Raw genomic sequence first — 72089 nt, 5'->3', positions numbered from 1 at the left:
ACACAGATTTTATGTGCCATGAAGCAAAAACAGAACATACAGTATCAATGTTCAAGTTTTGAATGCAATCGTGGTTCTTTGATGATGTTCACCTGTTGCTCTGGCATGGCTGTAACTAGGGGGGAGGCTAGGGGGGCATTTGACCGGGATGCAAGATTTTGAGGGCGCTGAGAGAGAACCGGGGACAGTGCCAGACAGCAGCTGCGATACAAGCACCTGTCAGTGAAGGAGAACACAGAGCTGTGCAGCTGTGAGAGGCGGACCCGGGGTGGAGCTGGGACACAGATGCTGGGCTCTCCTCCTCCCGGGTCCACCTCTCACAGCCGCCACTCACCCGCCTGCCAAAGCCGCCAGTTTGCGCCACCGCTCACCCGCCTGTCAAAGCTGCCGGTCCACGCTGCTCTCTCCCTGCATGCACAGATGCCACTGACCCGCCTGCCAAAGCCGCCGGTCCACGCTGCTCTCTCCCTGCACACAGGGCCGGATTAAGCCTTCGGGGGGCCTGGGGCACTAAAGACAGGGGGCCCTCCTGGTTAAGCACCTGTGTGTGTACACCTCCTCCTGTAACAGCAACTCCCTGTACCCACATACAGAGCTTGATTTAAACCTCATTGGGATCTTAAGCAAGAAATCTGTTTGGGGACCCCCTCCCTCAACTGCATGCAATTACACACACACTGTCCCCCATAGTCACACATACACACACTGCCCCCGTAGCTGCACACATAAACATACACTGCCTTACTGACACAGACTCCCCTTACTGACGCAGACACACTGACATACACACTTACTGATGCACATTACTGACACAGACACCTCTTAATGACACAAACACTGACATACACCCCTTACTGACACAAATGCCTACACAGACACCACTTACTGACAGAAAGCCCTTATGGACACAGACAGCACATTCACAAATACATACTTGCTGACAGACATCCCTTACTGACACAAATACCTGTTACTGACACACACACACGACACCAACACAATTACTGACAGACACCCCTTACTGATACAGACATCCCTTACTAACTCACTTACTGACAGATACTACTTACTGACACCACTTATTGGCACATTACCATACATATTTGCTGACAGACATTCCTTACTGACACAGACACAACTTACTTGATGCCGATACCCCTTACTGACACACACAACACAAACACCTACTGACACAGGTGCCACTTACTGACAGACACTACTTATTGACCAAGTCCCCCCTTACTGAAACACACACTAACCGACACCACTTACTGACAGTGCACACACACACACTTCATGACATGCATTCAGACAGCACAAGAAGACACAGCCTTCATGATATGCTTGCAACCCCCCCCCCCCCCCCTTCCCGGATTGTAGCAGGAGAATGTCCCAGGAAACACCCCACCCCCACTACTACAGACTGAAACACACACTACTACTGTGGTGGCTTGGCGATCACCTCTCCCAAGTCCGGACTACCTTGCTTTTTTAACCTTTTGCACTTTTAATCAGCACTGCAGTCAGAGTTTTCACTCTGCTCAGTCTCCTCTTTCCGTCTAGTCCGACTCGACTCCGCACTGGGTGTCCGTCTCTCCTCAGAGATGCTGGGAGGAGGCGTGTCCATCCAAACCAGAGAGCTACTCCTGTAGCTCTTAACCCTTCATGCAGCTGCCAGCTGCTCACTGCGTGACTGTGTGCAGTCAGCAGGGGACAGCTATGTCAGAGGCAGAGTAGCACAGCCGAGGGGCCTCTTGAGATAGGAGGGCCCGGGATACTTAACCCCTGTGACCCCCCCTTAATCCGGCTCTGCCTGCACACTGTCCCAGCTTTAGGGCAGCGTGACTGCAGTCACTAACAAGTAGTCCGGCTGGGGGAGCGAAGTACATCCAATCTCTGCTGTGCCCTGCCTCCTCCGCAAATGATCTATATGTGGTGGCTGGTCTCTGCTCCAGGACCAGCCACCCATCCGCTGCTGCTGTGGACCAGGCCCGTCCTCCTCCCTCCACTGAGTCTACCACATGCTGCCCTCATTCACATCTGTCCGGAGCTCCACCCACAGGACAGAGGAACTGAGATCTTCCTCATGGTAGGCACTGATATGTTCTATTCTTATTGTTGGTAATGAGGGGTGTAGTGTAGTGATATACTGTAGCATGTAGTGCAGTGTTTATATGAGCATGTAATGTAGTAATGTAGTGCAGCATATAGGGGATATAGGGGGTAATTCCAAGTTGATCGCAGAAGGAATTTTGTTAGCAGTTGGGCAAAACCATGTGCAGTGCAGGGGAGGCAGATATAATGTGCAGAAAGAGTTAGATTTGGGTGGGTAATATTGTTTCTGTGCAGGGTAAATACTGGCTGCTTTATTTTTACACTGCAGATTGAACACATCACACTCAAATCTAACTCTCTCTGCACATGTTATATCTGCCCCACCTGCAGTGCACTTGGTTTTGCCCAACTGCTAACAAAATTCCTGCTGCGATTAACTTGGAATTACCCCCATAGTGTAGTAATGTAGTGCAACATATAGAATCATGTACGTAGTGTAGTAATGTAGTGCAGTGTATAGGGGGATACAGTGTAGCAATGTAGTGCAACATATAATAGCATGTACGTAGTATAATGATGTAGTGCACCATATATGGGTATGTTGTTTAGTGGTGTAAAGCAGCGTAAAAGGGCACTTAGTGTAGCGATGTAGTATGTTGTGCAATGATGTGGTGCAATGTGTGGGGACACACACGGGGCATGTGGAGAATATGCTGTTGGGGGCCATGTGACATGCTTTGGAGCACACAGGGTGCAATATTATCCAATGGTATCCTCTTTTAAAAAAAATATTTGGTAATATGATAACTTCTGGTGTAACTGGGAGGTGGTGGTGGTCTTCAGTATGCCGACTGACGGGATCCTGGCGCACAGTATACCGGCGCCGGGATCCCAACAGCCGGCATACCGACACTTATTCTCCCTCGTGGGGTCCACAACCCCCCTGGAGGGAGAATAAAATAGCGTGGCGCGCGTAGCACGCCACTGTGCCCGTAGCGTGGTGAGCGCAGCGAGCCCGCAAGTGGCTCATTTGCGCTCGCCACACTGTCGGTAAGCCGGCGGTCGAGCTCCCGACGCCGGTATGCTGGTCGCCGGGAGCCCGACCGCCGGCATATCGTAGTGAACCCGGTGGTGGTGTGTATATGTGTGTGTGTGTGTGTGTGGGGGGGGGGGGGGGGGGGGTGGGGGGGGTGTGGGGGGCGGTCGCGAGATTGCTTCCTTGCCCCGGGGTGATGGAAATTGTAGTTTCGGCCCTGGCTCTGGTCTTTTCCATCTTTCTCGTCTGGAAATGAAATGAAATGAGAACACAAATGACCAATCAAAAAACTCCAATTTGCATCACATCCTATACAATAAAAGGCTAACGCTGCTCCTGAGCTTTACGGGAGCATTCAAGTGTGTTGCACACTGGCGGGCACTAGATGGTACCCAATGGAGAAATTCAATTGTTGCTCTATTCGGGCGCGCAGAGCCGCCGGCACTGATGTAACTATTATGTTGTTCCATCATGTTGACGGGCTGGTAACTAGTACTGTTAATATCAGTAATACAACATTAATTCATCAAAATCTATCATTTCTGTTTGCAATATAAAATGTAAAACTAAGGGGTCTATATGATATTTTTTGGTCATCAGGTTTGAAAATTAATTTCATTTATCTCCTTGACTATCACTCATCTGAGTTCCCTTTTACATGGATGGGCTGGATTAAATGTTTTTTTTTTTTTCTAAAGTACCTCCAGAAGCACTGATCACCGATTCCTCGATAGGGAAGTATGACCAGTGGGGGGTTGCGTGGCAGGCGGAGGGCATCGCAGTGGTGGTGGGGAGGTGCCCTGTAGCAGCAATGGCGGCGGTGCATGCGCAGCACTTACGAAAAATACCCCAATATGTTTGCGGAGTGCATTCACAGGGACAAAGCTTTCTCGCAAGGTCTGTCCCTGCATGCGCTTTTTGATATATCCATGCAATATATGCAATAATCGCGTTACAAATTGGATCGATTTAATCACATCACATCCTCAGATGAGGATGGTGATAAATCGGCTTCTTAATGTGTTTACTTTCTTACCTCTCATTCTTACAGATCATTTCATAGCAAAGTGATATGGATAAGTGAATACAAAATGGAAGCTGAATGTCAGTTTGTCTATTGCTTAAAAAAACCTGTTGTTTTAAATGTGATTTTTATATGTTTGCAGAAACTGTAATTTTTAGTCAAAACAAGTTATGGCCAGCTGCGCAGTGTATCATGAAACTGCGGTTAGCTAGTGTTTTGCAAAATAAGAAATTGAATTTTGCAGAATAAAGATAATTAAAAGTAGATAAAAGGTAAAATGTATTTTGATATTAAACAGTCACAATCACAAAATGTTGAGCTAATTAATTGAAAATTCCCCATAAGGGGAGTATATGAATTAATAATATATTCTAATAAATGAATTGTGATTGGTTTATGTATATGATTGGTCTGCTAATTTGATTAAATCATGTAACGCTATAATGACAAGTATATAAGATAAAATCAATGTGTCAATGTTCAGTTCATAATATTCTTTTATCGTAAGCCCTGTGAATTTCACAATGCAATAAATCTATCAAAAAAACTTAATTTTTCTTCAATTATTTTGTACTGCTATATCATTCTGGAGGTCCCACAGAAACAAATCCAACATTGACACACGAAGAAGGAAGGTGGGCTGGTGCCGGGGTACCTCGATCAACCGTGGCCACAGGTAAGAGCTGTTATCTTACTTCTGCTCCATGTGTCCCCGCCTCGGTCTGCTGCCTTTGTGTGTTATTGTTGGTTTGTAACTCTTTGAAATCTTTTTGAAGATTGTGAGTATGGATCCAAATTGAATCTAACTGCATTTTATTACCAGTTACAGTGATTTGCATAAAATGTTAGGATTGAGATTTCTGTTGTTATCACAGTTACAGATTACAATGGGATCTTTTGTCTGCCATATCTTGCTAAATTTAAAGTGAAGTCTGTGAGTGATTGTAAGTGTAATTGGCCGAGGATTCATGCCGGCAGAGTCTGGACATGGCCCAGGTAGGAGAGAGGCTCCGGTCAAACTTTCCTATGCTGGATAGTATCAGGGATACTCACCCACTGTAAAAAGCACCTTGCACACTAGAAGGCCAAGCTTAGCAGAGTGTGGAACACGTGTGCATGTTCAGAGCCGTGGCACCTGACGAGGTGGTGAGGTTTCCTAAGTGGAGTAATATCTCTATAAACAAGGGGAGCGTCCATGTTTACCATTGTATTGGACATTGAGGCTGGACTTTAAAATAAAGATTAGCCATTACAATGGGTCAAGAGATGTCCACACCGAAGGGCTCTTCTATGCTAGAGATCCCGCACGGCAGTCCAGCAAGTGTGATGTATCAGAGACATGGAAGCGTGGCTATGAAATTTCTCAGGAAATGGCATGCAAAACAACCTGAAATACCTGTGATAGGACGCCCCCCAAATTTGCACAGAACTAGCAGATTATAGAATAAAGCCAGCAGAAGTCAGAACCAAACTCCAGCGCTTGTACAAAATACACCACCCAACACATAGTGACATGGCACAATTATTTACTACTATGCCCACAACTGAAGAATACAAGAAGCTCACAACAGATGCAGGGTGGGATGCAGAAAGGTTAAGCCTGCCTTAGACACTAAAAGAGATGACCTGGAATAAAAAAAATGAATGGGGGGGCGTGGCCTGGATGCAGAGGGCAGCAGACGTGCTTCATATGGGCTCCTGCTGTTGAAAGATTAAACATCTTAATATATGGTTCTCTCCTACATCTGCCACTGTATAAAAAGAACCTAAGCCCCTTATATCTCTCATAGTACACCCCTGTTAGAACCGCGGAATCGGGGAGCACCTTTTGGAGCTCCTGCGGATTGCGGCCTACAGGAGCCTCTTAGACCGGGACCTCAATTTCTGCATAGACCCGGAAGGCCTTCCGGGACCGAGGGGTCTGGAGTGACACCACCGCAAAACCTACAACTACAGCCTGGAGGAGACCCCCCTGTTCGGGACAGAGTGAGTTGCGGAGCCGGCGGGTGCCCTTTCGCCCGTGCGGGTTGCAGCCCACCTGCCAGGGGGAAGCCGGAGGACAGATCTGTGTGGTGCCTGATCTGGAGGTGAAGCGGCGGGGAGCCTTCACGGGGACTGTGTCGTCTCCCACCCTGGGCGGCTCTGCTGCCAACGCTGATCCTGCTGACCCTGCTGCGCTGCCAGACTCCCGGACGCTGCCTCTGACCGCCGCTGATTGACGTGCCGGAGCGGGAGAGCGGGTCCGCGATCGCGCCGCCCGTTCTTCTTGTGGTGACCGCTGATGCCCGCTGCAAGCGCGGATCCCAGCCCGTGGCTGACGGAGACCCTGGGGCCCTGAAAATACTTGCCACTGATACCACCAATGAACCAGGAGAGCTCAGAATACCAGAACCCCTGAGGTCTGTGACGAGAGCCGGGCGGCGCCATTTTGTTTCCTGGCACAGAGCCCACAGTAGAAACACATTCTCTCTGATTATCGGCCCCCCTATCCCAGTGCGGCTGTACACTTATATCAGCTCCCAGATTGTGGTGTCTCTCTGTCCTTCCGTGGGTGCATGTTACATAGCTCCTTGAAAAGACCACCTGATATTGCTGTTTTTATTAACCCCTCGGGTTCACTTGGCTGGTTTCCATATTGCTGCACCCGGAGACTGGGTGCTTCAGGGAGATTTGTCTCTACCCGAACCATGCTGCTGTGATCTTGGATGCGATGGCTGAACCTCCCCCCCACTCCTGAAGCTGTGACCCCGCCTCAGTATATTCTTTCACCTTGCTGTCTGGTGCCCAGACACCGCCATGCTCTGCCCTGAACTTTTGTTCTCTACTACTCTACCCGAAGCCGCCTGATGGCCGTCTGACGCCAGACCACGGGGGGATGACCGCTCCCTAAGGGCCATGTCGCCGAACGTGTCCTGCTGATCCTGACACATCTTGAGCTACTTGCAAACAGCCTCCACACTGTCCCTCTCTGGAATATGAGACGTGCCTCGAAATCCTCTAAACGGAGCAAAAACAACCAACCACGGAAAGTCACAAGGTCTCAAGCGGATCTGAGGCCCTTCCTTCATCCCACGACATCCCCACAGATGGAGAGCCGTTCTTCGTCCCGTTCCCAGACCTCCCCTTCTGCTTCTCCGACTTCGAATCCTGCCGACGAGATGGTTGACCCTTCTGCAGCTGGTAGTCGCGAGCTCCGGGATATTCTAACCTTCATGAAGTCCCTTCCCACAAAGCAGGACCTTCAAGACACTATCAGGAACGAGCTCGCCTCCATCAAAAACGACATTTCTCACCTATCCGACCGGGTGGTTACTCTGGAGGAAGACCAAGAAGCCAGCGCTTCCTGTATGTCCCAGCTGAGGGACTCTGTCCTTGCTCAGTCCAAAGAAATCCGAGCGTTACAGTCCAGAATGACAGATATCGACAACAGGGGCAGACGGAACAACATCCGAGTCCGTGGCCTCCCGGAGGAGGTTTCCCAGTCTGGTCTAGTGGACTCCCTGTCCAAGATATTCAACTAACTCTTGGGAACAAACTCGGATAATGTCATCACTTTCGACAGAGCCCACAGAGCCCTTAGACCGAGGGGCCTGGCCACTGACCGACCTCGTGACGTCATTTGCCGGCTCCATTACTTCACCCAAAAGGAGGATATCATGTTCAAAGCTAGGCAACTGGATGGTATCGACTTCAATGGCTGCACTATAAGCCTCTATCAAGACCTTTCCTGGTACACACTACAGCAGCGAAAATCCTTGAAACCCCTGACAGATGAGCTACGGAAGCGTCAACTTTGCTACCGTTGGGGATTTCCTTTTCACATTCAAGCCTGCTCCTCGGGGAAATGGTACACCCTATCTTCCCACACAGGCCTTGCCCCGTTCTGCACCTCCTTAGGCCTTCCTCAATTGTCCATTCCAGATTGGGAGCTTCCTCTTCCGGATATACCTCCTCCTAAACGGGCTCCTAACGGGCAACCATGGCAAGAGGTTCGAGGTACTGGGAAGAGATCCCAGTCAACTACATCTCCTTCCAAAACCGATTAGTTGTAATGGACCCATTTGACTGATATTGTTATTTCCCTCCTACAGGATCGCTTGCTGTTAATGCATTGTTAGAGGGTAACTTTTTCCTCACTCGAAGGGTCCACAACCAAGTTACATGTCATTCCCTAGTTATTTACAGAGGTTTTTGATAAATGGTTAATATCCTCGCTCAAGCTGACCGGCGGGGGGAGAGGGCTGCGGAACTGGCTGCTGCCCTTGGCCCCCCGCTGGCCATCTCCCATTTTTATTTTTATTTCTTTTTCCCTCTTCTTTCTATTGTGTCAGTTTAAATATGTTACTGTTGTTATCATGGTTCGGGTAGCGGTTCGTCCCCCATTCCCCCAATACAATACCCGCCTCTGGCTACATGCCGGTAGGGAGACTGACGAGACTACGATTCAGTCTCTCTCCTGCGGGTTTTTTGCTGATGTTATTACATTGTTTTTGTACTTCTTTCTTTTTTATCTCTTTTTCCATGCCTGCTCTTCTTTCTCTCCTTTCCCCCTCCCTCCACTTCAAGGTTTCTAGGACAGTGTTCTACTTCTTTCCACCATGAGTACCCCGGGGAAGATTAAAGTGCTGTCCCTCAACGCACGAGGTCTCAACTTGCCGGAGAAGAGATCTAGCCTTTTACGTCTGTTAAGGTCTGAAAGAGCGGACGTTGCATTGGTACAAAAACCCATTTCAAGGTTGGAATCCGTAACCCCTCTATCACTAATCGCTACTTTCCAGTAGCGTTCTATTGTAACACCCCAGGTAGCAAATCCAAGGGAGTGGCTATAGTTTTTTCCAGGGACTTGCGTGTCTCAGACGTTGTCATACATAGGGTAGTTCCGGGAAGATTCCTTATTTTGACCTGTAAGATCTCTGAGCAAATATATACCTTTGCGGTGATCTATGCCCCAAACCAGGCCCAGCTGTCCTTCTTTAACTCCTACCTCCCGAAATTAGATTCTCTGTTACAAGGTGTTACGGTTTTAGGTGGTGATTTTAACTGGACATTAGACCCCAATACTGACACATCATCCCAAACCTCTAGATTTGTTGCATCTAAATACCGCCGTGTTAAACACCTACTTCACACACAGCAACTGGCCGACTCCTGGAGAACCCTTAATCCCTCAGGACGTGACTACTCCTTTTATTCACACCCTCATCGGGTTTACTCCCGCATTGATTACCTATTCCTTAGCCACAGACACCTCCCACTTCTTATAGATGCCACTATTGGCTCCATCACATGGTCTGACCATGCCCCGGTGACTCTGACCCTGACCCTCCCTCACAGTTCTCATAAACAATGGACCTGGAGACTCAATGAATCTCTTCTATATGACACACTCTGTAAAGAAACTTTAGACAAGACGCTAGACGACTACATCGCCACAAATGTCACGGATGATGTCTCCCACCTCACCGTGTGGGAAGCGCATAAATGTGTCCTTCGCGGCAAGTTGATACAACTGGGGACCCACAAAAAGAAACAGAGGCAATCCCTGATCTTAGGAGTTTTACATAAAATCCACACCCTTGAGACATCCCACAAAGTATCACTGTCAGACGTGACCCTAGTAGAACTATCAGAAGCCCGCTCTCAGCTGAATAAACTTCTCTCTAACAACATAATTCACTCCATCCGTAAATGTAAACAGAAGTACTACCAGTGGGGCAATAAGCCTGGCCGAGTCCTGGCTCAGGCTTTACGAGCCCAACACTCGGCTTCATTTATTGGCTCGGTAAAAGACGCCAGAGGGACCCCCAAATTTAAATCACCTGAGATCGGGGCTTGCTTCGCACAATTCTACACCTTGCTCTATAATCTAGAGAACACTTCCCCTGCTGTAGATCCCCTCCTTTTACACCAAAAAATAAGGGACTATCTGAAGTCCATCGATTACCCTGTTCTCCCACCCTCGGAGCTTAACAAATTGGAAGCCCCCTTCACTACCCAAGAGATAGACCGGGCCATCTCCTCTATGACGTCGGGGAAAAGTCCTGGCCCTGACGGCTTCACTATAGCATACTATAAGGTGTTTAAAGATAAATTGCTTCCTCTCCTTCTCCATGCATTTAACTCAATTACAGTTGGCTCCCACTTCTCCCGTGACTCACTGGAGGCCCACGTGTCGGTTATACCGAAACAGGGCAAAGATCCTTTAGCCTGCTCCAGTTACAGACCCATCTCCCTTCTCAACGTAGATCTTAAAATCTATGCAAAGATTCTGGCGAACAGACTTAACGTGCTGATCCCTCTCCTGGTCCATAGTGACCAGGTGGGTTTTGTCTTGGGCCGAGAGGCCAAAGACAACATTACCAAAATTCTCAACCTCATCCACCTAGCATCCCACAGTACTACCCCTACCATTCTACTCTCCACCGACGCCGAAAAGGCATTTGATAGGGTCAATTGGAAATTTATGGAAACCATCTTGGAGCACATAGGCTTAGGTCACAATGCACTCACCTGGATAATGGCCCTATATGACTCCCCGACGGCAAGGGTTCGCATAAACGGCACCCTGTCAGACCCATTTCCCATAAACAACGGCACCAGGCAGGGATGCCCACTATCTCCTTTGATCTTCGTGCTATGTATCGAGGCAGTGGCCAGGTCCATTCGGGCCAATCAGGCTATTAAAGGTTTCACCGTAGGTGATGGTGAATATAAACTAGCCTTGTTTGCCGACGACCTCTTGGCCATAATATCACACCCCACTGACTCCCTCCCGCACCTCATGAAAGAATTAGATCTATTTGGACACCTCTCCAACTTTAAAATTAATTATAATAAATCTAGTGCTCTTAACATTTCCGCTCCTGTAGACTCCGTCGCAGCCCTTAAGCGCTCTTTTCCTTTCGCGTGGCAATCTTCCCACATAACATACCTCGGTGTTAAATTGAGCGCTAACGAATCCCAGTTGTTCCCTTTGAATTATCTACCCCTCTTGCACACGATTCGGAATGACTACTCCAGATGGAATATGAAACTTTTATCCTGGTTCGGAAGGATAAACGTAGTTAAGATGAACACCCTCCCTAAATTATTATATTTGATGCAGACCCTCCCGATCCGCATCCCAGAGACCTGGTTTCGATCAATCTCACTCTTGATTCGACAATTTGTCTGGCAACGGAGGAGACCTAGGATTAGTCGCTCCCAAATGACAAAACCGATTGTAAATGGCGGCCTTCAGCTTCCTGATATAAAAAATGATTATCATGCCATCCTATTGAATAGAATCATAGATTGGACAAGATACCGTGAGCTTAAACAATGGGTGAAGTTGGAGGGTCTGTACGTACAACAATTCCCAGAAATATTTCCCTGGCTCCCCTCCCCCCCCAAACTGCTCCTCCCCCACCCTACCATTACTCCTACACTTACTACGTGGAAATCACTGCGCACATTACCTTACATCTCTTCTAAATTCAGCCCCCTGACGTCCTTTCTGGCCAACCCTGAATTTGCACCGGGAATCAACCCAGCCCACTTCTCACAATGGGCATCAACAGGTTTGTTCAGAGTCGGCCAGATGGTGTCATCAACTGGAGTCAAACAATTCTCTGAACTCAGGGCAAAGTGGGACATCCCCCAACAGGACTTTTGGAAATTCCTGCAAATAAGACACTTTTTGATATATAGCTCTAGACTCCAGAACGCCGCCAGGGAGATGACCCTTTTTGATAAACTTTGCGTTGCTGCCCATGACCCGACCCACACTATTTCCACGCTTCACAAGATTGTCTGCCACTCCCAACCTACCGACACTCCATCCTTTGCTGTGGCATGGGAGAGAGACCTGGGCATCTCTCTGTCGTGTAGAGACTGGGAAAAGATATGCTTAAAAACCCATACAAGCTCTGTTTGCGTCCAAATAAGAGAGACTCAATATAAAGTTATAACGAGATGGTACAGACACCCCTCCCTACTCCATGCTATGTACCCATCCTCGTCGGCTCTCTGTTGGCGCTGCTCCTCCTCATCTGGCACCCTTTTACATATCTGGTGGACATGCTCACTAATCCAACCCTTCTGGCGGGAAGTTATACGCATCTCTCAGATCATCCTTAAGACCCAAGTCCCACACGACCCGGCATTTTGGCTTATCAACCATTCTACAATCCCAATGTCTCAACACAAACACTCCCTGCTACGTCACTTAAGCAATGCAGCACGTGCGGTTATCCCGGCCAGGTGGAGATCCCACAATCCTCCTACGAGCCGGGCATGGTTCACTAAACTGAATTATTTTATGAGAATGGAGGACTTGTTCCTCGCATCGATAGGCAAATCTCGTGAATTCGATTCCACATGGTCCCCCTGGTTGGAATATAAGACCTCCCGGGCCTACTTGGCCACTCCCTTGGATGATAACTGAAATCTTTATTCTCTACATCCCATTAACCTGTTAAGTGGTAACTCCTACCCCCCAACTTCTCCAACCCCCCCTTTTCCTTCTCTTACTCTCTCCCTTTCTTACCTCACACTTACCTTTACTTCTATCTTATTGCCCTCGGGCGCTCCTATTCTCTTACTCTCTTATTCAATTAATCTATATGTGCACTAATTGTGAAAACACTTTTACCTAATGCAGAACGACTCCATCTTCTACATCACTTGGTATATGCGACCCCCTGGGGGACCCAATCGCCTCTATGGGGTTGTTTATTCTCCCTTTGACATCTGTACAACTCGACTTGTATTTATCACTATACACTGTTGATATTGATGTTCTTCTATCTGTATATGTATGGGTGTTTTCCCTCTTTCTGTTTATACACTGAAAATCCTTAATAAAAATCTGATTAAACAAAAAAAAAAAAAAAAAAAAAATGAATGGCAGCCTTTACAAAGCAGTTTCCTTGCCAGCCTAACTGGGGAAAAATAATGATAATTAAACAAGGTCCTACAGAAACAGTTAAAGATTATTGGGGCAAATTAAAAACTGAGGTCCAAAATTATGAAGGCATTGAAAATATATTTAGCCAAAGAGTGCTTCAGCCCATGTTATCTGGAGCTCTTGTGGAAGGTTTCAAGCCTCAGGTAAAAACCTGTTTGACCATCAATGACCCTCTATGGCATAATAAATGTCCAGAAGATCTGGTCACTCTTGCTATATACCATGAGGACAATTTGGTGGTCAAAACATTAAACACAGAAACCAAGCTTATGAACCTACAGGTCAAAGCTGCACAAGCCACCTGTGACCTAGCTAATAAAACAATTAATTACAGCGTAGGGGCCAGGTGATCATCAAACAGATCACAGCTTACTTGTTACACTTGCCAAAGGAAAGAACACTTTGCAAGGGACTGCAGATGCCCTAAAAACCCGAGGCAGTCCCAGGCAAAGAAGGGCACCACAGAAAGTGATAAGGATTTACAATGACAGGATACTGCAGCTCCCGTGAAGACAATGGGGTATATTTACTAAGATTCGTAATTTCCGAAAATAGGTCAAAGTTCAATCACGAATGACATCGACAGTGTAAAACTGCAACTTTTTGAATTGATTACGATGGATTTACTAAGCTGTCGTATTCGTATTTTTCTTTGCTTCCGATGTCGATGTCATTCGTTTTTTTTTACCTATTTTTACGGCAGTGATTAGCAAAACACTGCCGTTTTTTTTTACAATCAATCTCGGCCGGATCTGTGTGATCCGTGCTGGGGTTCTTATTTTTTTTTTTTTAATTAAACAATGTAAAATCCCCAAAAAAAATGCGTGGGGTCCCCCCTCCTAAGCATAACCAGCCTCGGGCTCTTTGAGCCGATCCTGGTTGCAGAAATATGGGGAAAAAATTGACAGGGGTTCCCCCATATTTAAGCAACCAGCATCGGGCTCTGCGCCTGGTCCTGGTTCCAAAAATACGGGGGACAAAAAGAGTAGGGGTCCCCCGTATTTTTAAAACCAGCACCGGGCTCCACTAGCTGGACAGATAATGCCACAGCCGGGGGTCACTTTTATACAGCGCCCTGCGGCCGTGGCATCAAAAATCCAACTAGTCACCCCTGGCCGGGGTACCCTGGGGGAGTGGGAACCCCTTCAATCAAGGGGTCCCCCCCCCCAGCCACCCAAGGGCCAGGGGTGAAGCCCGAGGCTGTCCCCCCCCATCCAATGGGCTGCGGATGGGAGGGCTGATAGCCTTTGTTGTAAAATAAAAGATATTGTTTTTAGTAGCAGTACTACAAGTCCCAGCAAGCCTCCCCCGCATGCTGGTACTTGGAGAACCACAAGTACCAGCATGCGGCGGAAAAACGGGCCCGCTGGTACCTGTAGTACTACCACTAAAAAAATACCCAAAAAAACACAAGACACACACACCGTGAAAGTATAATTTTATTACATACATACACACATACATACATACATACATACTTACCTTATGTTCCCACGCAGGTCGGTCCTCTTCTCCAGTAGAATCCAAGGGTACCTGTTGAATAAATTCTACTCACGAGATCCAGGGGTCCAGGCTCCTCGGCAAATCCAGGGATAATCCACGTACTTGAATAAAACAAAAAAACGGTTGCCCGACCACGAACTGAAAGGTGACCCATGTTTGCACATGGGTCACCTTTCCACGATTGCCAGAAACCCACTTTGCCTTCTGGCTAAGTGGGTTTCTTCAGCCAATCAGGGAGTGCCACGTTGTAGCACTCTCCTGATCAGCTGTGTGCTCCTGTCCTCACTGACAGGCAGCACGCGGCAGTGTTACAATGTAGCGCCTATGCGCTACATTGTAACCAATGATGGGAACTTTCTGCTCAGCGGTGACGTCACTTTAGGTCAACCGCAGGGCAGAAAGTTCCCATCATTGGTTACAATGTAGCGCATAGGCGCTACATTGTAACACTGCCGTGTTCCGCCTGTCAGTGAGGACAGCAGCACACAGCTGATCAGGAGAGTGCTACAACGTGGCACTCCCTGATTGGCTGAAGAAACCCACTTAGCCAGAAGTCAAAGTGGGTTTCTGGCATTCGTGGGAAGGTGACCCATGTGCAAACATGGGTCACCTTTCAGTTCGTGGTCGGGCAACCGTTTTTTTGTTTTATTCAAGTACGTGGATTATCCCTGGATTTGCCGAGGAGCCTGGACCCCGGGATCTGGTGAGTAGAATTTCTTCAACAGGTACCCCTTGGATTCTACTGGAGAAGAGGACCGACCTGCGTGGGAACATAAGGTAAGTATGTATGTATGTATGTATGTATGTGTGTATGTATATAATAAAATTATACTTTCACGGTGTGTGTGTCTTGTGTTTTTTTGGGTATTTTTTTAGTGGTAGTACTACAGGTACCAGCGGGCCCGTTTTTCCGCCGCATGCTGGTACTTGTGGTTCTCCAAGTACCAGCATGCGGGGGAGGCTTGCTGGGACTTGTAGTACTGCTACTAAAAACAATATCTTTTATTTTACAACAAAGGCTATCAGCCCTCCCATCCGCAGCCCATTGGATGGGGGGGGACAGCCTCGGGCTTCACCCCTGGCCCTTGGGTGGCTGGGGGGGGGGACCCCTTGATTGAAGGGGTTCCCACTCCCCCAGGGTACCCCGGCCAGGGGTGACTAGTTGGATTTTTGATGCCACGGCCGCAGGGCGCTGTATAAAAGTGACCCCCGGCTGTGGCATTATCTGTCCAGCTAGTGGAGCCCGGTGCTGGTTTTAAAAATACGGGGGACCCCTACTCTTTTTGTCCCCCGTATTTTTGGGACCAGGACCAGGCGCAGAGCCCGATGCTGGTTGCTTAAATATGGGGGAACCCCTGTCATTTTTTTCCCCATATTTCTGCAACCAGGATCGGCTCAAAGAGCCCGAGGCTGGTTATGCTTAGGAGGGGGGACCCCACGCAATTTTTTTTGGCAAAAAAAAGCACTTTCCAACCCCTTCCCACTGATATACATGCACGGATCTCATGGATCCCTGCATGCATCTCAAATCACGAATAAAAAAAGCAGGTCTGTTTTTTTTTAGGACTTTTTTACGAATTGTAATTTTTCACGGCAGTGTTTTGGGTTTTTTTGCTTTGCACTTCTTAGTAAATGACCGAGATTCATACTTAAACAGGCGTAATTTGACCGATGGTGTATTCATTCGTAATTTTTTACCTGAACTAGAAAAAAATTACGAATGCCCTCATCACTGCCGTGATTAGTGTTTAGTAAATGACCGAGATTGACCGAGATGACACTTTGATGAAAAAACGGCATCTCGGTCAAAATCGGGAGCTTAGTAAATATACCCCAATGACTGTAATATCTTGTAACTCTCAAGAACCAACCATTGATTTAAATAGCTGACAAGGTCACTTTACCTACCACAAACAAAGTTGTACATGCAGTAGGTGTGGCAAACAAGGTGATCCCCTTAAGGGAGACACAAGATGTAAAAGTAACAATTGGACCCTTAACAAGTGACCACTCCTTTTTGTTAGCAGCTGATGCCCCCACAAATTTATTGGGGAGGGATTTATTGTGTAAATTGGGATGCACAGTATTTTGCACTCCAGAAGGGGTATACCTACAGATACCAGATTCCAACAAAGACTTGGTCACTGATGCACTGCTCAGTAACCCTCCTTCCCCAGAAAAGGTGAAACTGAATACCTTAAGTGTACTCTCCCCTGAAGTGTCTGAAATGTTATCAACGATTCCAGACCAGCTGTGGACCACGGGCTCCAATGATGTGGGGAAAATCCTAAATGCTCCACCAATAAGAGTCAAGCTCAAAGCGAGAGCAGTAATTCCCAGTAGACCACAATACCCCTTAAAGCCAAAAGCTGAACAGGGGGTGTTCTCAGTAATCCAAGAACTACTACAACAGGGGGTGTTAGTTAAAACCCAGAGCCAGGCCAATACACCCATCTTTCCTGTGACGAAGAGTAATGGGTGTGGTTATCGCTTAGTTCAGGACCTTAGGGCAATTAATGCAATCGTTGAACCCTTGCATCCAGTGGTACCGAACCCTGCTACCATATTAATGCAGATCCCCGCTGACAGCACTTATTTTTCAGTAGTTAATCTGTATTCAGCATTTTTCTCCATACCAATACATCCAGACAGTCAGTACCTTTTTGCATTTACCTATAGAGGTAACCAGTACACCTGGACAAGGATGGTGCAGGGCTATCTTAATAGCCCAACAATATTTAGCCAGTCCCTTGCTGAAAACCTTCAAAAACTCATCTTTCCAGGTGGATCTACATTGATTCAATATGTAAATGATCTGTTACTTTGTTCCCCAGATTTTAAAACATCACTTAAAGACACAGCTGAGCTTTTGAGGTTCCTTGCAACAAATGGACACAAGGTATCCAAAGACAAAGGCAACTATATCAAACAAAGGTGTCATATATAGCCCATTGTTTATCTGAAGGCCTCAGACACCTGTCCCCAGATAGGATTGCAGCCATCCAAAACATAAGGTCACCCATTAACAAAAGAAAGTTAAGGGGTTTCCTTGAAATGGTGGGTTACTGTAGAAACTGAATACCTAACTACTCACAGCTAACTGCACCCTTGTATGAGCTTACCAAAACCTCTGTACCAGAGCCCCTCATACATACAGAACAAACAACAATGTCATTTCAACACCTTAAAGATGACCTGACAGTGGCCCCTGCTTTGGGGATGCCTAACTATAAACAAGTATTTTCTCTGTTTTGTCATGAACACCAAGGCCATGCCACTGGTGTCCTTACACAGTTTCATGGGGAAAAACAAAAACTTGTTGCTTATCACAGTGCCCAATTAGACCCAGTAGCACGTGGCCTACCTGTTTGCCTGCGAGCCATAGCAGCAGCTGCATTACTGGTAAACAAGTCAGCAGACATTGTATTGGGCTGTAATTTAAAAGTTTTTGTCCCCCATGCCATAGCAGCCCTGCTTACCTGCCAAAAAACAAGACATGTCACTGCAGCACGCTTGACAAAGTGGAAATTGGCCCTCATTATGCCCACTAACATCACCCTCATTAAGTGCAATATTTTAAACCCTGCAACACTTTTACCGGTAAATAAAACTAATAAGTTTCAGAGAGAGGAATGGCGGGGAGTAGAACAACATATCCCACATGATTGCTTAAAATATGTTGATGAACAATCCACCCCTAGGGTGGACCTGGAGGAAACGCCACTCCAGAATCCTGATCTGGTTTACTATGTTGATGGTAGCTGCCACAGACAAACAGAAACAGGAGCTACTCAATCAGGATATGCTGTGGTGGATGACACACAAACTGTTTTTTCCTCCCCACTCCCACCACCACACTCAGCACAGTTGGCAGAGCTTAAAGCTTTAACCAAAGCATGTCAACTAGCTGAAGAAAAAACTGTAAATCTATATACAGACAGCAGGTACGCGTTTGGCGTTACACACGATTTTGGTGAACTGTGGAAACACAGAGACTTCCTCACAGCAACAGGCAATCCAATTGCACATGCGGAGGCAGTAAAAGAATTACTAGATGCTATACAACTGCCCTCACAGATAGCAGTTATTAAATGTCAAGCTCACATGACTGGCCATGATAAAATTACAAAAGGAAACAGAAGGGCAGATGCCGCCGTAAAATTGGCAGCCCGACAAGAGGTTAAAATTGATAATGTTTGTATGGTAACTGATGTATGCATACCAAATGAACATACATTAATCAATATGCAAAAAGTTTGTGCTTTATAGGAAAACACCAAGTGGGAAAGTGCAAAGTGTACCCAAGACAGCAAAGGCCTGTGGCACAGCTCTGAAGGTAAACCTGTTGCCCCCAAATCACTCTTGCCAGCATTGGCACAGATGTCCCATGGACTGGCCCATGCAGGTAAGACGGCCATGATAAGTCTGATTCAGACTTATTGGTATGCACCTGGCTTTGCGCCAGTGGCAACGAAGTACTGTGCTTCTTGCATCACCTGCTTGCAGAAGAATGCTGGAAGAGCAGTTAAGACAATACCTTCACACATTCCCCAAACAACTGGTCCCTTCCAAATCCTACAAGTTGATTATATTCAGCTTCCAAAGGTTAGGATGCTTCAGTATGTTTTGGTTTGTGTCAACACATTTAGCGGTTGGGTGGAGGGATATGCTGTGGCTAGTGCAACAGCAGCAATCACAGCAAAGAAACTGGTACAAGAATTTGTATGTAGGTATGGCATACCATATGTGATATCATCAGACCAAGGTACACATTTTACTGGACTAGTGTTCAAAAAGATGTGCCAGCTTCTTGGCATTAAACAACAGCTACACACCACATACCATCCGCAATCGAGCGGCAAAGTGGAACGCTATAACGGGACCATTAAAAATAAGCTGGCCAAGACATGTAAAGAGACTAGCTTGCAGTGGCCAAAAGCTTTGCCATTAGTGTTGCACTCGATCAAAACGACACCCAAGGGGGAGTTAAATATTTCTCCCTATGAAATACTGTTTAAAAAATTGCCCAATGTTGCTATTGCACCCGCATATGAACTCAGTAAAACAAATGACTTAACTGTAAACTATCTTATTTCATTAAGTAATCAGCTAAAAAATATCCAAGCTACTGTGACCAGCACACAACCAACTCATGTGGAAGGTGCTTGTCATAATCTACAACCTGGTGATGAGGTGATGGTCAGAAATTTCCTAAGATCGGGCTCGCTGACAGACTGGTGGGAAGGACCTTACCAAGTCTTGTTAACAACCCCAACTGCTGTTAAGATAAATAAGAAAACATCATGGATCCACTCCACTCACTGCAGAAAAGTCACGCCTCCTGAGACAGCACAAGTGGAAGATATTCTCCAACACTCTACTTCACCAGTAAAACCAGCAAGTGAGTGGTTCGGGCATAAAAATCCCTTAAGCCACTTGCCAACGCAGTATCTCTGTGGAGGGCACATAACTCCTGGAAGAGTACTGTAAAAATCAAGGACACCAAAAACAATGCTAAACAGGATTATGCAGATAGGCCAAAAGCCAGACCGTGGACTATGGAGGTGCATTCTCTCATGGGCATGCCTGATTACAATCATACTCATTGTTCTTGAGTGTTGTGTATACATTCCAGGGTCTGTTAACAATGTGACCAGTGAAACAGGTAATGTAACATTTAACAATGGTATGTTATTCAAGACACGTGTGTGTAGGGCCTTACAAAAATAGGATTTTGGTACTTACCAGGTAAATCCTTTTCTTTGAATCCATAGGGGGCACTGGAGTACTCTTGGGATATGGACGGCTTAGCAGAAACAAAGGCACTGAATATTTAAATTTAGAACTCTCCACCCCTCCATATCCCAGAGTACCTCAGTGTACTACCTCAGTGTTTTTTACTGAGCCGAACAGGAACTATAGAGAGGTTGACAATGGAGAATTCCTATAACATAACGGACAACAACAAAGTTGACACATAACGTTACTGACAACTAAACAGTTGACACCATAACCGATAGAACTTTATAATTTGAACCAATCGGTGAAAATGTGTTACCATAAGCTCATCTGAGCTTAAAACAACCCAGGTAAAACTGCTCTGGGTGGGCGTCCAGTGCCCCCTATGGATTCAAAGAAAAGGATTTACCTGGTAAGTACCAAAATCCTATTTTCTTTATCATCCACTAGGGGTCACTGGAGTACTCTTGGGACGTACCAAAGCTTCCCCCGTGGGCGGGAGAGCTGTTTGACACCTGTAACACTAAGCGGCTAAAGCTAGATGCTGATGCCGCAAACGTTTCAAACTTGTAAACGCGCACAAACGTGTGCACTGAAGACAGTGTAGCCGCACGGTCAAGCTGCGTCGTAGAAGCTCCACGACCAGCTGGCCATGACGTTCCCACAGAACCTGTGGGATGAGCTATTACTGATGTAGGCGACTGTAACTTAGCCTTAAGGTAAGCCTGACGTGTAGACAGTTTTATCCATGTGGTAAAGATCTACTGAGAAGCTGGCTAACCCCACTTGGCAGCATCATAGTGAACAAACAACGTATCCGTATTACGAACTGTAGACGTTCGGGACATATAAACGCGTAATGCGCGTACCACAATCAGAATTCTAGAATGTGCTGTCAACACAGGAACCACTATTAGTTGATTGATGTGAAAAAATGACACTAGCTTTGGTAAGAAATCGGAATTCGTCCGAAGTTCCGCTCTGTCATCAGGAAACCCAAATACGGTGGTTTGAAGACAAGGCACCCAAATTTGAAAAACGCCTTGCCGAAGCTAAGGCTAGAAGAAAAAAACGTTTTCCAAGTGAGAAACGTAATATCCACTTGTTGTAAGGGTTCAAAATATGAAGACTGTTAGAAATCTGAACCCAGCTTCAAGTCGCATGGCGCTGTAGGTGGGATAAATGGAGGCTGCACCCTGAGGACACCCTGCAGAAAGGTGTGTACCGACGGCAATAGAGCCAATCGTCTTTGAAAATAAATTGACAACACAGATACCTGCACCTTCAGTGTAGATAAACGCAGTTCTCCATCCAACCCCGTCTGTAAAAATAACAGAATACGGGTAACTTGAAAGATGATGTCGGAAACTTCCGAGCTTCACACCAACCTATATAGGCACGCCAAATTCTGTAATAATGAGCTGCTGTAACCGGCTGCCTAGCTCGTAACATGGTTGGTATAACCGATACTGTAATGCCCTCTCTGTTTCTTAAGAGGGCGGTCTCAACAACCACCCCGTCAACCGCAGCCGCGGTAAATAGGGGTAAAAGAACGGCCCCTGTTGTAACGGGTTGGACGTAGTATGAGCGGCCAAGGATCGTCTGCGAGTATTCCTCGGAGATTCGAGAAGCAAGCTCTCCGAGACCCATGAGATATCACTAGTATGACTGTGACGAACTGTCTTATGATCCGTTTTAGCAACGAAGAGAGCAGCGGAAAACGGTGGAACCAGATACACGAGGCTGTACGGCCACGCGAATGTGAGAGCATCCACCGCCACTGCCCTTGGGATCTGTCGTTCTGTACACATACTGGGCGTTTGTAATTGTGGCGAGATGCCATCATGTCCACCTGAGGGAAACCCCACCTGTGGACCCACATGTGAAACACCTCTCGATTTAATGCCCAGTCTCCTGGATGAAAATCCCGACGGTTGAGATCATCTGTCTCACAGATGTCCACTCCCGGAATGAACCCAGTCGACAATATCACCTTGTGGTATTCTGGGCAATTGAGGATTCGAGCTACTTCCCGCATTGCCATGCGTCTTCTCGGTCCTCCCTGGTTGTTGTGTATGCAACTACCGTTGCGTTGTCTGACTGCACTTGGACAGTCTGAGAGCGAAGCATGTAGTGCATTGTAAATTGCACGGAGTTCCAGGACATTTATAGACAGCAATCTGTCGTGATCCGTTTATAAACCCTGTCGCTGACCATTTTAAACTACAACTCCCCAACCTCTGAGACTCTCGCCCAGAGTAGAGACACCCTCGCCCCCCTGTGGGAAACGCGAGTGAAACCCGCCGAACTGAAGCGCTTCGAAAGCACATCATTGTTCCTAATAGGCGAATACACCAATGTACCGATAGTGTGCGTGGCTTGAGCACTAATTGTACCAGATCGTATAATCTGTTCTTTCTGGTGTAGTAGGGAAATCTTTGATTTACCGTATCTGTAATCATACCTAGGAATCGAAGTCGTTGAGACGGAATTAGATGCGATTGTTTTTGAACTTGACACTGCAACCGTGGTGTACGTTCACAGCGCAAGTAAGAGGAGCCTCTGTTGAGACGGAGCTCTTATGAGCAGATCGTCTAAGTATGGAACGATTGTCACTGCCAGGGCTCTGAGATGAGCTATCATCACAAACATCACTTTGGTGAATACCCGAGGCTCTGACAAGAGGCCAAACGGTAGAACCTGAAATGGTTAATGGTTGCGGCGTATTGCAAAACGCAAGAACCTGTGATGAAGTGACCAAACCGTAATGGGTAAATACGCATCCTGAAGATCAAGCGCAATCATGCCATCTTGTGGCTCCAAATAAGCAAATACTAACCGCAGAAAATCCATTTTCAATCTGTAGTAAGTGACTTGCTGATTGAGACTGCGACGGAGCCCTCCGGCTTCGGTACCCCAAACAGAGGGGAATAATAACCCTGACTTTGTTGGTGTACCAGGCCTGGAAATAAAAACTGCTGAAACCAGCAGAGACTGAATGGCAACCTGCCAAAACGCCTAATTTCGTCCGACAGAGGCAGTCTTGTCTTTTAACCTTTAAATAGCGGATCATCCATGATTGGATGGCTGGAAACCCGGCAAATGTAACGTGTAAAGGCGCGCTTCCACAATTGGAAATTCGAGATGGCCTGAGAGGCCGTCAAGCCACTGGCTTGTTGTGACTTTAGCGCCCTGGCGTCACAAGGCGTGACTGTTTTTGTACCACAGCCTTGAAAAGACTGAAGTCTAAAGGCTTTAAACGCCGGACCAGAGTATTTCCGTCTTGATACCGGAGGAGGCAATGGCTAGACTTTACCCCCCCCCCCCCCCCCGCCTTGGTCTGAAATATCAAATTTAGGACCAAACAACTTCTGGCCTTGTGGTGCTGAAACTAGCGACGATGAAAAGCGAGAATCGAGGTAACAGGCGTCAGCAGAAGCTGTACAGAGATACTCTGCAGCTTCTCATTAACGATAAGTCTAACGTCATCGTCATTGTTTCCATACATAGAGCGCCTAGTGACCAAAATGTATCTTGGGTCTTTAAAAGGTTTGACACAGACGAATTCACCAATGGCGGATTCTCCCATTTAGATGTGGAAACGGGTAAATAGACTTAAATCTTAGTCAGATATTCTAAATAAGAAACTCATTGAAGATCTGTCGTTTATTAAATACGACGGATTAGATGTTAGAGTCTCCTTAGTCTCTGTAAAATTGAGACATTGACTCACTGGTCATTAGCAATGTATGGTTGCCCAAACCCCGCACTATCTGACTGCTGGTCTAATGTGCCCTTCTCACTCGTAGTTATCGCTGTGAGGTTTGACATAGAATTGTCAGACTGCATTAAATTATAAGACCAGTTAAATTAACACCCTGGTTCCCAAAGGGAAGTTGGACCTTTGGAAAGGCTGAGACTCCTCCGTTAGAGCTGGCGGAGTAACTTCCGAGACTCCGATCTTACCGCTCCTGTCGAGCGGAGTCAATTTGAATTGCCAATGCTTAACATAGGATCTGGGAATGAACCGACTTCCGGAGTGGAAACCTACAAATCAACTGAATCTGTGGTAGATTTATGTACAGACATTGTAGTAAACCTTATTTTTAGTCTATGTTGGAGCCTTACCCCTTATACACACAGACAACACAATAGCCAAAGGCCAGACACTTGCACGACCCAGTAAAATCTTTACTTAAGGTGTGTAATATATATATATATATATATATATATATATATATATATTTATGTCGAAATACAGTTCACATGGGCAGCCTATGTGAAACCTGAACCAAAATTCCCACTAACACCCCTGCGCCTCCGTGTGGAGTACAGATGTAGGGCAGGAATGTTCTGGAATTACAAACTGGAAGAAACAGGAAACATGGTTAAAATGGCCCCCATGCCATGCTTACACTGATAATCACAGGACAGAGTACAATACCTGCTGCAGTGTTAATATAGACTCAATAGACTATTATACATTGATAATCACAGTCTAGTATACAGTGATAAACACATGCAGGTTACAATACATGCCTTCAGTGTTAATATAGACTCAATAGCCTATTATACAGTGCATAATCACAGGCAGGTCACAATCCAGTTAATATAAGCTCTGCCTGCAGTTAATTCTGTATTAATACCTTCTATAGATATGGCAGCCTGCTATTCTTTCCCCTTGCAGCTGCGCTGTAATCAGCCAGGTCCCCCACCCCCCCTTCCCTGTACTCCCTGTAGCGCTGTCTCAGCGGTGAGCCGGGAAGCTCATTGCAGGGAGGCGAGGGACACATTTCAGAGCAGCGGAGGTCGGCTGGCCGGAGCGCGTAGCTGCTTCCGGCGTCGCTAGCCGAGCTGCAGCGGGTCTCCCCCTCTGGGCGCTGCACTTTCAATACAGCGCTGACAGAGCGCCTGGCGGGAGGACGGAGCGCCTGGGGCGGGCGGCCGGAGCGGGCAGACGGAGCGCTGGACGGAGCGGCTGGGGCAGCTATTATGAGCGGCAGTGAGCGGGCGCATTACCAATGGACCCCACACAGCGGGGCGGCAGCCTGCGCTGACCGCCCCGTTTCCCCAGCATACCTTTTGTAGGGAGGTCTGCGACGGGCTTCTAAGCTCCGAGTTCTCCGGTCATGGCTGCGACGGGGCTTCTATCTGTAAGCTCCGTCCAGCTCTTCAGGTCATGGCTGCGACGGGGCTTCTATGTGTAAGCCCCGTCCAGCTGTTGCAGGAGACAGTGGGCTGCCTGTGGCTGTGAGGGTGCTCTTTGTGAGGACCGACACGCCATGCGCTGCCCGTGCAGCGGCACTATCCCGGACCCATGTTTTTCCAGAAACTGGGAAGGGATGTGCTAAGTGAAAAAAAAAATGGTAAAATGTAAAAGTAAAAATGAAAAATTTAATAAAATCTTCCACCAAGTGTGGGAACTTCCCACAAGCCTTGTTAGTGCTGTGAGCACAGAAAAAACACTGAGGTAGTACACTGAGGTACTCTGGGATATGGAGGGGTGGAGAGTTCTAAATTTAAATATTCAGTGCCTTTGTTTCTGCTAAGCCATCCATATCCCAAGAGTACTCCAGTGACCCCTAGTGGATGATAAAGAAAAAATAATTATGAAGAAGAATTTACAGGTAATTCCATGATAGCAATGCACAGCAAAATTGCAAAGGCTCTCAACAAAAGTAAATGTTGGATTTGTACCCACCTACCCATCACTGTAGATGCAGGTATACCCCTCCTAGCTCATTACATCAGCACACCAGACATGATGGACAGAAACTGGTCCTGTCATAAGCAAAAGAATGGTAGCCGCATTTGTGCCAATAAAACACCTAAAATACAAAATATAGTAGACTTCCCATATTTGGATGTCTCAAACAAAGGTGTGCTACATGCACCTGCTCTACAAGTAACTGCAGCCACAGGGAAGCCTGAATTTTGCTTAAGTGTCAATACAAAGCCAGGCAAATATACGTTAAGTCAAAGGAGATTACAGTCAGGGTAAAACACCAAAACCTGGAATATACTAACTGTACTGAAGCCACATTTGTAGTTCAAATGTCAACTAAGTGTTCATTAGCAAACCTCAGACCCTGTTGGCACTCAATAGACACGGATGAAGTACTAACACCTAATAACACCTTATACCAGTTACTAAAAAATGTGTGTACTCTGAATAACAGCACATGTAAAAAATACCAATGGTAATAACACATGGTACTTTATAATATACATAAAAATCATTTACACCAAAATATTTGGAATGCCTCTGCCTAAGGGTATGTATTGGGTTTGTGGTAAATGGGTATATTCATGGATTCCTTTAGGTGCCAAAGGACAATGTGTGCTCTCCTATGTAGTCCCCTTAGTAAAAGCCACTACTAAGCTGAATCAATACCAAAAAAATATCCCTGTAGAACATGATTTAGTGTCAAGTGATCTTACATATTTAAAACATCATAGCAAAAGGGAAGTTAAAAAAGGAGATGTATCTTTCAGATTTTCTAATGGTGAGCGTACGGCTGGAACTTTATTTCCTCTGTCCACTATTTATCTTGTGAAAAAGTCTGTGTCCCAAATATTAGCAGTACTAGATCAGATGGTAGGGGAATTGGTGGTTTCAATCAATCAGACAGTAAAAAAGCTGGCTCAAGTAAAAAAGGTGGCTTTACAAAATAGAATGGCACTGGATCAGTTGTCGGCAGAAATGTTGTACTTATATTAAAAATCACAGAGCTAAAATAGGTGCTCATCTGAGCAAGGTGGGAGAGTTGCAGCAGGAAATGAGAAGGTTAGGTGCTAGTGAAGGGTAGGATCCACTTGGATGGCTAGGAGGAAGTATTGCAAAGCTTTTCTCTAAAATATTGCAGTACATTGTGTTTGTTGCCCTGATTGTTAAAATCATATACCTTACCATCAAGTGTGAACCAGTAGTTTGTGTGCAATGTGGTAAAGGATTTAAAGGGTTAAAAGTGCACCATAAAATAACCATTGTGGTGGTAGATAATGAGGTTCCAATAAAACAGGTGACTCAGGAAACCAGTCAGGGGCAGAAGAAAAAACAGGTGGTATATGCTGACATAAGCAAGTCTTATAAAAGTTTGCAACTCCAGGAAGGTGACCCCATATACCAATATTTAAAGGAGGATCAGGCAGGTAAAAAAAGTACACAGCTATCTATAACCTTCTCAACTTTCCCCTTCTATTCTTACACTTTTTCTTTCTCTTTTCTCTTTTTGGGGGTAATTCCAAGTTGATCGCAGCAGGAAATTTTTTAGCAGTTGGGCAAAACCATGTGCACTGCAGGGGAGGCAGATATAACATATGCAGAGAGAGATAGATTTGGGCGTGGTGAGTTCAATCTGCAATCTAAATTGCAGTGTAAAAATAAAGCAGCCAGTATTTACCCTGCACAGAAACAAAATAACCCACCCAAATCTAACTCTCTCTGCAAATGTTATATCTGCCCCCCTACAGTGCACATGGTTTTGCCCAACTGCTAAAAAATTTCCTGCTGCGATCAACTTGGAATTACCCCCTTTGTCTTTACTTTTAACAAGTTTTTTCTCTGTTTTGGTATAGGTTCTAAACGACAAATAAAAAATAAAGAGAGACCGATCATGTACACCTTTGTTTTTACACAGGGTATATACTGCTATCACTTGATAGCCTATATTGTCATGGAACTGTATATTTCATTCTAAAATTGTCTGAAAACTTTTTTTTATTTTTGTGTTATAATTCTATGACAATGTGTGGACGAATCTTTTATCTGCTTGTACAATATCTTGACCTGTACATGTATAACTTCGATATTGTTTTGGTTATTGATCACTCTCAATAAAAAACCCTAACTTTAAAAAAAAAAAATGTACACAGCATGTTAATTTTACTTATAAACTAAATAACAGGGTAAACATTAACCAGGACAAGTATGTTAAACATGAAATACAAGCGAGTTTCACTTAACGGTATAATGCGGGAATCCCTGAAGCATTGGCGCCAGGCCCATCCCCGTAAACCTACCTTTTGCCTATGTTGTGCGTCTACCTATCCCCCATTAGAAATTGTAAAACTAAACCTTCTGATTTGTGTATTAGAGTGCCAAGTATATTGGCAGAGAGAGGAACGATATGGATAAGTGAATACAAAATGGAAGCTGAATGTCAGTTTGTCTATTACTTAAAAAAACTGTTGTTTTAAATGTGATTTTTATATGTTTGCAAAAACTGTAATTTTTAGTCAAAACAAGAAGTTAAGGCCAGCTGCGCAGTGTATCATGAAACTGCGGTTAGCTAGTGTTTTGCAAAATAAGAAATTTAATTTTGCAGAATAAAGATAATTAAAAGTAGGTAAAAGGTAAAATGTATTTTGATATTAAACAGTCATAATCACAAAATGTTGAGCTAATTAATTGAAAATTCCCCATAAGGGGAGTATATGAATTAATAATATATTCTAATAAATGAATTGTGATTGGTTTATGTATATGATTGGCCTGCTAATTTGATTAAATCATGTAACGCTGTAATAACAAGTATATAAAATAAAATCAATGTGTCAATGTTCAGTTCATAATATTCTTTTATCGTAAGCCCTGTAAATTTCACAATGCAATAAATCTATCAAAAAAACTTAATTTTTCTTCAATTATTTTGTATGGCTATATCACAAAGAATCAACTCTTTTGTTTTAGAAGGTGTTCTTCTACCAAAAGTGAATGAAAATTTAAATTGAATATTCTTATTTCATCCTTCTTTTTCCATTCTATACTTTTGACCTTGTTTTTTTTTTTATATATTGGCTTTTCTTATTCAAATTTTCTTGCTGTATCCCCATCTACTCTTTTTTTTCTTCTTCAAAATGTATATTTTCCTATCTCTGTCACCTTCTCTGTTCCAAAAAAATATTCTGACTGCTCAGTGTATCACTTTTATTCTGCACTGGAATTTCAAAAGGTTTTAAATCTTATGGTGTATTTCTAACTGGTCCTGTACGGGTTCACTACTCATCTGTATTTCTGTATTAGTTTAATTCACTAGTGTCCTGAATATCAGGTCTTCTAATTGGCTCCCTTCTCCATTTATCACTTCTTATATGGGGGGGGTCTTTTTCATACACAGTCTTTATCCAAAGTTTGTTCCTGTTTTTTTTTGTTCTAAATGTCCATCTGTGTGCTTCTCTCGGTCAGAACCCTCCCAGCATGCCCCGCGGCCGCCCCGTCACTCTGCGCATGCACAGAATGACTCCCGGGTCATAAACCCAGAAGTCCAGTGTCTAGCAAAGGACAGCTGTTATCGGAAGAGCTGCCCATCGCAATACTAATCGCATATGTAAGTGCAGATGTGATTAGCATCGCGGCGATGGGTGGCGATGGCCATTAGTAGGTCCCGCCCTATGTCGCTATACTCAGGGCTGCCATCAGAAATTGTGGGGCTCATGATCCTGGCTGTAGCAGGCAGCCGCACCTCACCCACAGCCAGTGATGCCACTCCTGACACTCCCCCAAAGAACTGGCTTTGGCTGACACTGATGGCATGCGGCAATACTACCACTGGTGACTCACATGCAACAAGACAGCCCCATAAAGCACAACTTAATATATAGCCCTGTCACCCTCCCCCACATTGGGCTCCAACCTCAGCACGCCTCACCTCTTCTTAACTACAGTGTGTGGCGCTGAGAAAGGGTGAGTTTGTCCAGGCCGTGTTCACAGAAGTCTCCATAGAAATTAAGGGGGACATTTACTAAGCAGTGATAAGAGTGGAGAAGTTAGCCAGTGGAGAAATGCCCATGGCAACCAATCAGCACTTAAGTAACATCTATAATTTGCATACTATAAAATTATATGGAGCTGTTGATTGGTTGATGGGGCAACTTCTCCACTGGCTCACTTCTCCGCTCTTATCACTGCTTAGTAAATGTCCCCCTTTAACATGTAATGCGATATGACAGCCCCTGTGAGGTGTACCAACGTATGCTTTGGCAATGCTGGGACTTGTTGTTCTATCAGAGGTGGGGGAAGTCACACACGCCGCCAGCAACTCCCTCCCGCCATCTGGGAACTAGAAGCACACACACAGTGGCAGACGGCCAGTACAACCAATCAGTGCTGGGCAGGGGGCGGAAGCTGCCGATGACATCATTTCTGTGTGCATGGCTCCACCGCCTGCTGCTGACTCGGCTGCCAGCCTCCGTGCAGTGCAGCACAGAGACCATTACTGGAGATTGACAGCAGGAAGGGTGCGGGCAGCACACCAACTCCCCAGCGCAATGGACTCCTATCTACAATAGCGGATTTATCACTAGGGAATCCGGTCCTCGTGGGGCCCTTGGGTAAATCCGCTACTGCCTCACCCGGAATCCCTCTGTGCTCTGCAGGAGAAGAAGTGGGGGAGTGGCGCTCACAGGGGGCAGATGTATTAAGCCTGGAGAAGTGATAAAGCAGTGATAAGTGGAACGTGATAATGCACCAGCCAATCAGTACAGGTTTGAAAAATTACAGTAAAGGGCCCCATACACTACAATGATATGTCTGAGGCTGAAGTCGGAGGCGATTTCCCTTAAACTCTCCCGGGAGCTTCCTGGGAGTGGTACCATACTATGCCATACTATTTGGTACATTTTGCATGCAATATATCATATGCGATCCCAGCCATGCCTGCGGGAACCGACATATCACGAGTGCAGCACTAACGATCTAGGGGAGCCGATCTGACCCTCACGGGAATGCGCATCGGATTGGAAACACATCCAAAATGCCAGATTTCACCCGATATATCGGCCCGAATGCCCAAAATTGGATGAAATCGGGCATTATCGTTCTAGTGTATGGGGCACTTTAGAAGCTAACTGGCTGGTGTGTTGTATACAGCGGCCAGCACTACCACTGTACTGCCGTTATATCGGGGTGGATGTGAACTCCCCGCCCACAGGGCAATTGTGCTGTGGGCAAAGCACACTCTGCACCGTTCTAGTTATGGCCTTGTTTGGTAATTTACTTTTCCAGTCTACTTACTGTAGATACTTCCTTCGCTTATCAGACTATAATTAATTTAATTAGGGAGAAGGAACAAGGGGGGTCATTCTGACCTGATTGCATGCTGCCATTCATTGCAGCCCTGCAATCAGGTCAGAAGGGCGCACGCAGCCGCAGTGCGCATGCACATGGCTGACAGTTGACAGCTGTCATTGCCTAGCGATCACCTCTGCCTGATTGACAGGCAGAGGCGGTCGCTGGGCAGGAGACGGTGGCATTTGGTCGCCATTTTGTGGGCATGGTCTGGCCAACGAAGGCGTGTCCAGATCGTGCGGGGACGGGCCGCAACGGCTGCGTGATGTCACATGCAGCTGCTGTGACCCGGGCAGCGACGAGTAGCTCCTGGCCAGCACGCAAAAGCTGCGCTGTCCGTGAGATACTTCTGAAGTGCAAAAGCATTGCCGCTGTGCGATGCTTTTGTACTTCTGTGGGGGTGGGGGGGAGCGGGCCTGACATGCGGGGTGGACTAGCCCTGTGCTGGGCGTCCCCCCGCATGTCAGTGTGCCTGTTCATAGCTCTGCAAAATTTTGCAGGGCTACTATCAGGTCTGAATTCGGCCCAAGAATCAACGATCCTCATACTCTCCTATGTAAATGTTGTCCTATTCATAATTTTAGGTCATTTGTTAATATTCAATTTTTCATACATCTCTCCAAAGTCACTACTTCCCACCAAATTTTCTTCTGTTTTTTGATAGGATGCTCTCCTAGTTCTTCATTGTGCCATCAAGACACTCATCTATTACTAATATTCAATACATGTTTGTTATCATTTCTATTTAAAAAGAACGAGAGACTGTATAGGATAGAGAGAATATAAGCACCCTGTTTGTTATGAAGCTAAGCTGCCTGGAACTGGTTTGTGTGTTGATAATGGAGCATAGGGGGTTAAGGTTGTCAATCAATCAGTTAGCCAATGAGAGGTTGTTTGGTAAGCGGGTTATGTTAGGTTATATAGGTTAATGCTGAGGAATTCAAATTCCTCTTGCCATTTTGTGATCACTGGACTGGTATAGTATTAGTATCACTCAGCAGGTGTTCAGTATTGTCCTATATTTCTCAATTTTATTCTATCTATCTTTTTGTTATTTCTATATTATTTATTTAGCTCTCATATATTACCTGGTTTTGCTGTTCGTTAATATAAGTTCAGTCAAACTTTCATATTGAAATTCATTTGTGGGGATTTCAATTACCTCATCTGCCAGCATGCCCTGTCCCTGTTGTAGTGCCCCCCCCTCCTCGCCGTTTGGTGGAGGCAGCTAGGCCACTCTCGGCCGCCGCTGCTTCTCCGGCGGTGAGGGGAGCCCGGAGGTTCTCAGTGCGCGGACCCGATTACGTGGTCCCCGGCACCGGCTCTGTTTCAGCCGCGGCTGCGGCAAGCGGACCTCCACCTCCTTCCACCTCAGTACTGCGGGCCTGGCTGGCAAACAAGGCCGTCAGCCCTGCAAGCACCCCCCACCGGCCATCCTCCATTCAGGGAAGCGAGTCGGAGGTCTCGGCACCAGCGGCGCTAAGCCCCACCCCCGATGCCATTTTAGTTAGTGCAGCTGCAGGGCAGTCGTCTCCCACAGCTTCAGGAGCTGGGGGGATGATAATGAACAGCAGGGAAGCACAGTCTCCAGCTAGACTGCAAGGAGGAGGCAGCTTGTTAGCCTCTCCCACACCAGGGGGTGTCAGCAGTGATAGGAGACAGATAGTGGGGTCTCCTGGTATTATTAATCCACCAAGGTTCGTGATACCGGGGCTAGAGTTGCCAAGGGCATTATACAGAATTCCTGCTCCTTTGCAGACTCAATCATTAGGCAGCGCGCAGCCCCCACAGGTAGCTTGGTCGCCATATTTTAACCAGGGAGCTCAGCAGCATTTAATTCACTTGCTTTTCACTGGGCAACATCAGTTTATTAACCCTTAATTCCCTCAACATGTAGGGCAGTTATATCAGCCGCATATCTTCCTGCAATTTGCCCAGTTTGCATCAGCTCCACAATTATACAATAAATATGGGCAATTAGAGCAGCCAACACCGAACCAATTTATAAACTCGCAGCAGCTGGGGCTGCCACCTTTGCCACAGGCTCCTCCCCCGGTTAGGCCTCCGTCTCCGATGCAGTCATCTGCGTTTCTTCCTCACATGCTCCCTGAGGTGCAGATGCCATCGGATGCACCTGGGGGAACGGATTCTTCTGTTCAGGTAGGGATTAATGCAGTTTTGTTAAGCCCGCAGGTTGTACCTTCTCATACAGTTTCTGTGGACACGTCGGTGGCAGTTGATCCGCAAGCAACGAGTCAAGATGCGGCGCGCGTGCCGCGCAATGAGGGACAATCGGGTACAGGAGATTTGGACGCGGGTCCTTCCACATCAGGAACTGGTGAGAAAAATGTAGAAGTTCAGCTTAGCGCAAATTTATCTCATTCTGAAGATTCATCGGATTCATCTAGTTCGCTAGAGAATTCGCGCAAATTTATGCGAACATTTGTTCAGCATCTAAGAGGGAAGCATAAAGGTTCAAAGGGAGCGCGTAGTGTAGAGGCCAGCTCGGTTCCCGATGCAACGGGAGATAGTGTCCATTGCGCTAATACGGCGATATTGAGAGGAGTTAGGTCTAAGGTGAGGGAGATAATCAAGAAGGCCCGTTTTGTAGACCTGTTTGCGGTTACACATGATGCTAAGAAAGCTCTGGATACGGCAAAGGCTGGGGGCCCGGCAGCCGAGGAGGCAAGGAGGAGTTATTCTAATTGGCTTTCAGGAATGCATATATTTGCGGCCTGTTCTATAGAGTCTCGCCCATCGGAATTCTTGAATGTTCTAAAATACTTGCATTTGGTACATAATATGTATCTGAGAGCTAGGCATAACGTTTGGCGTCAGTATGTTGAGTTATTTAGAAAGAAACAAGATGGTCAAAAAATTTTGAGCTTAGGTTTCAAAGACGTTGAAGTCTGGTTGGAGGTGACTCAAAGCAACAGGACTTCCGTGGATTTGACGGGACGCAGGCAGCCCTTTCAGGCCAGACCAGGGTTTAGCACAGCAGGAAGAGGGAAATGTTATGCGTTTAATAACGCACAATGTGGTAGAGGAACAACGTGTCGTTATAGGCACGTCTGTTTACTGTGTGGAGGAGGCCACGCAGCAAAGGATTGCAATAGGCCCACAGGTCAGTCAGCTGGTAGAGGGGAACAGAGAGACGTTCCTAGGTAAGGCGGAGTCACCGGTAAATTTAGAAGTTTTAGAGCGATGGTTGGGCCGCTATCCTCTTAGGGAGAAGGCAGCATTCTTATTATGAGGTTTTAAGTTTGGTTTTAATTTGCCAGTGGTTAAGTCAGTTTTAGTTTCAGCCAGGAGGAATCTTAAGTCAGCTAGAGATCTCCCAGAGGTGTTAAGAGCTAAGATTGCTGCTGAGGTTAGGTTGGGTCGGATGTGTGGCCCTTTCAGGAGTCCATCTTTAGCTGATTTTTGCATTTCACCACTGGGCGTAGTTCCAAAGAAGGAGCCTGGAAAATTTCGGATTATTCAGCACCTTTCTTAACCGGAAGGGGGCTCAATAAACGAAGCGCTAGATCCGTTCTTTTGTAGTGTGAAGTATCAGTCGTTTGAGGATGCTATTGCTATGGTGCAAAGTTTTGGTTTGGGAGCTTTATTGGCGAAGGTGGATATAGAATCTGCGTTTAGGTTGTTGCCGCTGCATCCTGATTCATTTAAGTATATGGGTTTTATACTGGATGGTCAGTTTTTTGTGGATAGGTGTTTGCCTATGGGCTGTTCAGTTTCATGTTCTTATTTTGAGTGTTTTAGTTCATTTCTGCAGTGATGCATAAAAGCAGGCACCAAACAATCAGGAGTCGCTCATTATTTAGACATAGAGATGTGCACCGGTCATTTTTTGGGTTTTGGTTTTGGATTCGGTTCCGCGGCCGTGTTTTGGATTCGGACGCGTTTTGGCAAAACCTCCCTTAAGAATTTTTGTCGGATTCGGGTGTGTTTTGGATTCGGGTGTTTTTTTTCAAAAACTCTCAAAAACAGCTTAAATCATAGAATTTGGGGGTAATTTTGAGCCTATAGTATTATTAACCTCAATAACCATAATTTCCACTCATTTCCAGTCTATTCTGAACACCTCACACCTCACAATATAATTTTTAGTGCTAAAATTTGCACCGAGGTCGCTGGATGACTAAGCTAAGCGACCCAAGTGGGCGGCACAAACACCTGGCCCATCTAAGAGTGGCACTGCAGTGTCAGACAGGATGGCACTTAAAAAAATAGTCCCCAAACAGCACATGATGCAAAGAAAAAAAGAGGTGCACCAAGGTCGCTGGATGGCGGTCGCTGTATGGCTAAGCTAAGCGACACAAACACCTCAATATCACAGGAACTATTCGTTCTAATCAATGGTATTATTTATTGGTCCAAATCACTGGAAGAAAATGACAAAATCACTAGAATTAAAAGCCAGTATCACAGGAATTATTCGTTCTAATCAGTGGTATTATTGGTCCAAATCACTGGAAGAAAATTACAAAATCACTGGAATTAAAAGCCATAATCACAGGAATTATTTGTTCTAATCAATGGTATTATTGGTCCAAATCACTGGAAGAAAATGACAAAATCACTGGAAATAAAAGCCATTATCACAGGAATTATTTGTTCTAATCAATGGTATTATTGGTCCAAATCACTGGAAGAAAATGACAAAATCACTGGAATTAAAAGCCAGTATCAAAAGGAATTATTCGTTCTAATCAATGGTATTACTGATCCAAATCACTGGAAGAAAATGACAAAATCACTGGAATTAAATGGCAGTAATGTCGGGAATTATATCAAATGGCAGTACCACTGGACATATACGGAAGTGTCAGACATGATGGCACTTTAAAAAAAACTTTTTTTTTATATGACAGGGACAAACCCACTGTCCTAACAATTGGCAGGGCTGATTAAACAAACAGGCAGGGGGAAACTCCTGAATCTAGTTTCTAACCCTTGGTAATAATTTTTATTACCCAGGACATAATAATAATCACTAAGGCTCCCCTGTAGTGATGTAGATGAGATCCCCCCCCCCAGTGGACTCCCACATGAGAGTCCTTCCGCGTCATGCTGAGGACGCTAAGGGAGTAGAATCCAACCTCTGAACCCGTGCACCTGTACAGGGTGCAGACTTTCTGCTGTTTCTATGGCCTAGCCTCGTGCAGAAGTAGGCCCTCCCGAATTTTCTCGATCTGGCAGCCCAAGGGGACTGCATCAGAGAAGCAGAGTTACGTCTTCTCACAGGTGGTGCTGCGGAAGGATTTGTATTCAGAGTGTCCCCAAGCGTTGTCTCACCTGCGAAGGGGAGGTACTTCTTGGATTCGGCATCTGCGTTCCATTGGCGGATCCAGAGACCTCTGCGAGCCACTACTGCCATGGAGGATGCTCTAGAATTAAAAAAATACAAGAAAAGAAATGGGAGCGCAAAAAGACAAACCTAATTATTGGAAATGATTAGTGAATTATAGAGTAAAAATATTTATTTAGGTGACCCACAATATAAATCAAACAGACTGCTCCTAACTGTTTATAGGCACATCTGCCACAATTAATATACAATTAAATACAATCAAATGGGATCCTTGAGATGAATATCAATTATAAAAGAAGAAATAAAGTGAATTGATATAAAGTAGATACAATAGTATAGTACAAATGAAAATAAAATAAAGTAAAATAAAACGGAATAAAGTCCCCTTGATGTATCAAAGTCTCTCTGAAATGATGGTACCGTTAGTAGTACTGATATTTATCAGGTGACCTTAATGATATACTTCTGTGTTGATGGGTAGAAGTAACAAGTGCACTTGTATTTCAAAACGGGGAAAATTAAATTAATATGAGATAATTCCTCTTCTTATACTTAATATATAATAATAGCCCAGATCTGTGACTTTGTGCTTCATTTGCTAACGCTGGGCGGAGTCAAAACACTGGGCGAAGTTAGTCAAATGAGTCACAGATCTGGGCAAATCTATAGGAGACTTGGAGCAGGAGCAGATGGTATGGGCATGGCACAGGCAGGGGTGCATACCTCCCAACTTTCTTCAGGCAGGAGGAACACACGCACAGCAAAAAGGGGGCATGGCTAATGGGAAAGGGGGCATGGCTTCGCGGGTGGACCCGGGATCGTGAGCCATGCCCCTGTTTTCGTCAGTGAAGGGGCATGCCCAGCGCTCTGTGAGCTGCTGGCATGCCCCCAGCGGCGGATTATGAGTCCGGGGGGCCCAGGGCACTTGAGACAGGAACCCTATCTCATTGCTGTGCCTGCTGTGGGTTTGGGGGCGTGGCCTAATTGCGCCCTCGTGGCCACGCCCCCTTATGCAAATTCCGGATTTTTTTTTAATGGGATTTTGGCCCCTCAGCTAGGGGTAAATCCAGAGGGGGTGGTTGCTCCCCCCTACACACCCGCACAGGCAGAAGACAGCAGGGAGGCTACTGCCTCCCTGCAACACCACAGACCTGCCAACACGCAGCAGCATGTGCTGACTGTAGCACAATGCTGCCGCTGTTACTGGCAGGACTGGGGAACTTCAGAGCTGGGACAGAGCTACTGCAGCCGCGGGCCCCCTAAAACTGTGAGGCCGTACGTACCCCCTGGGCCCACCCTTAATCCGTACCCCCTGATGCCCCCTCTCCTTCTGTCTCCACTAAATAGATGCTGTGTGCATGCTAAGCAGAACAGCGAGTGCAGGAGCTTCCCAACTGCCCCCCCACCCACCCACCGTGGGACACTGCGGCCCGCGGGTGGGACAGTGGGACAGACCCAAAAAAATGGGACTGTCCCGCTAAAATCGGGACAGTTGGGAGGTATGGGGGTGTGTGTATGCCATACAGACAGACGGGCACCGGCTCACTGTGTGCTTGACCCCCCACATCAGCATACTCAGCAGGGTCTCTCTGACGCGGAGGAGCGTCACTTTCTGGCACACTCCACGCTTCTTAGCTGCAGTTTTGTGGGGCACCTGCCGCTGTGCAGGTTCCGTACTGCCTCTGTTATCTCCAGCCCCGGCAACCGCAATGCTAGCTGAAGCGCTGCCGCCCGCAGTGAGGTGCGCCCAGCTCCTTCACACACTTTAGCTGGCGGGCAGCGCTGCAGAAGTCCGCGCTGCTTGCAGGCTCCGACCCCCTCCTCCCTCCAGCTGCAGCGTCTCCTGGGGGCTAACCAGTCACTCCCAGTCTCCCCTTACCACAGTGCCCGGCAGCCGCGAGGTCCGCGCCGCGTGCATGCTATGACCCCCTCCTCCCTCCAGCCTCAGCGTCTCCTGGGGGCTAACCAGTCACTCCCGGTCTCCCCTTACCACAGTGCCCGGCAGCCGCGCGAGGTCCACGGTGTGTGACTGAGGAGCGGGGGGGAGGGATGCGGACGGGCAGAGGAAGCAGGACTCCAGCCTGAGAGAGTCAGCCATGCCAAGTCTCCACCAGCAGCAGATCCCAACAGGTTGGAGTTGAACAGCAGCAGCCAGCAGCAGTGACTCCGGTAAGACACATCTGTCTGTCACCACTGTTTTGTCCCTAATACCAATCTCTCCCGTGCCCTGTGTTCTGTCATGTCCCTGTCACCCGAGGCCTTGCGCTGTCACCCCTGGCCTTGTCCTGTCACCCTTATCCTGGCCCTTTCACCCTTATCCTGGCCCTGTCACCCCTATCCTGGCCCTGTCACCCTTATCCTGGCCCTGTCACCCCTATCCTGGCCCTGTCAACCAAATCCTGGTCCTGCCGCCCCTACCCTGGCCCTGTCACCCTTATCCTGTCCCTGTCATTTCTGTCCTGGCCCCATCACCCCTGTCCTTGCCCTGTCACCCCTGTCCTGGCCCCGTCACCCCTGTCCTGGCCCCGTCACCCCTGCTCTGACCCTGTCACCCCTGTCCTGGCCCTGTTACTGCATACCCTCCAACTACCCCTGCCCCTCCCCCACCCGCAGTGCCTCCGGACCCCTCCCCCATCTACAGCCCCCACTCTTCTGTCTCTCCCCCACCCGCAGCACGTCCCAACCCTTCCCCATCCGGCCCCCCCCCCCGCATCTGCCCCCCCTCCACCTGCAGCATCTACAGACACCCTTCCCCATCCGCAATCTCCCCCGCACCCGCTCATTCTGTACATCGTGCCCTGCAGGTGCTGTTCACGCCGTCGCAAGGGGCTGCACCTCCTTCACCATCGCACGCCCATTCATTGTGCAATATTTAACCACTAACAAAGGAATGCAGGTAATACTCCATATAATACAAATATTGAACCCCATATAGGCATGCAAGGGTTAAAGGGGCGTAGCCCCTTGCGACGGTGTGAAGAGCGCCCGTAGGGCGCGATGAAGCACCTAGTACTTAATAAAGATTAAACTGTGTCCAATGGTTAAAAAACTCACATGGATCTTGAAACATTGTATTCATCTGAAAACCAGCGTTATGAAGCCAGGGCCAGCCTGTATAGGATCTTGTCCCGTGCTACTTTGTAGATGCCGCAGGGAGCCGCTTTCTTGATCCAAAGGCAGGCGGCACTGGTATGGTCCGTAAACCGCTGGATATACAATTTGTGCTGCGGCTAGCCGTTCTCCACACTGCCCGACACTTAACACCCGTGTGGGTTGTGGACCGCCCAGCAGAATGGATCCGTTGGTGTCCGCCCGTTCCCGGACCACCGGGCAGGCGGCACTTAAATGATCAGTACCTGCTGGTGGATAATAGGTAACACAGCTCAGCTATTCTTGGTCTGCCAGACAAGTGGCATCGGGATGATACGTGTGTCGCTGTGATGACGGACAGTCTGTTGTTAAATGCCGCGGCTTTCCGTGTAGCAGGGAAGCTTGTGCAGGTGGCTCCAATGGGAATAAAGCAGTCTGTAGTATCGGTAGAATGAATTAAAAAGCTTCTGACGCGTTTCTCGACCGTAGTAACTGGTCATTTCTTCAGAGGAATGAATGCGCCTTTTTCTTCCTTTTTGCATGCTCTAGAATTCATCAGTCCAATGTCCCTCATGGCTTTCACCATGAATTTAGCCGCATCCTTTATGTGACCTAGAATCAAGACAACATCATCCCTATGGATTGTATCAAGGTCTTCTATTAAATAGTCTGACCATTTTAACATAGCCCTAGCTACCCAAGTGCATGCAATAGTGGGCCTAAGGGCGGCTCCAGTAGCCGTGTAAATGGATTTTAGAGTTGTCACTATCTTGCGGTCAGTCGGCTCCGTTAACGAGGCCGAGCCTGGTACAGGTAATGTAATTACCCCTGATGGCCTGGACACCGAAATGTCCATTATGGGAGCAATCTCTCACTCCTTCTATCCTCCTCAGGAAAGGGATATGTCTTAAGTACTTTATTGGGGATGTGAAAAACCTCTTCTGGGTTTAACCAGGATCTTTCAAATAGGGTATTCAACTCTTCCGAAACCGGGAATGTCACTAATGATTTTGCAGTTAGCATACAAGAATTTTCCTCTATTTGTATAGGTATTTCTAACACATCCCTAATGTCATTGATAAATTGCTGAATTTTATATTCCAATCTATCATAGTGCCCCCCTCTAACTTCTGTGTCGATCCCTGTGTCGGCATCGATGTCCGCGTTGGCCTGCAAGACCTGTGTATCAGGAGCTGAGGGGGTCCTAGATGAAATGGACTGATCCATATCTAGAGCATTCTTCGTAGCTTTTTTCCAGCAACTTAATAGAGTATGCCCTAATGAACTCTGAGGAATCTTATTACCTAGGCTATCCAGCCATTCTGTCTCCATCCTAATGGGATGAAACCACTCAAGGTAATCCTGAGTACCTGGTACAGACTCCTCTGAGGAAGACACCTCCACAACCTCCAAAACATTTTGTTCTGACATGACACTGACCAATGATACTGAGCACTGTTCAGGATACTAGAAGTGACACAGAGCAGCAAGATACAGCAAAAGGGCTACTGTACTGTACTACCATATACTGGTCACCACAATGCAGCAATGATAATAATGAGCACAGATACTGAGCACTGTTCAGGATAATAGAACTGACACCGGGCAGCGAGAACAGCACTGGATTACAGTACTGTACTACTATATACTGGTCAGTGGTCACCACAATGCAGCAATGATAATAATGAGCACAGATACTGAGCACTGTTCTGGATAATAGAACTGACACGGAGCAGCAAAATACAGCACTGGACTACTGTACTGTACTACTATATATTGGTCAGTGGGCACCACAATGCAGCAATGATAATAATGAGCACAGATACTGAGCACTGTTCTGGATAATAGAACTGACACGGATTAGCAAAATACAGCACTGGACTACTGTACTGGACTACTATATACTGGTCAGTGGTCACCACAATGCAGCAATGATAATAATGAGCACAGATACTGAGCACTGTTCTGGATAATAGAACTGACACGGGCCAGCAAAATACAGCACTGGACTACTGTACTATACTACTATATACTGGTCAGTGGTCACCACAATGCAGCAATGATAATAAATGAGCACAGATACTGAGCACTATTCAGGATAATAGAACTGACATGGAGCAGCAAAATACAGCAATGGACTACTGTACTGTACTACTATATATATACTGGTCACCACAATGCAGCACTGACACTGAGCACAGATATTGAGCTGAGATTTAGCTGATATTGGGCTATTCAGGCAGAGAACGTAGCCACGTCCTCTCGCTATCTCGACAATGCATGAGTGAAAATGGCGGCAACGCGTGGCTCTTTATATGGATTCCGAATCTTGCGAGAATCCGACAGCGGGATGATAACCGTTTTCCCCCGTTCGGGTTTAGCGTGTTAGGCGGGAAGAACCGAGGCTGCCTCGGACCCGTGTAAACCACGTGAAGTTCGAGGGGGTTTGGATCTCGACGAACCGAACCCGCTCATCTCTATTTAGATGATTTTTTATTGGTTGGTACCGCGGATAGTTCAGCGTGTCAAGAGTTGCTTTTCTCGGTTCAAGCACTTTTTTCAGTCATGGGGGTACCTATAGTGAAAGATAAATCGGAAGGGCCTGTGACACGTTTGTTGTATATGGGTATAGAAATCAATACTGAAGCAGGGCTTTGTAGGTTGCCACTGGGAAAAGTGAATCGTTTAAAGAGTTTGTTGGAGAATTTTATTTCGGCAAAAAAAGATGACTTTGAAGCAGGTGCAGTCACTTTTGGGATTATTGAATTTTCTTGTAGGGTCATGCCGATGGGAAGGGTTTTCAGTCGCAGGTTAGAAAGAGCTACTGCAGGAGTTAAGAAGTCGCACCATTTGATTTGTATCTCATCAGAATTGAAGGAGGATTGTAAGATTTGGCTTCTTTTCTTGCAAGATTTTAACGGGGTTCGCATTTGGTTGCATGAGGAGTTGAATAACCATGAGCTTCAATTTTTCACAGATGCTTCAGGGTCGTTAGGTTTTGGGGCATATTTTGAGGGCGAGTGGTGCGCTGAGGCTTGGCCGGAGGAGTGGCGTGCAAAGGGACTTACTAGCAGTATGCTTTTGCTTGAGCTTTTTCCAATTATTATCGCAGTGGAGATATGGGGCTATTAACTTAGTAATCAAAGAATTGTGTTCTGGTGCGACAACTTAGGGGTAGTTCAGGCGATTAATAACCAGAAGACTTCATGTTCACATGTGCTGCGGTTGCTGAGGCATTTAACTTTAAGGTGTCTGCAGGAAAACATTGATTTGGATGCTAAGCATGTGCCCGGGGTTGAGAATGAGATAGCGGATGCTTTGTCTCGCTTTCAATGGGACAGATTTAGAAGATTAGCTCCATCAGCTAGGGTGAATGGTTTGTCATGTCCTGATTTTGTATGGCAGACCATCAAGCCGGCATGAAAGTTTTGGCGTTGAAAGCATTGGCCCCTGGAACTTTGAGAGCATATTCTGCAGCTTGGGGTGATTGGCAGGTGTACATGGCTTCCAGTGGCAAGGGTAAGAGTTGTCAGGATGTTATTTTGGAGTTTGTATGGTTGTGGCACGAGAGAGGTCGTTCTAAGGCGGCTATGTCAAGTGCGTTAGCAGGAATATCTTATTTTTCGCGCTTAGAGGGTTTAGTAGATCCCACTAAATCCTTCATTCTTTCAAGGGCGTTGAGAGGATGGGCTAGGGAGCAGGCAAGACTTGGCGATAATCGTAGGCCAATTGATATAGGTTTGTTGAAGGATTTAATAATGGCTGCTTCGGGTATTGCGTTAGGAGATTATGAAATCAGCCTTTTTAGCTTAGCATTTGCAATAGCTTTCTTCGGAGCTTTAAAGGTAGGAGAATTAGTGGCAAGGAATAAAAGATCAGTGGAGACGGGTATTATGGCAAATAATGTAGTACTTAAGAGTGATAAGCTGCTTATTAAAATACAACATTCTAAAATGGATCAGCTTGGAAAAGGTCAATGGATCTCTGTTCCTGCACATTCGGAGCCGAGCATTTGCCCAGTAAGATTAGTGGAGATTTATTGCCAGAATCGTCCAAGTGGGGGGAGGCAATGGTTGGTGCATAGGGATCTTATTCCTTTATCTAGATTTCAGTTTACCAGCGTGTTTAATAAGTGTCTGATAGCGTTGGACCTTCCATTAGAACAGTATGGGATGCATTCTTTTAGAATGGGAGCAGCGACTTGTGCACAGCGGCAGGTTCTTCCGGTGAAGAGATTAAGCAATTAGGGCGATGGAAGTCAGATGCTTATAAGGGTTATATTCGCGGTGATAATTTGCATACCTAGAAGCTTCCAGCGATTTTGTTGTTTTGGAATCTCAGGGCCTTAAGCTACTCGCCGTTAAAGGGGGATTGGAGTTCTTTTCACCTTTTTCCTAGTAAAATTTTGAGGTTTGGTGTTGTTCACCTCCATCTGGGTCACCTAAACAACTAAGTTTTTTCCTTTCCCTACAAACAATTAATGGAATTTGTATTATTATTAAACAAATTATTTTGTTTTACTGTTTCCTACAGGTTTTTTTGACATTTTTAAGCCGGGTGTGGATTGTGGGTCACCCCTATGTCTATTGGGCGGGTAGGCATCCGGCGGCTAAGTCGTTCTCGTTTGATGTTAGGTGGATAGGGATAAGGGGTATGAGATGGTGTCATTTATTGAACTTACTCTCGGACTGTGAAGGGAAGTGGGGTGCCCCAGATTGTTTAATAGTGCATCTAGGAGGTAACGATTTAGGTACTTGTAACGGTATTGAACTTATTAATGACATAAAGAGGGATTTTCAGTTGGTTACGGAACGTTAGCCGTTGGTTAAGCTGTTGTGGTCGGAGGTTATACCATGTAGATTTTGGAGGGGCACTCAAGGGGGAGCAGCTTTGGATAGAGTGAGGAGAAAGCTTAATGCTGCGACATCCAGGTATGTCCTTAGTTTAGGAGGGCAAGTTGTAAATCACCTAGATTTGCGTTATGAGAAGGTGGAGTTGTATAGGCTAGATGGGGTGCATTTGTCTGAGATTGGTATGGAGTTATTCAGCACAGCTTTAGTAACATAGTAACATAGTTACTAAGGTTGAAAAAAGACAATTGTCCATCGAGTTCAACCTATTTGTGGTCTCCTATGCAGTCTTATTATAGGACTAGTTATTTTTATGTTAGGACTAGTTATATTAACTATAATGCATGCCTACGCACTATCACTGACCTGGTTTGAGGAGGTTGTGGACTCAGGGTTTCTTCCGATGACCGGGAAGTGGAACCGCAACTGGGCCGCAGCAGAGATGGCCGGATGTAAGTCTTCCTCATGCAGGATCTGATCGGCGGACAGGAGGCACGTGCGGACGCTGAAGGTCTCCTGAAAGAGAGAACTTGACAGGTGCTGGTAAATCACGAAGGTGCTGGGAGGCACGGAGGTGCTTGGAGGCACGGAGGTACGAAGGTGCTGGAGGCACGGAGGTGCTTGGAGGCACGGAGGTGCTGGAGGCACGGAGGTGCTTGTAGGCACGGAGGTGTTGGAGGCACGGAGGTGCTTGGAGGCACGGAGGTGCTTGGAGGCACGGAAGTGCTGGAGGCACGGAAGTGCTTGGAGGCACGGAAGTGCTGGCACGGATGTGCTTGGAGGCACGGAAGTGCTTGGAGGCACGGATGTGCTGGAGGCACGGATGTGCTGGAGGCACGGATGTGCTGGAGATCACAGGTACAGTTGAACGATGATACTCAGGTGCCGGAGCACTGCCCGGAGTCTGAATTTAAACTTCCCGCCAGGGCCTGATTGGAGGACGGGCCGATGACGTCACCCGCAGCTCCCGAGGACGTCGGACGTGGAGGCCTGCTAGACGAAGCGCCGGACGCCGGGGACCCGCCAGCGAGGACGGCCGCACGGAGACCCAGCGCGCCCGGAGAGGTAAGTATGAAGACCGCGGCGCCGTGACAGTACCCCCTCCTCTAGGAGTGGCCCCTGGACACTTTCCCGGCTTCGTAGGATGTCTAGCATGGAAGATCCGGACTAGTCGAGGAGCCGAGACCTCAGAAGCCTTTATCCAACTTCTCTCCTCAGGACCATATCCTTTCCATTCCACCAGATATTGCAGATTCTTGTGAAGGTAACGCGAGTCTAGAATATTTTTGATCTTGAAGTCTGTTCCTGTTTCAGTCTCCACTGAGGTGGGGCTAGAGGTCTTTGAATGGAAACGATTAAGGACGAGAGGACGAAGAAGAGAAACATGAAAGGCGTTCGGTATACGTAGGTGTGAAGGTAAACCCAGCTTGCAGACCACAGGATTCAGGACTTGTAGCACAGGGTAAGGACCGATGAATCTTGGAGCAAACTTCATGGTGGGCACCTTCAACCGGAGATTACGTGTGGACAGCCATACCCTGTCGCCAACCTTGTATTGTGGAGCGGCTCGCCATTTCTTATCCGCAAAGAACTTGTACCGGACTGAAACCTTCTTAAGATTAGCATGAACCTTACTCCAAATTTGTTTGAAGTGTAGTAGAGTGGACGTTACGGCTGGAACCTCTTCCATCGGAAGGCTTAGTAATTCTGGAACACTTGGATGGAACCCATAGTTGATGAAAAATGGAGATTCACCAGTGGAAGAATGAAACGAATGATTATGGGCAAACTCTGCCCAAGGTAACAACTCCACCCAGTTGTCCTGTGAAGGGGAGAGATAAAGACGGAGGAAAGTCTCTAGATCTTGATTGACTCGTTCCGTTTGTCCATTCGTTTGGGGATGATAAGCGGAGGAAAACTTAAGTTTAATCTGTAGAGTCGAACAGAGGGCTTTCCAAAACCTTGCGGTGAACTGTACCCCACGATCAGAGACTATTTCCTGTGGCAACCCATGCAACCGAAAATGTTCTTGGATGAACAGTAGAGCTAGTTTCGGGGCTATTGGTAGACCAGTTAAAGGAACGAAGTGTGCCATCTTCGAAAAACGGTCGACGATTACCCAAATGGTGTTGCAACCCTTGGAATGGGGCAAGTCAGTGATGAAGTCCATGGAAATATGAGTCCAGGGTTTCATAGGAATGGACAGAGGATGAAGCAACCCAGCAGGATGTAAACGGGGAGATTTATGCTGTGTACACTGGGGACAGGAATTAACGTAATCCTGTACATCCTTCCTCATGGAGTCCCACCAGTAAGATCTTTGCAGAAACTTGTACATCTTCTGGGCGCCGGGATGACCGGAGAATTTGGAGATATGGTCCCACTGAAGTATCCTCGACCGGAATTTGACCGGTACGGACATTCTTCCAGGAAGAGGACCTGGAGTAGTCGAGGCAGCAGAGACAGAAATTGGATTTAGAATTAAACTCCGTTCAAAGGAATCCTCATCATCTGTGGGAGTTTGTGAACGGGACAGTGCATCCGCTTTGGTATTGAAAGTCCCGGCTCGGTATTTGATAATGAAAGAAAATCGATTGAAGAAGAGTGCCCATCTAGCTTGGCGAGGATTCAGACACTGTGCGGTTTTGATATACAACAAATTTTTGTGATCAGTGTAAATGGTAGTCACATGTTTGGCCCCCTCTAAGAGATATCTCCACTCTTCCAAGGCAGATTTAATCGCCAAGAGTTCCTGGTCTCCAATAGTGTAATTCCGTTCAGCTGGAGAGAATTTACGAGAGTGAAAGCCGCACGGATGTAATTTCTTATCTGAGGCATACTGAGAGAGAACGGCCCCAACTCCGACCGAGGATGCGTCGACTTCTAGGAAGAAAGGTTCCTCGAAATTTGGTTGTTGGAGTACTGGAGCGGACATAAAAGCTGATTTCAAGTGGGAAAAGGCCTTTATGGCTTCGGGAGACCACAACCCCGGGTTGGAACCCTTTCTCGTTAGGGCGGTAATGGGTGCAACAATGGTGGAGAAACCTCTAATGAACTTTCTATAATAGTTCGCAAAACCCAGGAACCTTTGTATTGCTTTCAAGGAGAGTGGCTGTGCCCAGTCCTGAATGGCAGAGAGTTTCTCCGGATCCATGCGAAGCTCCTTCCCCGAGATAATATAACCGAGGAACGGTATTGATGTTACTTCAAAGGTACACTTGGACATCTTGGCATAGAGATGATTCTCACGTAGACGGCGGAGTACCTCTTTGACTTGTAATCTGTGTTCAGCAAGGTCTTTTGAAAAAATCAGGATGTCATCCAAATACACCACGACACTTAGGTATAACATGTCTCGGAATATTTCCGAACGGCATCACCAGGTACTCATAATGCCCATCCCGGGTATTGAAGGCGGTCTTCCATTCATCTCCCTCTCTGATGCGTATAAGGTTATAGGCCCCCCTCAAATCGAGCTTGGAAAAAACATGGGCACCACGAACTCTATCAAATAACTCTGTGATTAGAGGCAAGGGGTATTTATTTTTGATGGTAATATCATTTAAGCCGCGGTAGTCGATACATGGTCTTAACCCTCCGTCACGAAGAAAAAGCCCGCTCCAGCCGGGGAAGTAGAGGGGCGGATGAATCCCTTGTGAAGATTGGTTTTGATATAGTCAGACATAGCCTGTGTCTCTGGGAGAGACAGAGGATAAATGCGACCCCGAGGCGGCATTTTTCCAGGGATAAGGTCAATGGGGCAGTCCCAAGCTCTATGGGGTGGTAACTGGTCGGCTGCTTGTTCCGAAAACACATCTCTAAATTCTTGGTATGCCTCTGGAATAGGTTCCTCCTCCGCCTTAGAATAAACACGAAGCGGACAAACAGGGGTGAGACAGTTAACGTGACAAAAAGAACCCCAAGACCGAATCTGTGCGGTCTTCCAATCGATATGGGGATTGTGACTTTTGAGCCAAGGTATTCCGAGAACCAGATCGTGATGCATTTCCGGGATCACCAGGAACTCCAAGTATTCTTGATGTAGAGCCCCGACCTGTAGTTTAACTGGAACCGTGCGTTCTGTTATGATACCCTTGGATATCCTAGTACCATTGATGGCTGTCAAGGAAATAGGCCGTTCGATGGACCGTACTTCCAAATTCAGGCTTTGAACACAGAGGGAAGAAACGAAATTCCCCGCAGCTCCAGAGTCCAACAGGGCTTCAAAAGACTTGGAAGTGGCCTTGGTGATTAACGTTACAGGAAGCAAACAGTCCGAAGTGGGAGAAGATTTGGTCGTAACCCCCAACTTGACTCCTCCGGAACAAGCTAGGCCTTCTCGTTTCCCGGACGGGATTTGCAGGACTTGATGAAGTGACCCGCAGCTCCGCAGTACAGGCAGAGCTTACCCTCATGACGACGTTGCCGCTCCTCCGGGGACAATCGGGATTGGTTAATCTGCATGGGTTCGTCTGGATTTGGACCCACCGCTTGCCTTGCAGGAGGAAGCCGGAACCTAGAACGATCCGATCGACTACGTTCTCCTCCACGTTCCTGCATCCGGAAATCTACCTTGACACAGAGGGAGATCAATTCCTCTAAAGAATCCGGAAGCTCTCGAGTGACCAACTCGTCCTTCAGGCGATCAGAAAGACCGTTCCAGAAAGCAGCTCTCAGAGCCTCATTATTCCAACGAAGTTCAGAGGCAATGGTTTGAAAATGAACCACATACTGACCCACGGATCGGGAGCCTTGACGGATGCGGAGTAAGTCAGAAGAGGCCGAGGTCATCCTGCCGGGCTCGTCAAAAATTCGTCAAAAAGACGTGATGAATTCGGAGTAATTGGAAACCAGTGAATCAGAACGTTCCCATAATGGAGACACCCAGTCCAAGGCAGATCCTTCCAGCAGAGAAATAATATATGCTACCTTGGACCGGTCTGTAGGGAAGTTGTGAGCTAGTAGCTCGAAATGTACCTCGCATTGGTTTAAGAAACCACGACAATTCTTAGGATTCCCATTGTAACGGGATGGCGTAGGCAGCTGAAGGCGCGGAGTGGCACCGGCCGATGGTTGGACATTGCTGGAGGTGGCAAGTGGTGCAGCTACCGGAACTGGTGCCGAAATTACTGAGGCTAGAGACGCCTGAATCTGATCCAGACGTCCGGATAACTCCTGGAGGTACTGCATCACCTGACCTTGTGCCGCTTCCTGACTTTATACACGGGAAGCCAGGTCCTGGATGGCACTTGAGTCCGTGTTCCGATTCCCCGGGTCCATGGGGCCTGAGTATACTATCACTGACCTGGTTTGAGGAGGTTGTGGACTTGGGGTTTCTTCCGATGACCGGGAAGTGGAACCGCAACTGGTCCGCAGCAGAGATGGCCGGATGTAAGTCTTCCTCATGCAGGATCTGATCGGTGGACAGGAGGCACGTGCGGACGCTGAAGGTCTCCTGAAAGAGAGAACTTGACAGGTGCTGGTAAATCACGAAGGTGCTGGGAGGCACGGAGGTGCTTGGAGGCACGGAGGTCCTGGAGGCACGGAGGTGCTTGGAGGCACGGAGGTGCTTGGAGGCACGGATGTGCTGGAGGCACGGAGGTGCTTGGAGGCACGGATGTGCTGGAGGCACGGAAGTGCATGGAGGCACGGAGGTGCTTGGAGGCACGGAGGTGCTGGAGGCACGGAGGTGCTTGGAGGCACGGAAGTGCTTGGAGGCACGGAGGTGCTTGGAGGCACGGAGGTGCTTGGAGGCACGGAAGTGCTTGGAGGCACGGAAGTGCTTGGAGCCACGGATGTGCTGGAGGCACGGATGTGCTGGAGGCACCGAGCACTGGAGATCACAGGTACAGTTGAACGATGATACTCAGGCGCCGGAGCACTGCCCGGCGTCTGAATTTAAACTTCCCGCCAGGGCCTGATTGGAGGACGGGCCGATGACGTCACCCGCAGCTCCCGAGGACGTCGGACGTGGAGGCCTGCTAGACGGAGCACCGGACGCCGGGGAGCCGCCAGCGAGGACGGCCGCACGGAGACCCAGCGCGCCCGGAGAGGTAAGTATGAAGACCACGGCGCCGTGACACGCACCATAACCCTGAATATCTTTATCCAATAGGAATTTATCTAACCCATTCTTAAAGGTGTTGACTGAGTCCACTGTTACTACTCTCTCAGGCAGGGAATTCCAAACACGTATTGTCCTTACTGTGAAAAAACCTTTTCGCCTCAATGTGCGGAAACTCCTCTCCTCTAACCTAAACGAGTGAGCACGTGTCCTCTGTGCTGATCTTATAGAAAACAGGTCCCTCCCGAGCTCTGTGTATTAACCCCTTATATATTTGTATATATTTGATTATGTCCCCTCTTAGTCTCCTCTTTTCCAATGTAAACATGCCTAGCCTTGCAAGCCTTTCCTCGTATTCCAGCGTCTCCATGCCCTTGATTAGTTAGTTCGCCCGCCTCTGAACCTTTTCTAGCTCCAGGATATCCTTTTTGTAATATGGTAGCTTAAAATTGCACACAGTATTCGAGATGTGGCCTCACCAGTGATTTATATAATGGGAGTATAATACTCTCGTCCCTTGCATCAATTCCCCGTTTTATGCATGCTAATATCTCATTAGCCTTCTTTGCTGCACTCCTACTTTGGGTACTCTTGCTTAATTTGTTACCTATGTGAACCCCTGAGTCTTTTTCCAGTACAGAATCCCCTAATATTACCCCATTTAGCATGTAATTGTAATTTTTGGTCTTGCCCCCACACTGCATTACCTTACACTTGTCTGTGTTGAATCTCATTCTCCATTTTGCTGCCCATGCTTCCAGTTTAGTTAAGTCGTTCTGAAGAGACTCAGCATCCCCCTCCGTATTTATAAACTTACACAATTTGGTATCGTCTGCAAAAATTTACACCATGCTCTCTAGACCTACTGTTAGGTCTTTGATGAACATGTTGAACAAAAGTGGTCCAAGTACAGACCCTTGTGGCACACCACTTAGCACTTTAGTCCAATTTGAAAATGATCCATTGACCACAACGCGCTGCTCCCTATTATCTAACCAATTACTGACCCAAGTGCATATTGTGCTCCCTAGCTCTATTTCTTGTAGCTTGTAGATAAGACGCATGTGTGGTACAGTGTCGAAAGCTTTGTCAAAGTCTAAAAAGATTACATCCACCTCCTTACCCTGATCAAGGTTCGCACTTACTGTTTCATAAAAGCCAAGTAAGTTGGTTTGACATGATCTGTACTTCACAAATCCATGTTGGTTCCTTTTAATTACCTTATTTGCTTCAAGGAACTTTTGAATACTGTCCCTTAGAATACCTTCCAATACTTTCCCCACTATAGATGTAAGAAAAATTGGTCTATAATTACCTGGTTCAGCTTTGCTCCCTTTTTTGAATATCGGCACTACCTCCACTATACGCCAGTCTTTGGGAACCATACCCGATTTAACCGAATCCATGAAGAGCAAAAATAGAGGTCTTGCTAGTTCAGCGTGCAACTCCATAAGAACTCTCGGGTGAATTCCATTTGGACCAGGTGACATTAATTTTTAACTTTTTTAATTGGTCACAGACTACCTCCTCACATAAATAAGCATTTAGCAGTGGGACATTATCTTTGTTGAGATTTTTTGTTAGACCCAGCATTTGGTCCTCTCTGGTAAATACCATTGAAAAAAACTTGTTTAGTTTGTTTGCTTTGTCATTATCATTTTTGATTAAGACTCCCCTCTTGTCCTTTAAAGGACCTATACACTCCTTCTTTAGTCTCTTGCTGTTGATGTACTTAAAAAAAATGTGGGATTCGCTTTGCTTTCCTTTGCTACTAGTTTTTCAGTTTCTACTTTAACCGCTCTTATTCCTTTTTTGCATATTTTGTTACAGCCCTTACAGTGCTGGAATGACTCCGCATCCCCCTCAGATTTGTATTTTTTAAATGCTCATCTTTTTTTGTCCATTAATTCCTTTATATTTAGTGAGTGGTTTGAAGGAGGTGTGAGGCGTTGGTTTTTGGTGGCGGTTACGCAGTTTGGAAGCCTTCGAATTTGGTGGAAAGCAGTGCTCATCGGCAGCTCAATTTAGCGCAGCAGAGCTTGGCTAGCATTTCCCCTTTGAGAAAAGGCGAGTTGGTCACTACCTCAGGGGAGGACCAGGTCACCATCTTAAGGAGGAACCAGCACTGTGCTAGTGAAGGGGAGATGGTACTACCCAAGACGGATTGCGTAAGGGGTGAAAACTCTGCCCCATTTGTTTAATGATTTAAATTTTTTAAGCCATGGCCGAGTTGGCACTGCTTTTTTCGCAACCAGTGATTAAGATTTCTAATTCTGATTCGAATTTAAATACATTTGTCTGTGACCTCCTTTTTCCAATCTATACAGTTGTCCATGTCTTTATTTATTGATTGAATTGGTTAAGTGTTGCGTAATAATAAAACATATGGGTGACTTATTATGTTTTGGTCTCTTTACTGTAGGAAAATATTTTGACAAGGTAGCAGGGATGATCTAAAATTCTTCTGCGATAACCTAAATTCTAATCCATACAAAATACAAATCACTTTTCATATGAATTTGCTTTCTTCACCTCAATATATACAGCTACTTGCAAAAGTATTCAAGCCCTAAAATTCAACATATTTGTATGTATCACAAATGACATGTACACATATTATTCCTATTCCAGACAGTATTTATTTTTTATTTTTTTATAAAGAAGACATTTCTTATATATTTCAATCCCTGCCTCTTAAGCAGTGTTTAGTTTCTTTTGGATTATCATATGGAGCTGAGGGTCATTTGTAATAATGGGGGTTATTCTGAGTTGATCGCAGCATGAACTTTGTTAGCAGTTGGGCAAAACCATGTGCACTGCAGGGTAGGCAGATATAACATGTGCAGAGAGAGATAGATTTGGGTGTGGTGAGTTCAATCTGCAATCTAAATTGCAGTGTAAAGATAAAGCAGCCAGTATTTACCCTGCACAGAAACAAAATAACCCACCCAAATCTAACTCTCTCTGCAAATGTTATATCTGCCTCCCCTGCAGTGTACATGGTTTTGCCCAACTGCTAAAAAATTTCCTGCTGCGATCAACTTGGAATTACCCCCCACGATCACAAGGTTATACAGTGCCTGCATTCAGTGTTCACACAGAAAACATTTGGTTTAGTGATAGGAACAGGAAAAACTGGTAACATTGGCCCTCATTCCGAGTTGATCGGTCGCAAGGCGAATTTAGCAGAGTTACACACGCTAAGCCTACGCCTACTGGGAGTGTATCTTAGCTTCTTAAAATTGCGACCGATGTATTCGCAATATTGCGATTACAAACTACTTTGCAGTTTCTGAGTAACTTCAACCTTACTCTGCCTGTGCGATCAGTTCAGTGCTTGTCGTTCCTGGTTTGACGTCACAAACACACCCAGCGTTCGCCCAGACACTCCCCCGTTTCTCCAGCCACTCCTGCGTTTTTTCCGGAAACGGTAGCGTTTTCATCCACACGCCCATAAAACGCAGTGTTTCCGCCCAGTAACACCCATTTCCTGTCAATCACATTACGATTGCCGGAGCGATGAAAAAGCCGTGAGTAAAAATACTATCTTCATTGTTAAATTACTTGGCGCAGTCGCAGTGCGAATATTGCGCATGCGTACTAAGCGGATTTTCATTGCGATGCGATGAAAAATACCGAGCGAACGACTCGGAATGAGGGCCATTGTGGACAAGAGTGAATCTTTTTCTAGAAAGGAAATTTTGTTAGCATATTTAACGCTTACCTTTTATTTGTTTATTTAGTAACATTTGCTTATAAAGCGCCAACATATTTCATTGCGGTTACATCTGGGAACAGAACAGTAACAAAACAAGACTCGGTTTTTGGTAAACTTATGGTCGAATTTAAAACTGACCATTAGTTAATCTGCAGTTTATATACTTGTCAGTGCAAATGTCTGAATGGTTGAGCTGATGATCTAAACTGGTCAAATATCAGACATTTGCTCAATTTTCCGTCAGTTTTTACTTCAGTAAATGCACGAATTACAAAACCAGCGGGAATTAAAAAAACAAAACAAATTGATGTTTCAGAAATTTACTCCATAGTGTATATAGGTCCTCATTCAGAGTTGATCGCTCGCTAGCTGCTTTTAGCAGCATTGCACACGCTAGGCCGCCGCACTCTGGGAGTGTATCTTAGCTTAGCAGAATTGCGAACGAAAGATTAGCAAAACTGCTACTAAATAATTATTTGCAGTTTCTGAGTAGCTCCAGACCTACTCCTAGATTGCGATCACCTCAGTCCGTTTAGTTCCTGCTTTGACGTCACAAACACGCCCTGCGTTCGGCCAGCCACTCCCCCGTTTCCCCAGCCACTCCTGCGTTTTAGCCTGACACGCCTGTGTTTTTTTAGCACACTCCCCGAAGAACGGTCAGTTTCCGCCCAGAAACACCCACTTCCTGTCAATCACACACCGATCAGCAGAGCGACTGAAAAGCGTTGCTCGCCCCTGTGTAAAATTGCTTAGTTTTGTGTGAAATTATTGGCGCGTGCGCCCTGCGGCCCATACGCATGCGCAGAACAGCCGATTTTTTGCCTGATCGCTCTGCTGCGAAAAAAATGGCAGCGAGCGATCAACTCGGAATGACCCCCATACACCATACAGTGTGAGACTATCCAAGAGGAAGAGCGCATGGGCACCGATTCCGTGGGTGCTCCCGGGCTTGAGCACCCACAGAAAATGATAAGCACCCACCAGCACTACTTGTGTGGGTGGATGGCCGCACAGCCCACTCGTCTTCACCCTCCGGCTGGCTTGCGATGTGACGCGCTGACATCACACCACGATCCCTCCCGCTGCTGTCCTCCCGTCACCCTGCGCTTTCCTCCTGCCCACCCTGCGCTGTCTATCCGCCCTCCACCGACACACACAAAACGAGAGGGCAGGAGAGAACTTCCGCGCTTACAGCGCCTAAATGTTTTCTTCGTTCCCCTTTCGTTTGGGGTATTTTTTTTTCTATGCAGCATTGGACCCTTGCGGGCTTGCTTCGCTCGCCACGCTTCGGGCCCGGTGTCTCGCTTTGCTCGCCACACTTTACTATTCCATATAGATTGTGACACGGACCCAGGGGGTTATGGGAAAGGTGCTCTCCACGAAGAGAAACTAGACGCTACCACACACACATGCAGAACTTCAGCGGGAGAAGGGACTCTGATGGAGCCATAAATCGGCACAACTGCCATGGACAGAGTGAGTGATGATGTAGACAGTAATGTAAAATATGCATACTTGTTAGTTTGCCCCCCCCTGTGACTTTCTCCCCATGGGTGGCAAGGTTAGCTCACACAGTATTGCTGTTTGATTCTGGCAAGTACACTATGTATGTGATGTTTGTATGTGTTCCCCAGTGTTTGTGTGTGTTCCAACAGGTGCTCTGGTTTCCTCCCACAATCCATGATTATATTATTCATTGATTTCTGGTAATATAAAAATGGGACACCTAAGTGACCTGTAATTTGCTCAGTAAAAATAAAACACTGCATACTTCCCCTATGATACTAATAATGTAAAACAGTTACAGAAAACGGGTATGGGACTCCAGGTCGACACACCTTAGGTCGACACCAATTGGTCGACACACCTTAGGACGACATGGACAAAATGTCGACATGAGGTTTTTTTTTTTAAAATTGTGTCATTTTCTTTGTAGAGTGACCGGGAACCCGAAATAGTGCACCGCGTCCCCTCGCAGGGCAAGGTGCCTCGCTCCGCTACCGCTGCACTCAGCACAGGGTATCGTTCCCAATTGTAGTCCATGTGGATCGTAAATTATGAAAAAGTTAAAAAAATGAAAAAAAAAAAGAAGTGAAAAACTCATGTCCACCTTTTTCCATGTCATTACACACCCCTGACAACAAGCATTACACACCCCTGACAACAAGCATTACACACCCCTGACAACAAGCATTACACACCCCTGGCAACTAGCATTACACACCCCTGACAACAAGCATTACACACCCCTGACAACAAGCATTACACACCCCTGGCAACTAGCATTACACACCCCTGACAACAAGCATTACACACCCCTGGCAACTAGCATTAAACACCCCTGGCAACTAGCATTACACACCCCTGACAACAAGCATTACACACCCCTGGCAACTAGCATTACACACCCCTGGCAACTAGCATTACAAGTCCCTGGCAACTAGCATTACAAGTCCCTGGCAACTAGCATTGCACACCCCTGGCAACTAGCATTACAAGTCCCTGGCAACTAGCATTACAAGTCCCTGGCAACTAGCATTACAAATCCCTGGCAACTAGCATTACAAGTCCCTGGCAACTAGCATTACACACCCCTGGCAACTAGCATGACACCCGTCCCAGAGCATGAAACTGCTGGCAAGAAGCATGGATCCCAGACCATGAAACCCCTGGCAACAAGAAAGACACCCAACCCATGAAACCCCTGGTAATGAGCATGACACCCAGTGTGTGAAACCCTTGGCAGTGAGCAGGTAATTTAAAAGTAATTAGAAGCTTTACTGTAGGGCATAATGTATCACGGGGACTGCTGGTCACAAAATGGTGCAGGGGCATAATATGCGGGGACTGCGGGTCATGATATGGTGCAGGGGCATAATATGGTGCAAGGGGCATTACTGTGTGGGGAATGATATGGTGGAATTAATTTTTTCTCCTGTGGTGGCCGAGGTCTGTTGGTGCAGGGTCAAAAACTGGGGTGTAAGGTAGTCTTTCCCTGCGAGACCCCGCCCATTTTAGCACCCACCAGCAAAAACATAAATCGGCACCTCTGGCTTAGTGTACTGTAGTTTTATTTAAATGTTGCATCTTATTTGCATTACAGACGCAGCAAAACAAAATGGTACATTTATTAAGCATCAATTTGGTTTTTTTGGTTGATTTCCCATTGGATTTGCAATTCATGCATTTAAAGTGAAAACCATATGCCCAACCATTGATGCTTTTGAATTGGCAACTATAGAATCCACATATTTACCAATGGTCAAAACTCGACTGAAATGTAACTAAAAATCGACAGACAACCTGCCCTAATAACAGACGACTAACAATACAGGCAAGTTTAACATCCAAAAACACAGTCTGTTGTTGAAAACGTAATCATAATGCTTATAAAAAGGCACCCAGCCATGTGGTGCACTGAGGCTGTAGGAAATATAACGGTACTCAATGCTCAGCAATATACTGAGGTATTCTGCACATCACCACCTGACTGGAGGACAGGACCCAGGAGGCACAATCAGAAGAACAACCGCAGCTTCATGAGGTACCGCAGAGCCTACACAGGCCTATTTTCTTCTGTACATTGTAAAGTCCCATAGTCTAATGGCAAGATCTTACAGATGTTCCGCCTCAACCCTTGCAGCAACATAATGATGTTGTCAGTAGCGGCTCCTGCCACGGGCAAGCAGGCTTTTTGCCCGGGGCGCCGCTACCCTGAGGGCGCCGCCGTGACAAGAGCCGCTACTAAGCCTCCCTCCCCACTCCCCAGCTGCAGTGAGCGCTGTGTGCGCCCACTGCAGCCGGCGTCACTGACTGACGCTAGAGGTCAAAATTGACCCCTAGGGTCAGTGCGGCGCTGCTATGGGAGAGACGTCATGACGTCTCTCCCATAGAGAGGAGCCGGCGCCCGGAGACAACGGCAGCAGCGGTCCAGCGGAAGCAGGAGCGAGGCAGGTAAGTATTTTGATTTTTCTTTTAGTGTTTCAATGCAGCGCTACAACAGGGGGCACATACAGGGGGCACAGCTACAAGGGGCAGTATTAATGGGGGCACAGCTACAAGGGGCAGTAGTAATGGGGGCACAGCCACAAGGGGCAGAGGTACTGGGGGCACAGCTACAAGGGGCAGTACTAATGGGGGCACAGCTACAAGGGGCAGTAGTAATGGGGGCACAGCTACAAGGGGCAGAGGTACTGGGGGCACAGCTACAAGGGGCAGTACTAATGGGGGCACAGCTACAAGGGGCAGTAGTAAGGGGGGCACAGCTACAAGGGGCAGTAGTACTGGGGCACAGCTACAAGGGGTAGTACTAATGGGGGCACAGCTACAAGGGGCAGTACTAATGGGGGCACAGCTACAAGGGGCAGTAGTACTGGGGCACAGCTACAAGGGGCAGTAGTACTGGGGGCACAGCTACAAGGGGAAGTACTACTGGGGGCACATCTACAAGGGGCAGTACTACTGGGGGCACAACTACAGGGGGAACAGCTACTGGGGGCAAATCAACTGGGGGCACAGCTACTGGGGGCACAGCTACAGGGGGAACTACTACAGGGGACACTGCTACAGGGGGCACAGTTACAGGGGGCACAACTACTAGGGGCACTGCTACAGGGGGCAAATTAACTAATTAACTGGGGGCACAGCTACTGGGGCAAATCTACAGGGGGGCACAAATACTGGAGGCACAACTACAGGTGGCACAACTACAAGGGGCACATACTGAGGTCACTGCTACAGGGGGAACAGCTACAGTGGGCAAATCTACTGGGGGGCACAACTACTTGGGGCAGATCTGGGGGCACAACTACTGGGAGCATAATTGTGGCCACGACCCTCCCCTATGAAGCCACGCCCCTGCTTAGCTGCTGGGGGGGGGGGGGGGGCGCCAGTGGAAACTTTCGCACTGGGCGCCACAATGTGTAGAACCGGCCCTGGATGTTGTATGACCTCGTCAAGATTCAGCTTGAGCCAGGCACTGTAAGGTTATGTGCCATATCAAGCCTGCACAAGCTGCTGGGTACTCTGCATGTTTTGTCCCTGTCTCCTTCAGTTAGTTTCTAGTAAAGTGCTGGGCACAACCCAGCCAACATGTAGTAGACATCTCACCCAGGTGATGGCAGCCCTCATCCACCTCAGCAATAAATACATCTGTGTTACTAGCCAGGTTAGCTTTCACTTGCCTCTTTATAACCCAAACCTGCTTGCCATACTGCACGTGGTTTCTTTTAACATGCCTAATGACATTAACCACAGTAACTACCACCAAACACAACTGCTCTTAATGGTACACAGAGGTGCGTGCTGTCTGGCTGCCAAAAAGTAGTGTATGATGTGGTACCAAAGCAAAACTGAGGCTGACATTCCTCCCTGACTTTGTTTTACCAGCCTCCCTAACCTCCTCTGACTCTGATTCCTGCTCCACAACATGGCCAGACTACTCTCCCTGCCCTGCCTATTATCCCATCTCCTCCTGCTTCTCTACCCACCATCTCAAATATTAAAACGAAAGCCAACAAGACTAACAAACACAGAAAAGAAAACTAACGCTAGCAATACACTAACAATACACTAAGCCCAACACAAGCACACACACAAAACACTGACAAAACTGTAATTAAACAAAAAGCACACAAAAAATGAGACAAACCTGAAATTAATATAAGACAAGAGAAAACACAAGACGACGTTCATAAATCAATTCAATATTCTCCAAACTCATATACTGTATTCTCTCCTCTCCTCCCGCCAGCTTACTCCAGACTACGTGCACACATGTGCTTGGGTGTTTTTTTTGGTTTTACAAGGGTTGGTGTACAGTATGTGGAATGGTTTGGCCAATGGCAAAGCAGTAGGAAGTGTTGGTAGGTTGTTCATCGGTTTTTGATTGATTTGAGGTTGAATTCACATTTCTACAGTCAGGGGCATATCTAGAGAGGAGGGGACCCATGTGCAGTCTCCGTGTGTGGGCCCCCTCCTCTCCCGTAGCCGGCAGTGCCGCTGTTTGCGCTCCCAGCACTAGAGATTCTGGCACAGTGCCAGAGTCTACGGCGCATGTGCAGGTCTCCGGAAAAATGGTGCGGCGGACATTTTTTGGGAGACCTGCGCATGCGCTGTAGACTCTGGCACTGTGCCAGAGTCTCTAGTGCTCAGAGCGCTAACAACGGTGCTGCCAGCTACGGGAGAGGAGTGGGCCCATACATGGACACTGGAAAGGTAAGTATACAAGAAATGGGTGCGGTGTGGGCCCCCTCTGAACCCAGGGGCCCGTGTGCACCGCACATACTGCACCCATTATAAATAGGCCACTATCTACAGTATTTGCTGTCAGTTTACAGTCAGGAATGACAAAACGTTGATTTTGACATGTCACTGAAAACCGACGGATAGTTAATATGCAGGTTATTGGAACAAACACATCGTTGATTACAAAGATTTCTGTTGGTTTGAAATCGTCCACAAATAGACGCTTATGGCTGGGAAGTAATGGAGTCCGAGATCGCCGCAGGTGCGTGATGCCGGCCGATCTTGGATTTTTTTTAAAGGAGCAATCATTTACAAGACAAGGCCTTGTAATTGATTCCTTGTTTTGGGGGGTTATTGGCCACATCTTGTATCTTGCTGGGAGGAGCATGACTGCCCTGGCCTTGTGACTTCTTTATTAGGAGTCTCATTGATTACTAGGCCAGGAGGACTGCTGTGGTTTTACCTATGGTCAGGATGGCGCCTCCCCCCTCCCCCTTCCACCAGTGCCCCTTGACATCCTGACCAATCTCTAGTTATAGCTCTTTGTGTATGTGAGCTACCGATCTTAAAATGTTGATGCCACAGACAGGACTGCCATCAGAAATCTTGGGGCCCGTTACAAATGAAAAAGGCAAGGCCACCCACCTCTTTGGTTCCTCCCCTCTAAAGGCAGGGGGGAGCAGAGACACAGATATAGTGGGGGGCAGAGACATAGATGTGGGGTGGGGGCATAGACACAGATATGGAAGGAGAAGAGACACTGTTATGGGAGAGGGCAGAGACACAGATTGGGGGTCAGAGACGTAGATGTGGGGGGGTCAGAGATACAGATGTGGGGGGGGGGCAGAGGCTCAGATATGGAAGGAGAAGAGATACAGTTATGGCTAGAGGGCAGAGACATAGATTTGGAAGGAGAAGATACACCGTTATGGGAGAGGGCAGAGACACAGATGTAGAGGGAGGGGGGTGAGAGGCTCAGATATCTTAGTAGAAGAGACACAGTTAGGAGAGACAGCAGAGACACAGATTTGGGAGGGGCAGACACAGAGATGTGGGGAGGAGGCAGAGACAGGAATAGTAAAGGGGACAGTGGGACTGACAGTATAGGAGAGAGGGTACTTCTGTGCACAGCAGCTGCAATCTCACATTTCTTTCTTAAGTGCAGTGCACACTATGGGGGTGATTCATACCTGATCGCTGCGGTGCATTTTCACACAACGGGTCATCAGGTACTAACTGTACGTGCGTATGCACTGCAAAGCGCACGCGTGTCAGACAGCAACAAAGGGCATCGCCAGTCTGTGATAGGATGGTGTGAAAAATGCAATAGCACGGCCATTCGCAAGGTGATTGACAGGAGGTAACTGACCGTTTACTGGGAGTGTCCGGAAAAACACAAGCGTGCCAAGCGTTTTCAGGGAGGGTGTCTGACGTCATATCCGGCCCCGATCAGACTGATGTGATCGCACTGGAGGAGTAAGTCCTGTGCTGCGCAGAGACTGCACAAAGTGGATTTTAGCAGCTCTGCTACACATGGGATCGCACACTTGCACGACGAATATACACTCTCCCTGGAGGCGGTGATTATCTGAATGTAAGACAGCAAAATTAGCAGCCCAGCGATCAGGTCTGAATCACCCCCTATATCTGGCCAGTGAGAGCTGGGGCGGAGGAGAGGAGAAGAACTGCAGGTGGAGCACCTATGGAGGCAGAATGGAGACATAATCTGGACCTGCTGAAGGTGCTTCTGATTCCCAGTATCAGAAGAAGATCACGATTCCTGTGTGGATGCTCCTAGCGCTGGTTGAAGAGTTCATTTATGAATGACTCATCACACAGCTTAGCTGTACTAGAGGGTAAGCCTCTCAACGAACAAATATTATGTTGCTGACATAGAAAACTTGTTAAATATAATGTGCAGGCTTCTAGTGGAACAATGTTGGATAGCCCAATCCTGTCTTTATGTTATGCACTATAGACCAGACTCCCATAGCTTGCAATAATAGAGAATCATAATTGACAAAATATCTTCTGCACCAAATCCCAGTATAAGTGGGCTTGGTTGAATAGGGAGAGGAATTGGTACCAGTAAGAAAGAAGTAATAATGCCACTATATAGGTCATTGGTACGGCATCATTTAGAATACTGTGTCCCATTCTGGAGGCCATATCTACAGAAGGATATTAATACATTGGAGACTGTACAAAGAAGGGCAGCTAAAACTTACCCGAAAAGACTAAAAGATCTTAACATGCATATTTATGGAGCAGAGAAGGGAAAGGATAGAAACTTTCAAATATATCAAGGGTTTTAACAAGGTACAGGATGAAACATTCTCCAAAGGAAGAGAAGTGTTAGAACACGAGGACATGCACAAATGCTGGAGAGAGGTAGGTTCAGGGAAAATTACTTAACAGAAAGGGTAATGGATAGGTGGAATAGCCTCCCATCAGAGGTGGTAGAGGCTAAGACAGTAGAGCAATTTAAAAAATAGTGTTGAGATTACCTAAAGGTAAAAAGGGGCAGTCTAGATGGGTCAATCGGTTCTTCTCAGCCATCAAATTCTATGGGCCAAATGTAATGGCACCCGAGTTCGGCGGCTGTGCAGGATGCCGGCTGAACTCAGACGTCACTTACAGGGCAAAACCATGCTTGTAAGTGATTGCCCCTTTAAAAAATGTCCGAGATCGGCTGGCATCCCGCACGTCCCCCAAACTCGGGCGCAGACGTATACATTGACCACACCCACTGAAAAGAACCATATTACATGCACTGCTAGACACCTCCCTGTCACAAATGAGGAATGATCATCACTTTTCCGCAACATTTCTGATACCATTTGGCCCCATCACAACAGCGCCTTTGTGCTAGTGATGAGCGGGTTCGGTTCCTCGGAATCCGAACCCCTCCGAACTTCAGCCTTTTTACACGGATCCGAGGCAGACTCGGATCTTCCCGCCTTGCTCGGCTAACCCGAGCGCGCCCGAACGTCATCATCCCGCTGTCGGATTCTCGCGAGGCTCGGATTCTATCGCGAGACTCGGATTCTATATAAGGAGCCGCGCGTCGCCGCCATTTTCACACGTGCATTGAGATTCATAGGGAGAGGACGTGGCTGGCATCCTCTCCATTTAGATTAGAAGAGAGAGAGTGAGAGTGAGACACTTGATTTACTGGAGCTTAGGAGTACTCAGAGAGTGCAGAGTTTACTAGTGACTGACCAGTGACCACCAGTGCAGTTTTATTATATTATTATTTAATATAATCCGTTCTCTGCCTGAAAAAAAACGATACACAGTGACACAGTAACAGTATACCATATCTGTGCTCAGCCTCAGTGTGCTGCATCATCTATGTATATCTGACTGTGCTGAGTGCTCAGTGCTCACACAGCTTAATTGTGAGGGAGACTGGGGAGCAGTAGCAGGAGTACATATTATTTAACAGTGCACACTTTTGCTGCCAGAGTGCCACTGCCAGTGTGACTGACCAGTGACCACTGTCTGACCACCAGTATATTGTGATTGTCTGCCTGAAAAAGTTAAACACTCGTCGTGTGGTGTTTTTATTCTATAAACGCATTCTGCTGACAGTGTCCAGCAGGTCCGTCATTAATTATATAATATATACCTGTCCGGCTGCAGTAGTGATATATATATACATTTTTTATATCATTATCATCCAGTCTATATTAGCAGCAGACGCAGTACGGTAGTCCACGGCTGTAGCTACCTCTGTGTCGGCAGTCGCTCGTCCATCCATAATTGTATACCACCTACCTGTGGTGTTTTTTTCTTCTTCTATCTTCTTGATACTAGTAGCTTACTTTAGGAGTCTGCAGTGCTGCTGACAGTGTCCAGCAGGTCCGTCATTATATAATATATACCTGTCCGGCTGCAGTAGTGATATATATATATTTTTTATATCATTATCATCCAGTCTATATTAGCAGCAGACGCAGTACGGTAGTCCACGGCTGTAGCTACCTCTGTGTCGGCAGTCGCTCGTCCATCCATAATTGTATACCACCTACCTGTGGTGTTTTTTTTTTTCTATCTTCTTGATACTACTAGTAGCTTACTTTAGGAGTCTGCAGTGCTGCTGACAGTGTCCAGCAGGTCCGTCATTATATAATATATACCTGTCCGGCTGCAGTAGTGATATATATATATTTTTTATATCATTATCATCCAGTCTATATTAGCAGCAGACGCAGTACGGTAGTCCACGGCTGTAGCTACCTCTGTGTCGGCAGTCGCTCGTCCATCCATAATTGTATACCACCTACCTGTGGTGTTTTTTTTTTCTATCTTCTTGATACTACTAGTAGCTTACTTTAGGAGTCTGCAGTGCTGCTGACAGTGTCCAGCAGGTCCGTCATTATATAATATATACCTGTCTGGCTGCAGTAGTGATATATATATATTTTTTATATCATTATCATCCAGTCTATATTAGCAGCAGACGCAGTACGGTAGTCCACGGCTGTAGCTACCTCTGTGTCGGCAGTCGCTCGTCCATCCATAATTGTATACCACCTACCTGTTGTGTTTTTTTTCTTTCTATCTTCTTGATACTAATAGCTTACTTTAGGAGTCTGCAGTGCTGACAGTGTCCAGCAGGTCCGTCATTATATAATATATACCTGTCCGGCTGCAGTAGTGATATATATATATTTTTTATATCATTATCATCCAGTCTATATTAGCAGCAGACGCAGTACGGTAGTCCACGGCTGTAGCTACCTCTGTGTCGGCAGTCGCTCGTCCATCCATAATTGTATACCACCTACCTGTGGTGTTTTTTTTTTCTATCTTCTTGATACTAGTAGCTTACTTTAGGAGTCTGCAGTGCTGCTGACAGTGTCCAGCAGGTCCGTCATTATATAATATATACCTGTCCGGCTGCAGTAGTGATATATATATATTTTTTATATCATTATCATCCAGTCTATATTAGCAGCAGACGCAGTACGGTAGTCCACGGCTGTAGCTACCTCTGTGTCGGCAGTCGCTCGTCCATCCATAATTGTATACCACCTACCTGTGGTGTTTTTTTTTTCTATCTTCTTGATACTAGTAGCTTACTTTAGGAGTCTGCAGTGCTGACAGTGTCCAGCAGGTCCGTCATTATATAATATATACCTGTCCGGCTGCAGTAGTGATATATATATATTTTTTATATCATTATCATCCAGTCTATATTAGCAGCAGATGCAGTACGGTAGTCCACGGCTGTAGCTACCTCTGTGTCGGCAGTCGCTCGTCCATCCATAATTGTATACCACCTACCTGTGGTGTTTTTTTTTTCTATCTTCTTGATACTAGTAGCTTACTTTAGGAGTCTGCAGTGCTGACAGTGTCCAGCAGGTCCGTCATTATATAATATATACCTGTCCGGCTGCAGTAGTGATATATATATATATTTTATATCATTATCATCCAGTCTATATTAGCAGCAGACGCAGTACGGTAGTCCACGGCTGTAGCTACCTCTGTGTCGGCAGTCGCTCGTCCATCCATAATTGTATACCACCTACCTGTGGTGTTTTTTTTTTCTATCTTCTTGATACTAGTAGCTTACTTTAGGAGTCTGCAGTGCTGACAGTGTCCAGCAGGTCCGTCATTATATAATATATACCTGTCCGGCTGCAGTAGTGATATATATATATTTTTTATATCATTATCATCCAGTCTATATTAGCAGCAGATGCAGTACGGTAGTCCACGGCTGTAGCTACCTCTGTGTCGGCAGTCGCTCGTCCATCCATAATTGTATACCACCTACCTGTGGTGTTTTTTTTTTTCTATCTTCTTGATACTAGTAGCTTACTTTAGGAGTCTGCAGTGCTGACAGTGTCCAGCAGGTCCGTCATTATATAATATATACCTGTCCGGCTGCAGTAGTGATATATATATATATTTTTTATATCATTATCATCCAGTCTATATTAGCAGCAGACGCAGTACGGTAGTCCACGGCTGTAGCTACCTCTGTGTCGGCAGTCGCTCGTCCATCCATAAGTATACTAGTATCCATCCATCTCCATTGTTTACCTGAGGTGCCTTTTAGTTGTGCCTATTAAAATATGGAGAACAAAAATGTTGAGGTTCCAAAAATAGGGAAAGATCAAGATCGACTACCACCTCGTGCTGAAGCTGCTGCCACTAGTCATGGCCGAGACGATGAAATGCCAGCAACGTCGTCTGCCAAGGCCGATGCCCAATGTCATAGTACAGAGCATGTAAAATCCAAAACACCAAATATCAGTAAAAAAAGGACTCAAAAATCTAAAATAAAATTGTCAGAGGAGAAGCGTAAACTTGCCAATATGCCATTTACCACACGGAGTGGCAAGGAACGGCTGAGGCCCTGGCCTATGTTCATGGCTAGTGGTTCAGCTTCACATGAGGATGGAAGCACTCAGCCTCTCGCTAGAAAAATGAAAAGACTCAAGCTGGCAAAAGCACAGCAAAGAACTGTGCGTTCTTCGAAATCACAAATCCATAAGGAGAGTCCAATTGTGTCGTTTGCGATGCCTGACCTTCCCAACACTGGACGTGAAGAGCATGCGCCTTCCACCATTTGCACGCCCCCTGCAAGTGCTGAAAGGAGCACCCGCAGTCCAGTTCCTGATAGTCAGATTGAAGATGTCAGTGTAACCCTGATTAAGGGTTTATACAACACTTATACTGAGGTAGTTCAAATATTTTAATAAAAATTAAGTATAAGCATATTGAAGTTAACTAATGTTTTTATATGCATTTTCTGAGGTAAATAATATAGTTCACATATATGTAATTGTATGTACATTGATGTAAATGTAGTGGTAAATACAATTAAAGCTTATTTTATGGTTTCACAGTTCATCTAAATGGTTAATGTCCTTGTGCTCCTAACTGTCAATCACCTAGTGGGGTGATTGCCAGTGGGCGGGGCATCACCTCAGAGTGGGTCATGTGACTACTAGAGAGGGGTGGATAGGTGCTGTCAGTGTAGCTGACAAGGAGACTGCAGATCCTCTGGTGAGAGCACACACCTCATTGCTGCTCCGGCCGTCGCCCACATTAGAGCTGAGTGGTATACATTGCGGCGGCCGGAGGGGGCTTAGTGTGTGAAGCCAGAGCAGAGCTTCCTGGCAGTAAAGGTGGCGTCAACGGCATTGAGGCTCAGCACTGTTCACAGAACCCGGCATCAGTGCTAGTCAAATCAACCAGCAGTATTAGAAGGGCGCGTCTGTGACAGGGAGGCGGAGAGGGTTCCTTCCTGTACCCCGAGTTATGACAGCTCTACCTACTACAGACACAGACTCTGACAGTCACAACACAGAAGCAGCAGAGGCTCCATTCTGTGTGGCTGTAAGTGTAAGGGAGAAGTTGGGGGAGTGTCGGCAGGAGGCGGAGACTGAGCAGCAGTGAGGCATTTGTAAGTGTAATACTATACTCACCCCAGCTACACCAAGGCAAAGTGACAACCCCTGCACTGCAGCTAATATTGCATGCACTTGTAACTTCAAAGGAGTAAATATCTTAGACTAATACTTTGTAGCTATTATAGCAGCTAAGTGACAGTTAATCCAAGAAGATAAAGTACAGTATAGCTGCATAAAATATAATGGATCTCATCTACGGAGGTTCATAAACATTGTAGAGGTAGCTACATTACTCAGCTCACATAATAAGCAGCACCATCTGTGACATTGCTACCTATTGCGCCAACTCCATAACAGTTGCAGAGGGAAGAGTAGCTGTCAGAACTACACACAAGTTAGTAGAAGAGTGGCAGGACCGTAGAGTGGCTGCATGTGTGACTCCATATAGTAAATGAGAGGTTCATAACTAAGTTCTAACGGAGGCAGATGAAGAGACATATGCTGCCTTTCTGGATTTTAAACAAATGTAGCTACTAATATATAAAGCAAAGTTAAAAACTGGAAAGGAAATTTTTATTTGATGGTTACAGTTGAGTTTTACGGAGGAGTGAATTAAATATAAAATGACTGAACTCTTTCCTGAAGGGGATTAAACGCAGCTATATTGAGTAGGTGAATTGTAATTTTCTGCGTGAATCAAAAACATTTCTACATTCAACTAAAGAGTTTGTTAAACAGAGAAATATAACTTCAAACTCAGTTTAGGCTTACAAGGAGAAGCGACAACATACAGTACAGCACATATAGTGCTGACTAATCCTTCACAGTGGAACTAGTGAAATACTTTCTCACCGTTAACGAAACTTAAGATCTTCCTTAAAGGGCCCCAACGTAAGTGCACCGACGTTACTGCAGTACACAGTGAGACAAATTTGAACCCGGGTTTATAGTTATGATTTTTGTTTTGTTTTGTTATTTGTATTTAATAGGGCATATCTATGTGTTCTACAACTACATACGGTGCAACTATTAGATAAATGTTAATGTTGGCAATGTTATTATACCTATGTGCTTACATTAAAACCTATGTACTTGTCTGTTGCATAACATTCTAGTGTAATATTCTTTGTGAAAGCAGATAAAGAATACAGGTATTCTTATACAGCAACAATTTCAGGTGTAAATGTCATGTTATTGTTTAAACTAGTACAATTGTAATCTCACATGCCTATACATAGGACACAGATTGCCTACCCATCAGGCTTACCCAAGCAAGCCAAATAGAATATAGCTTGGGTGGAGGCACATATGTATTAAGTACCCCTGGGTGGTGAGAGAGGGGTTACATCAGTGTTGAAGTACACCAGGATGAGGAGGATATGGGTGTTGCTGGCGCTGGGGAGGAAATTGACCAGGAGGATTCTGATGGTGAGGTGGTTTGTTTAAGTCAGGCACCCGGGGAGACACCTGTTGTCCGTGGGAGGAATAGGGCCATTGACATGCCTGGTGAAAATACCAAAAAAAATCAGCTCTTCGGTGTGGAAGTATTTCAACAGAAATGCGGACAACATTTGTCAAGCCGTGTGTTGCCTTTGTCAAGCTGTAATAAGTAGGGGTAAGGACGTTAACCACCTCGGAACATCCTCCCTTATACGTCACCTGCAGCGCATTCATCATAAGTCAGTGACAAGTTCAAAAACTTTGGGCGACAGCGGAAGCAGTCCACTGACCAGTAAATCCCTTCCTCTTGTAACCAAGCTCACGCAAACCACCCCACCAACTCCCTCAGTGTCAATTTCCTCCTTCCCCAGGAATGCCAATAGTCCTGCAGGCCATGTCACTGGCAATTCTGACGAGTCCTCTCCTGCCTGGGATTCCTCCGATGCATCCTTGCGTGTAACGCCTACTGCTGCTGGCGCTGCTGTTGTTGCTGCTGGGAGTCGATGGTCATCCCAGAGGGGAAGTCGTAGTCGTAAGACCACTTTTACTACTTCCACCAAGCAATTGACTGTCCAACAGTCCTTTGCGAGGAAGATGAAATATCACAGCAGTCATCCTGCTGCAAAGCGGATAACTGAGGCCTTGGCATCCTGGGCGGTGAAAAACGTGGTTCCGGTATCCATCATTACTGCAGAGCCAACTAGAGACTTGTTGGAGGTACTGTGTCCCCGGTACCAAATACCATCTAGGTTCCATTTCTCTAGGCAGGCGATACCGAAAATGTACACAGACCTCAGAAAAAGACTCACCAGTGTCCTAAAAAATGCAGTTGTACCCAATGTCCACTTAACCACGGACATGTGGACAAGTGGAGCAGGGCAGGCTCAGGACTATATGACTGTGACAGCCCACTGGGTAGATGTATGGACTCCCGCCGCAAGAACAGCAGCGGCGGCACCAGTAGCAGCATCTCGCAAACGCCAACTCTTTCCTAGGCAGGCTACGCTTTGTATCACCACTTTCCAGAATACGCACACAGCTAAAAACCTCTTACGGCAACTGAGGAAGATCATCGCAGAATGGCTTACCCCAATTGGACTCTCCTGTGGATTTGTGGCATCGGACAACGCCAGCAATATTGTGTGTGCATTAAATATGGGCAAATTCCAGCACGTCCCATGTTTTGCACATACCTTGAATTTGGTGGTGCAGAATTTTTTAAAAAACGAGAGGGGCGTGCAAGAGATGCTGTCGGTGGCCAGAAGAATTGCGGGACACTTTCGGCGTACAGGCACCATGTACAGAAAACTGGAGCACCACCAAAAACGCCTGAACCTGCCCTGCCATCATCTGAAGCAAGAAGTGGTAACGAGGTGGAATTCAACCCTCTATATGCTTCAGAGGTTGGAGGAGCAGCAAAAGGCCATTCAAGCCTATACAACTGAGCACGATATAGGAGGTGGAATGCACCTGTCTCAAGCGCAGTGGAGAATGATTTCAACGTTGTGCAAGGTTCTGCAACCTTTTGAACTTCACGTGAAGTCAGTTCAGACACTGCCAGCCTGAGTCAGGTCATTCCCCTCATCAGGCTTTTGCAGAAGAAGCTGGAGACATTGAAGAAGGAGCTAACACAGAGCGATTCCGCTAGGCATGTGGGACTTGTGGATGGAGCCCTTAATTCGCTTAACAAGGATTCACGGGTGGTCAATCTGTTGAAATCAGAGCACTACATTTTGGCCACCGTGCTCGATCCTAGATTTAAAACCTACCTTGGATCTCTCTTTCCGGCAGACACAAGTCTGCTGGGGTTCAAAGAACTGCTGGTGACAAAATTGTCAAGTCAAGTGGAACGCGACCTGTCAACATCTCCTCCTTCACATTCTCCCGCAACTGGGGGTGCGAGGAAAAGGCTCAGAATTCCGAGCCCACCCACTGGCGGTGATGCAGGGCAGTCTGGAGCGACTGCTGATGCTGACATCTGGTCCGGACTGAAGGACCTGACAACGATTACGGACATGTCGTCTACTGTCACTGCATATGATTCTCTCCCCATTGAAAGAATGGTGGAGGATTATATGAGTGACCGCATCCAAGTAGGCACGTCAGACAGTCCGTACTTATACTGGCAGGAAAAAGAGGCAATTTGGAGGCCCTTGAACAAACTGGCTTTATTCTACCTAAGTTTCCCTCCCACAAGTGTGTACTCCGAAAGAGTGTTTAGTGCCACCGCTCACCTTGTCAGCAATCGGCGTACGAGGTTACATCCAGAAAATGTGGAGAAGATGATGTTCATTAAAATGAATTATAATCAATTCCTCCGTGGAGACATTCACCAGCAGCAATTGCCTCCACAAAGTACACAGGGAGCTGAGATGGTGGATTCCAGTGGGGACGAATTGATAATCTGTGAGGAGGGGGATGTACACGGTGATATATCGGAGGATGATGATGAGGTGGACATCTTGCCTCTGTAGAGCCAGTTTGTGCAAGGAGAGATTAATTGCTTCTTTTTTAGTGGGGGTCCAAACCAACCCGTCATTTCAGTCACACTCGTGTGGCAGACCCTGTCACTGAAATGATGGGTTGGTTAAAGTGTGCATGTCCTGTTTATACAACATAAGG

Source organism: Pseudophryne corroboree, chromosome 10 (assembly GCF_028390025.1).
Source record: "Pseudophryne corroboree isolate aPseCor3 chromosome 10, aPseCor3.hap2, whole genome shotgun sequence".
Taxonomy (NCBI): domain Eukaryota; kingdom Metazoa; phylum Chordata; class Amphibia; order Anura; family Myobatrachidae; genus Pseudophryne; species Pseudophryne corroboree.
This window is presented reverse-complemented; position numbering follows the sequence as displayed.